The sequence below is a fragment of the Hyperoodon ampullatus genome, assembly GCF_949752795.1.
Source record: "Hyperoodon ampullatus genome assembly, chromosome: X".
In the NCBI taxonomy this organism is placed as follows: domain Eukaryota; kingdom Metazoa; phylum Chordata; class Mammalia; order Artiodactyla; family Ziphiidae; genus Hyperoodon; species Hyperoodon ampullatus.
Window position 1 is genome coordinate 28009590 of NC_136913.1, and position 72089 is coordinate 28081678.

A 72089-nucleotide genomic window follows, 5' to 3' on the forward strand; every position below is an offset into this window, starting at 1 on the left:
GAGGCTTTGAGAGATGAGGAAGAGAGAGACCGAGCCAGAGCTGCAGCCAGGGCTGGCACTACTGCCACTGCTGTGTGCGTTCCAGGGCCACGTCCAGCCTCTCCTCACACCCCTAGTGAGGTCTGAAGCCCAGCCATTCTTCACTGTGTGGTTGGAAAAGCCTGTTAACCAGTGTTCCTGATATGCTTAAATAACTTGTTGACTTTTTTCCTGCATTTTTAATTGGTGTTCCTTTCAACAGAAAGTTTATTTCGATTCAGAATATAAGTATGTGAATGACGTGGATCACACACTTATTGCTGTTTGTCAGATTTAGGAGTTAGAATTTTGTTTTTTGAAATGCGAATTGGAAATCCTTAAATCACTTTTGTGGTCCAGAACAAGAATAACATCACTTTAGGATAAGAATATCCTTGGAAACGTGAAAGAACACCACCCTAAAATAGGATCAGAAGATAGCTAGGTAGCTAGATGGAGAGATAAGACAGATAGAGAGCTAAAGTAAAAGTTGATCAATTCTTGGTTTGCCTTACTCCATTTAGTCTTTCTTTTGTAAATTTAATAAAAGATATAGACTGGATTTGCTTATGGTTTTCAAGAATGTTTGAGAATATAAATTCTAGCAAATGATTTGTTCATGCCTCTTATTTCACACAAACATTAACTGAGCATCTGCTCTTAAGAAGTCTCTGTGCTTGTACTGGGGATGTTTAGTCAGAAAAGTCCTAGCCTCTGCCATGCAATTACCGTTTTGCAGAGAAGCTATTATTATATGGAAAAGTGTGAGATACTCTCTACTTCAAGAAGAGCAAGTAAAAAAGCAGGGTAAAGAGGGGGTGGAGAGAACATATTCCTTCGTTTTCATTGTTAAAAGCAGAATTTTGGCTGATTGGGAGGATTTTTTCCGGCTAGAATGCTGCATATTCTCTGACATCCCTTAGATGTAAAAAAAAAAAAAAAAAAAAAAAAATCCCAGCTGGATTGATGGTAACATCTGAGGTCAAGATAATCATAGTAATAACTGCCATTCCCTAATGTCTCAATACAAGACAGGCACAGTGACAGATGCTTTCCATACATCACATATATTCCACCAGTCCTACAAGACTGGTCTTATCAAACTCACTTCACAGGGAAGAGCCTGAGGCTCATAGAGTTAGAGTTTGGTAATGTGCCAAAATTCATAAGGCTGGTAAATGACAGGGGTGGGACTAGACTCCTGGTCTAAATTACTGTAGAGCTCGTACTGTTCTACTCCTCCTACCCTGAGACACACCCTGTGTCTTTTATTTCAGTTGTTTTCCCAGTACTTCAAACTTTGTCTTAGGTGATAAAAAGAATGGCCTTGTGCTCAAACTACTGGACTGGAATACGTAGCCAGAGCAGTAAGAATACCAAGATATTTGAGAGGTATAAATAAATGAATGGAAGAGACAGTATTCGGTGACAGTATAAGCACCTACATTTGCGATGTTAGATAACCTCAAAAGACTAGGGGCTCTCAAAATCATCCTCACAGTCTCTTCCCTGTAGAAAGTAAATCTATCAGAACAGAAGTGACGTGGGAATCTTCATCTGGCTGATGAGATAGAATCGATCAGTGTACTTTTTTTCCCTGACAGGCTACCACCACCTGTTCTGGGACTCCTGCCTTGTCCTATAGCTTCCCCATCTCACATTACTCCTGGGCCAGGGACCCATTCTCCGTAAGGTTTGCAGAGCGAAAACTGCTGAAGAGTTTGCAGAGATGTGGAATTTCCTAAGCAGGCTTTAATCCAAGAGATAGAAACCAAGACGAGGGCCCCGTGTAGGAGGACTGAGGAGACCAACACCCCAGAATATTGGGGGGTGGTCACTGGGACACCAGTCCTGTCTGCTCTCAGACACAGAGGGTCTCAGGCAGACCTGTTAGGCTAACCGTACCCTCACTTATTCTTCAGGCTTCTTGGGGCCATAAGAAATTTGTCTAAGGGCAGAGTTCTCAGGTTGGTAGAGGAGAGCGTGTGAGTCTCTCACAGAAATGACAGTGATAAACCTGAATAAAGACCCAGCCAGAGCAGTAGGGTCCCATAAAGTCCCATCCCCTGTGGCAGCCCCTTGAGGTCCAGAACAGTCCTGGCTGCTTGTGACTAACACTTTGAACTCAGGTCGCGGGAAGGTGGGGACTTTGGGGATCAGCAGAGCCCTCAGCCTTAGATCAGCAGAGAATGGAGTCCCAGGAAGTGTGCAGAGTCATAGTGAAGACCCTGTCTGTGGACATGGGGACCACTCAGTCCACCACTGACAGGGCTACACTTAGCCCCTCCTCTGCTGTTAGCCCTGGGAGGCATAGGCAAGAGCTGGCAGGGTCAAGTGCCCCCTGACTTCTGCCTGCAGGGTGTCAGGGAGGTGAGGACCTTGGTTTCTAGGCTGGCTGTTGAGCAGAGAGTGGAATCCCAGGTGTGACAGTGTCAAAGTAAAAGTCCTGTATGAGGAGTGCGGCAACCAACTACCCCGTCACACATATATCCTTAGAAAGTCCCGCGTCTGTAATTGGCCTTGGGAGGCAAGAGACAGGGCTTTCAGACTAAGTTTATCCCTTATTGCCTGAAGGAGGATGGTTTCAGGGACTTAAAGTCCTTGGACTGATGGGGGAGGCCTCATTCAGCAGAGGAAGGGTACCCAGTTCCTAACAAGAGTCAACATGATGACACTGACTGACAGTGAAAGGATCTCTCCCAGAAAGAAGGGGACCACACAGAGTACTGTCCCTGTTGTCAGACCTGAGGCTATGTCACTTAGGCATGGTGACATGATGCGTCATACTCACTTCCGCCCAGAGCTCTCATGGAGGTAAGGAACCTCATTAAAATCCATGTGCTCAGTGGCTCTCCTTAGGGTCTCAGGGAATTGTTCCCTGTACATTTTGTTGACAACCTTCAGCATGTCTACCTTCATAATGGGCTCTTTTATATTTCTGCAGTAGGAATTGCCTGCCGATGCAGGGGACGCGGGTTCGTGCCCCAGTCCGGGAAGATCCCACATGCCGCGGAGCAGCTGGGCCCATGAGCCGTGGCCGCTGAGCCTGCGCGTCCGGAGCCTGTGCTCCGCAACGGGAGAGGCCACAACAGTGAGAGGCCCGCATACTGCAAAAAAAAAAAAAAAACAACAAAGCCTGAGCATAGTATACGGTAGGTACCTTATATTTAATCAATAAAGACTGAAAGAAAGACTATAAATAAGGAAAAGATCGTCAGTTTGTGGTTTGCCTAAATCCTTCTCATGTTTCTTCTTGTAAAAGTAGAAGTTATACACCTGGATTTGCTTAGATTATTCAGGAATATAAGATAAGTTAAATTTTAATGGATTAGGCCACATGCTTACTCTTTTTTAATTTCTCAATCATTAATTGAGAATGAGCTCTTTGGAAGGCTTCGTACTAGTACTGTGGATGCTTCCCCCCGCCACCCCCCCCAAAAAGCCCCCAAACAACAACCACCACAAAAACAAGATCTAGCCCCTGCCCATTGAATTTTAGAGTCTAGGAGCTGCTATTATAAAAAAAAAAAGATGGTGAGATACACTCTACAACCTAAAGAACAAGTAAAATGTAGGGGTAAAGAGGGCAGGCAGTTGGAGCTGAAAGCAATCAAGTGTAAATGGCCTGAGGCAAGGCAGTTTGGCGCCTTAGGAAAATGCAAAGCCTTCAGTGAGAAGTAATTTTAAGTGAGGTTGCCTGGTGGGCTAGATGAGACTGTGGGAGTGGTGAGCCCGGCCAGACCCTCAGATGGAGGGCCTCACAGAATCCAGAATCCACTGGGCTGGCAATCTTTACCCTGGGTTGGGGGAGCCAGAGACCTCGCCATTAAAAGGGTACTCAATTGTTCTATATTGTGTGTAATTTGGCAAATTGTAGGCAAGTTCTAGATTTTTGTTGGTAGTTAAATAAATGGAAATCATGGTTATTTAGAAGAAAGGGTAGCGGGTAGGGAAGATACTGGTCAATGACAAAAATTCTAAGGACTTTGAGTTGTTTCCAACTGGGAAAGATTCTCCCACAAGCGCATTATGTATTATATCCTCTGGTGTGGATATTACATGATTGTCCTTGCTAGGCAGCATTTTAGTTAATTGTGATTTCTTTGTCTTGCTGTTTGGTTAATGTGCTCAAGTTCATGGGGCTAGTGAAACAGCAGGTAAAACAATTGATCAGCTTAAACTGGTTTTGCCTCCTTAAATAGGGTGTTGATTAATCAAACCTTGAGTTATTTTACAGAGACAGAACTGCACATCTCCAAGAAGCAACCCATGACCCCAGGATGACCTTCCGCCTGCAGAACTCAGAGAATAGAAATGTTGCCTGGAGAGCCCGTGAAAGTCCTTCAATTAAGGAAAAGCTGGCCTCCAGCAGCATGTGTAGCTTATATGGACTAATTCAAGACTAGCCAATTAGCTTCCAAGTTTGAAATTACCCTAACCCCTTAAATTTCACCCAGACCGCTGGATTGAGGTGAGATTTGAGAGCCTTGTCTCCTGTGTTAGTCGGCCTTGCAGTAAAGCTCTTTTCTCAAAAACTGTTGCCATAGTGTTGGCTTCTGCGCACACAGGGCAGTGGGCCCTTGTTCAGTAAGTTTTGGCAACCCAGGTGAGATTTAGGTCTTGTGACCGCCTGCCTGAGGCACTGTAGCCCCTGGCAGAGTGTGGGCCCTCGGCACCAACCTTGAGTAGCCACCTAGACTGAATTTGTCTAGAAGGTCGGCTTTTGGGTTCCTGCTTCCCCGCCATGGCGCTCCAGGCTCCTCGGGCTACTTTCACTTTTGAGAAAAGAAACAGCTCCTGGATCAGACATCTTTTGGGTGAGTAACCTTGTTAAAATGTGCCTGTACCTAAATTGTCTAATAATCTCGTCGGAATTGTGGGTTAGAGTCCTGCCTGGGGGGCGGGAGTTTTTTTTTGGTCGGGATAGAGTCCAGGTTAGAGTCCTAAGGCTAGGATCGTGGGCTAGAGTGCCACCCTCAGAGAGACAGTACAAAAGGTTACAGATGCTGAGGTACTCAAAGGATTGGGTTGAAGTCCCAGGCCTTTGGATTTGTTTGCCTATGTTTGTTTAGGTCTGACTGTTATATTTGTTAGGATTGGCTAATGGGAGTTGGCTACTGGATGACTGTGGCAAAACTTTATTAAACCTGATTGATATTAATGAGGGTCCTCTGACTCAGGAGATAAAAGACCTTGCTCCTGGACTGGAAACCTTGCTTTACAGGGTGATGGGGTTTTTCACCCATGCCTGAGATGATTGCCCAGAGGTGGTGTTACACGTGTATATTCCTTTATTATTATTATTTGTTTGTTTTATTGGAGAATAGTTGATTTACAATGTTGTGTTAGTTTCAGGCGTACAGCAAAGTGAGTCAGTTATACATATACATATATTCTTTCTTTTTCAGATTCTTTTCTCATATAGGTTATCACAGAATATTGAGTAGAATTCCCTGTGCTCTACAGTAGGTCCTGGTTGGTTATCTGTCTTATATATAGTAGTGTGTGTGTTAATTCCAAGTTCCTGATTTATCCATTGCCCCCACCACGTTTCCCCTTTGGTAACCATAAGTTTGTTTTCGATGTCTGTAAGTCTGTTTCTGTTTTGTAAGTAAGTTCATCTGTGTCATTTTAAAAAACTAGATTCCACATATGAGTGATATATGATATTTGTCTTTCTGTGTGACTTATTTCACTTAGTGTGATAATCTCTAGGTCCGTCCATGTTGCTGCAGATGGCATTCTTTCTTTCTTTTTTTATGACTGAGTAATATTCCGTTGTATATATGTACCACGTAGTTTTTATCCATTCCTTTGTCGATGGACATTTAGGTTGCTTCCATGTCTTGGCTATTGTAGATAGTGCTGCAGTGAACATTGGGGTACGTGTACCTTTTCAAATTATGGTTTTCTTTGGATATGTGCACAGGAGTGGGACTGCTGGATCACATGGTATTTTTTTTTAATTTTATTGGAGTTTAGTTGATTTACAATGTGTTAGTTTCAGGTGTACAGCAAAGTGATTCAGTCACACATATACATATGTTCGTTCACTTTCAGATTCTTTTCTCATACAGGTTATCACAGAATAGGTCCTCGTTGGTTATCTGTCTTACATATAGTAGTGTGTATGTTAATCCCAAGCTCCTGATTTATCCACCCCTCGCACCCCACGTTTCCCCTTTGGTAACCATAAGTTTGTTTTCGATATCTGTAAGTCTGTTTCTGTTTTGTAAATAAGTTCATTTGTGTCATTTTCTTTTTCAACACATTTTTTAACATCTTTATTGGAGTATAACTGCTTTACAATGGTGTGTTAGTTTCTGCTTTATAACAAAGCGAATCAGCTATACATACACATATATCCCCATATCTCTTCCCTCTTGCATGTCCCCTGCATTGGCAGGCAGATTCTTAACCACTGCACCACCAGGGCAGTCCTGGAATAAAGTTTTTATCTCAAAAGCCAGTGCCATAGTATTGGCTTCTATGCATGTCAGGCAGTGAGCCCTTGCTGGGTAACACTAGTAAATGACAGGCCTGGGACTAGACTCCTGGTCTGAATTCCTCTAGATCTCACACTGTTATACTCCTCTTGGCCTAAAGCAGAGCTTGCATTCCTTGACACTCAAATGTATCTGGGGATAAAGATAAGGACTGTGTGGCTAAAGAAGGGATTGGAATCTATCCAAAGCATTGAAGAATACCTCAGTAAATGCCAGTTAGGAATAAGGAGGAGGAACAGGAATAAGGAGAAGAAACAGATGCTGCTCAGTGACAGTAGGATCATCTCTATATGCAGTGTCAGATAACCTCAGTCAGGGGAAGCACAAAACCATCCTGGGCAGCTCCTTTCCTTTAGAAGTATGCACATATCTCAGATGCTGTGAGTTGGGTTCTAGGTCACCGCAATAATGCGAATATTGCAATAAAGTAAATCACACGAGATTTTGGGTTTCCCAGTGCTTATAAAAGTTGTTAATCCTATTGTACACTTACTAGACAGTGTCTAAAAAAATGCACACATCTTAATTTAAAAATACAAAACAGTAACAATAATAACAAAGATAACTGAGCAGAGAACCCTAAGAAAATAATGGAAGAGTTTAAAATATTTCAAGAATTAACAAAATGTGGCCCAGGGACCCCACGTGAACACATGGTGTTGGGAAAACGGCGCCCATTCACATGTTCAATGCACGGTCACCACAAACTTACAATTCGTAATAAAACAGAATATCTGTGAAGCATGATTAAGTGAAATACGATAAAGAGAGGTATGCCTATAAATCAGTTAAAACAAGTCACAGGTGAGGCTAATTCTGGCTATTGAGAAGGACAGATTAGCATTATTTTTCTCTGGGAGCCCACCCCTGTCCTGGGCCCCCTGCCTTATGTTGCATTTTCCCCATCTCACGTCAAGTCTGGGACATGAAACTACACGGTTTGCATTAGGTACACTGCTCAAGAGTTTGCAGGGATGTGGCATTCCCCAGGAACCTTTTAATCCAAGAGATAGACCAAAGGAACACGCCCCCACCCCCCGAAATGAGTGAGGACTGGAGAGACAACCACGGCAAAATATAGGTCATTCAGAGACCTGCCCAAACGTGCTCTCAGACCTAGAATGCCCAGGCAGGGCATCCTCTCTTATAAGTCTCATAGTTCTCAGCGAGGTCAAAGTCTTGGTCTAAGAAGAACAGCCTCAGTTCAGTAGAGGGAGAAGCTCAGGTTGGAGGGTCAGGGAGGATCAGGTCCCAGGACTGGCCAGGAGTACGGTGGGGTCCCTGAGTGAGGAAAGAGGTATCACTAGACCCACAAATGAGGGGGCTTTACAGACCCCTGCCCCCATTCTTAACCACGAGAGGCCCCAGGCAGCAGAGCTCTAGGGATGAGAAGCCTCCTCGTTTCTATCTGTCTGGTCTCGGCGAGGGAAGGGCTTTGTCTATCAGGATCAGCTCCCACTTCTGCAAGGGAAGGGGTCTTGGCCATAACCAGACAAACCAGGGTCAAGGTGAGGACCTCAGTGCTAATGAGAAGGTCTCTCTCCCAAGGAGGGAGGCTCACAGGGTGGCGCCCCTCTTGTCAGGCAGAGATGGTCAGAGCAACGCCCTGCCTTCCCCACTAGGGACTCGGGGATGTGAGGGCTTTGTTTGGAGGCCGGAGGACTCGGGACCACAGAGGGAGGGGTCACGGGCTCTAATAGACGGCACGGAGAGAACCGCGAGGGAGGATCAAGGGGCGGCTGACCTCTGAACCCCGGGGTCCCGTAGAGCCCCGCCCCTCGCGTCAGCCATTGGAACCCCACGCAAGGCAGCCATTAACGGAAGTGGCTCGCACACTTCTGCTCCGGGGGCGAGGAGCCGGAAGGTTGTTCACAGCGTTTGTTCGGCCAAGGGCGGATTCCCAGGACTGATCTGCAGTCAAGGTGAGGACCTGAATGCGGACCCAAGGGACCCTTCCCCCCTCCCGTAACAAAGGTGACCCCCACAAATCCCGCCTCTGTGATCAAACGTGGAAGGTTCCCGAAAAGCTGTTAGGCTGAGTTCTGCCTGGAAATTCTCAAGGGGGAAAGCCTTAACCTAAGAGAGAATTTCCCGATTCTGTACATGAAGGAAACCTAGGCCCTAAGTGAAGTCAAGGCGGGGTGGGGGTGGGGGCGGGGCCTGAGTGCTAATGAGGGAGTGGAGATGGCAGCAGAGCCGCACCCATGCACTCAGTTCCCGGAGGCTCCAGGCCCGGGGCGGTCATAGGTAGCAGGCCCGGACTTCCCCCCCCACCCCCAGGAGCTCAAGGAGGTGAAGCTTGTGGGCACAGTTCGGTAAAGGGAGGGGTCCCAGGCTCTGACAGATTCCAAGATGGGGGCTCTGTATGTGGGACCTAGGGACCGCCGGCTCCAGAACACTGGAGTGCCACAGACCCCCCGCCCCTGCTGTCAGCTGTCGGAGACCCTGAGTAGTCGTGGCCGGATGTGAGTCATCCTGACTTCGGCTTCAGAGGTTCCAGGAAGTGAGAACTTTGATCTGAGGGCCATGCCTACGGCCGGGCAAGAGAAAATTCCCAGTGCTGGCCTGGAGTCAAGCTGAAGGCTTTGAGTGGGGAGTGAGGGGTACCACTCGGCCCGTAACAAACTGCACTAAGTCTCGCTGCTGCTGTAGGCCCTGGGAAGCCCCAACAGAGCCCTCAAACCGAGTTCTGCCTGAGATGTCTCGGGGATGGGAGGGCCTCGGTCTAGGGGGTAGCTCCGTCTTGCAGAGGGAGGATACCTAGGTCCTAACTGAGGTGAAGGTGAGGGCCCTAAATACTAATGAGGGGGCCTCTCCCCATTTAGGGGTGGCATCACAAAGCAGCGCCCCTACACTTGTGGGAGGCTCCAGCCAGGGGTAGTCATATATGTAGGACCCTGACTTTCCCCTCTAGGGACTCGGGGAGTTGAGGGCTTTGCTCTGAGGCTGGACTGCCCAGGTTACTGGTGGGAGGAGTCCTAAATCCTACGCAGAGTTCAGGTCAGAGACCTGAGTGAGGACTGAGGTGAACACCGACTCTAAAATGTAGGGTCTCATAAATTCTGCCCGCGTTCTGAGTAGAAACCCAGAGTATCTGTCAAGCTGAAGCCCTCTTCTCACTTGTCTGGAGAGTTCAGAGATGTGAGGGTGTTGGACGAATTGAACAGCCTCGAGTCTGCAGAGGGAAGAGACCCAGGGCTTTCTAGGAGTCAGGGTGAGGACCCTGAAAGAACAGTGATGATACCACTCACCCACAAACAGAGGAGACTAACAGAGAGTGCCCCCCTCCTTGCTTGCAGCGCTGGGGAGCCCAGGTATGGAAGTCAGGTGTATGTGAGCCCTCCTTTTTTTCTGATGGTATCAGATTGGTGAGAGCCTTTGAGAAGAGGTACATCAGGTCAGACGCAGGTATCCCAGGCCCTACCTGGAGCCAAGGCAAGGACCCTGAATGAGGACTGAGGACCCCAAGGAGCCCAGGACAGAGTCCCATAGAGCTGTCAGCTGTGGGTGCCCCCCTGCAGGGGCGCTGGGCTGAGGTGCCCCTTCACTTCTTCTTAAGGTATCCCAGGAAGATGAGGACCTGGGTCTGAGGTATAAATTTAGAGCAGTGCAGAGGAGGGGGCCCAGGCCCTGCGCAAAGTTGATATGATGGTCCTGAATATGAACTGAGGGGACCCCAATGCTCCAGAGTAGAGGGGGCTCCACAAGGACTAGATAATTGCCCACTGCTGCTCTCGGCCCCAGTAAGCACCAGGCAGGGCTGGCAGGCTGCAGCCTGAGGCTCACTTTAATTATTTCCACAGGGTTCTTAGAGGACTGGGTGATGAGAACAGGAGTCCTGTGTGTTCGCAGAGCAGTGCCCACACGGAAACCTGCAGAGTGGCCCTCTTAAAGGCAGGGGGGTACCTCCCTGCTGTAGGCGCTCACACCCTCTCATCCTCTCTCCTCTCTGCCAGATCACCCGCTGTCCTACTTGCACTCCTGCCTGTCGTCCCTGACCACAGTCACCATGCCTCGGGGTCAGAACAGTAAGCTCCGCACCCGTAGGAGACACCGCCAGGCCCAAAGTGGGACCCAGGGTCTGACGGGTGCTCAGGCCACTGCAGCCGAGGAGGAAGCCGCCTCGTCGTCTCCTCCTCCTCCTCTTGGAGTTACTACTCCGAGAAAGCCGGCTGCTAAGTCACGTAGCACTCTCAAGAGTCGTCAGAGGGCCCTAGCCACCACCACTAAGCCTGCAGGTGTTTCTCCCACAAGATCATCCGAAGGAGCCAAAGGCCAAATGGAGCAAAAGCACAGTTCCTCTCAGGCCCCCGTCTCCGCCGTGCGGTCTCGAAAAGGCCCTCTAAGGCAGACAGTGAGTTTGTTGGTGCAGTTCCTGATGCACATGTATAAAAAGAAAAGGCCTGTTACAAAAGCACATATGCTGAAGTTTATCAATAAGAAGTGCCAAAAGCAATTCCCTGAGATCCTCAGAAGAGCTTGTTTCAGCATGGAGGTGGTATTTGGTGTTGACTTAAAGGAGGTCGACCGTACCAAGCATTCTTATACCTTTGTCAGCAAAATGGCTCTCCCTGACAATGGGACCATGGGTTGTGGCAGGGGATTACCCAAGACCGGTCTCCTGATGTGTCTCCTGGGTGTGATCCTCATGAAGGGCAACTGTGCCACAGAGGAGAATATCTGGGAATTCCTGAATAAGGTGAGTGTCTATGCTGGGAAGAGGCACTTCTTATTTGGGGAGCCCAAGAAGCTCATCACCCAAGGTTTGGTGAAGCTGAAGTATTTGGAATACCGGCAAGTGGCCAACAGTGATCCAGCACGCTACGAGTTCCTGTGGGGCCCGAGAGCCCACGCCGAAACCAGCAAGATGAAAGTGCTGGAGTTCCTGGCCAAGATCGATCACACCGTCCCCAGGGCCTTCCAGTCTTGCTTTGAAGAGGCTTTGAGAGATGAGGAAGAGAGAGCGTGAGCCAGTGGATCTTCCAGGGTTCTGTCCAGCTCCTGCCACCCAGAATCTGAGGCAGATTCTGCACTTTGCGGCTGAAGAGAGCGTTCAGTGTTCCAAGTAGTGTAGGGCTGGGTGTGACGGAGGGAACAGTGTATAATACCTTTGTGTCCCTGTTCTGTATGGGGAATTTGGAAATACGTCTGTGTTTTTGTTTTTTGCTGTCTTTCAAAGGTTAACTCCTAAATGAAATCTTAAAACCTTAATGTTTTTAAGGTTTTAAGAATAAGGTTTAAGAATAAGAGTTTTGCTGTTTTGTAAAACAGATTGGGAAAACTTCCATCTTATTTAGTAATTTGGTGGAAGATAACATGGCATTGCAATATGCAATTCCTTGAAAATGTGAAGAAGTTAAATATAGTACAGTATAGTATAGTATACTGTAGTATAGTATAGAAAAAGTAAGATGGTCAATATTTGGTTTCCTAATTCCTTTTACTCTGTTTTATAAAATTATATAAATAACAGTATGTGCTTGGCTCATTCAAAAATGTAGAATTAAATCATAATAAATTAGACCTCATGTTCACAGGCTCATTTATTCCCCAAACATGAATTGAGCATCTGCTCTTAGAAGGCTCCTTGCTAGGACTGTGAGAGCTGAGAAGAAAGAAGACCTAGCTACTGACCATAAAATTATAGAGTCGAGAAGCAGCTATCATATAAAGAAAACGGTGATGTATACTCTAAGACCAAAAGGACAAATGAAAAGACAGGATAAGAAAGGAGAGGGGTGGTTTCACATGATAACAGTCAAATGTAAATTCCCTGATGCAAGGCAGTGGTGGGCCTTGGGAAAATGTAAGTCCTGCAGTGGGAGGTAATTATAAGTCAGGTGCGTGGTGGGCTAGATGAGACTGATAATTTTGAGCAGGGGCCAGATCCTCAGCTGGTGGGCTGTATAGTTGAAGGACAAAGCCTGGAATGGGAAACTGCCCTTAGCAGTTACAGGCACACTTCATTTTGTTGCGCTTTGCTTTATTGTATTTCACAGATACTGCTTTTTCTTTTCCTTTTTAACAAAGTGAAGGTTTGTGTCCAGCAAGTCTTTCAGCGCCATTCTCCCAACAACGTATTCTCACTTCATGTCTCTGTGTCACATTTTGGTAATTCTCACAATATTTCACACCTTCCACCAGCAAAAAGATGGACTCGCTGAAAGCTCAGATGATGGTTAGCATTTTTTTAGCAGAAAGGTATTTTTTAATTAAGGTATGTACATTGTTCTTAGACATAATGCTATTGCACGCTTAATAGACAGCAGTATAGTGTAAACATAAATTCTATAAGAGCACTGGGAAACCAAAATATTCTTGTGACTCACTTTATTGTGCTATTCACTTTATTTTGGGGGTCTGGAACCAAACCTGCAGTATCTTCAAGGTCTCCCTATACTCTGGGGTTGTGGGTAAATCAGAGAGAAATCACCTGAGGCAGGAATAGAATGTGTCCTGTGCTCTTGTCCCAGTGCAGGTGAACACTATGCAAATTAGATGTTTTATTCACGTTGTCATGTCTCCAGGGAGTTTCTGAGAAATAAGGGTGGTACTCCCCTGAGGTGGGATGCCCAGAAGCCACTGGACTGGCACTCTTTGCCCTAGTTGGGGGAGCCAGAGCCCACTCCACTAACAAAAATCATTCAAATTAAGTTATCTTGATTGTAATTTGGCAAACTCTAGGCAAGGAATAGATATTCGTGGGTGGTTAAATGAATGAAAGTGGGAGTGGTTCCCAAAGAAGGGCAACTGAGAGGGAGGTAAGTTTTTGGTCCGTGAAACATTTTAGAGCTTCGTGTTGCATCTACTGAGGAAGTCTACCTCATGTTGACCTTGAATGACATACTCTAACAGGGAAGTAACTAGTTTTCCTTGCTGAGCAGGATTTTGCCGGATAGGGGTTTCTTTGCCCTAGAGCCCTGCTTATTCTCTGGCATCTCCTGGATTGAAAGTTACATCTCAGTGTAGTGGGTTGAAACTCCAGGGGACAAATTAATCATAGTAAGAACTGGCATCCTTGAAAGTCTCAGTACCGGCCAGGCAATGGGCCAGGCACTTCACAGGCATTCTATAAATTCTATCAGTCCCCAAGACAGAGCTTCTCAAACCCATTTCACAGATGAAAAGACCGAGGCTCACAGAGTTTGGTAATGTGTTCAATTTCACACAGCTGTTAAGTGACAGTGTTGGAACTCGACTCCTGGCCTAACTAAGTCTGACGCCCACACTTTTCCATTCCTCCCAGCCCGAGGCCAACTTTGTGTTCCGTAATTCACCTTACTTCTCACTCACTACAAAATATATCTCAGGTGATAAAAAGGAGGACTCTGTGCCCAAAACACTGGATGGGAATACGTAAGCACAGCAATAAGCGTATCAAAATAGTTGAAAAGGGTGAAGAAAGCAGAGGAAGATATTTAGTGACAGTATGATCATCTACGTATCCAAAGTCAGATAACCTCAAAAGATCGGGCTCAGCAAATCATGCTGGACAGCCCTTTGCATTTGGAAGTTAAATCTATTCAAAGAGAAGTTACATAAAGGGCTAAGTCTTGCTGGTAAAGAGAAGGGCAAAACCGATGTATTTTTTTTCCTTGACAGCCCATCCATCCTGCCTTGTGTTACAACTTCCCTACTTCACATCACCCCTGGGACTGAGACCCAGTCTCTGAAGGGTTTGCAACAGGGAACTGGTCAAGAGTTTGCAGGGATGGGCCCTTTAATCAAGAAACAGGAGCCACGATGAAGGGCCCCTTACGGGTGGCCTGGGGAGAGCAACATGCCAGGCAAAGTTGTCAGCCTGAGCATGCTCTCACTTACTCTTCAGGGTTCTCAGGGCCTTGTGAGTCCTACCTAGGAGGATGAGCTCAGGTCAGTAGAGGGAGGAGCCCCAGTCTCTGCCACATGTGACGGTGAGGACACTGAATGAGGAATGAAGGAAGCACACCTGCCAGCCCCGAACAGTGTGTCCCATGGACTCCCGACCCTGCTGTCAGCCCTCGGAGTCCCCAGACAGCCTTGGCAAGATGTGGCTGAACCTGATTTCCACGTAAGAGGTTGAGAAAGTGAAGACTTTGGCCTGAGGTTGGCCAGCTCAGGTCAGTAGAGATAGGATTTCCAAGGTGTGCCAGGAGGAAGGTGAGCACCCTGAAGAGTTCAGGGCCCACCAAACCCATATCAGCGGAGACCTCACAGAATCCTCCCTGTTGCCGTGACAGATCCTGGTGTAAATGTCAGGGAGAGATGGCCTCATATCCTTCTCAGGGATAACAGAAAAGTGCGGAACTTGGTTTGAGGGGGAGGTCCCAGGGCAGCAGAGGGGGGAACCTTAGGCCTTCGCGTGAGTGAGATTTAGGGCACTGAGTTAGAACCCTGAGTGGGATCACCATCATATGGTCTCAGCCTGCCTGACACAGTTGTCACTCATGGTATGGCAGGTGTGGCCAAGTAAGGCCACCCTCACCTCCTCCTAGTGGATCTCAGGGAAATAAGAGCCTTTCTCTGAAGAGATGTGCTCAGGTCGAGAAAGAGGGGAGCCTCAGGCCCTGCCAGGAGTCAGATCAAGGAAATTGAGTGAGGACTGAGAGGCCCACCCACTCTTGGATAGAGGGGAAAACTGGCCCTGCGCCTGCACTCAAGACTTGAATCCCCAGGGAAGGGTGTGAGCCTGAGCAACCACCACCCCCATCAGTTTTTTCTTTAGTTCACTTTATTATTTTTTTAAGCAGTTTTAGGTTCACAGCAAACCGGAGCAGAAGGTACAGACTTCCCATGTACCCTCCTCCCTGACACAGCGCACACACACACCGCCCCCCGCTACCAACACCCCCCATCAGAGTGGGCCGCTCGCTGCGATCTGTGAAGCTGCATTGACACATCATTAGCACACAAAGTCCAGAGTTACCTTAGGCTCCATTCTTGGTGTTGTACACTTTGTGGGTTCCGACGAATGTGTGATGACTTGTACCTACCATTATAGTGTCATACAGAGCAATTTCACTCCCCTGAAAATTCTCTGTGCTGTATTCATCCCTCCCTGCCCCCAACCCCTGGCAACCACTGGTCTTTTTACTTTTTCTATAGTTTTGCCTTTTTCCAGGATGTCATGTAGTTGGAATCACGCAGCATGTCGCCTTTTAAGATTAGTTTCTTTCACTTAGTCATACACATCTAAGGTTCCTCCATGTCTTTTCATGGTTTGATAACTCAGTTATTTCTAGCACTGAACAGTAATCCATTATTTATCCATTTACCTGCTGAAGGACACCTTTGTTGCTTTTAAGTTTTGGCAATTATGAGTAAGGCTGCTATAAACATCGGTGTGCAGGTGTTTGTGTGGATGTAAGTTTCCAACTCATTTTGGTAAATACCAAGGAGCATGATTACTAGATTGTATGGTAAGAGTATGTTTAGTTGGTGTTTTAAAAAAGCAACTTATTGAGGTAGGATGGACACACGAAAACCGTACATATTTAATGAATACAAATTGATGAGTTCGGAGATAAGTATTCACTTGTGAAACTATCAGTCACCACAGTTTATGCCATAAACATATCTATGACCTCCAAATGTTTTCTCCCACCCTTTTTATTTTGTGTGTGTGGTAGGAACACTGACCGTGAGATTTAACCTGTTAGAAAGTGTACAATATAGTTTTCTTAACTGTAAGCTCTATGCTGTATAGTAGATCCCTAGGACTTACCTTGCATAACTGAAACTTTGTAATTTTTGATTAAAACCTTCTCATTTTTCCCATCTCCATAGCCCCTGGCAACCACCACTCTACTCTCTGCTTCTCTGACTTTGACTATTTTAGATTCCTCATATAAATGACATCATGTAGTATTTGTCCTTCTGTGTCTGGCTTATTTCACTGGAACATAAAGTTCTCTAGATTTATTCACGCTGTCATAGCTGGAGAAGTTAGCTTCTTTTTAAAGCTGAATGATATTCCATTGTATGTATACTTTACACTTCCTTTATCCGTTCATCCATCGGTGGACATTTAGGTTGCTTCCATAGCTTGGCTATTATGAATCATGCTGCAGTGAACATGGGAATGCAGATATCTCTTCAAGGTCCTGATTTCAATTCCTTTGGATAGTAGAGGGATTGCCGACAATATCATATGTTATTTTTGATTTTCTTGAGGAGCCTCCATACTGTTTCCCATAGTGGCTGGACCAATTTACATTCCCACCAACAGTATAGAATACGTTTAGTTTACTAAGAAGCTTGCAAACTGGCTTCCAAAGTGGCTATACCATTTGCATCACCACCAACAATGAAAGCGTTCTTATTGAATCACATCCTCACCAGCGTTTGGTGCTGTCAGTCCTTTGGATTTTGGCATGTAGTGGTATCTGGTTGTAATTTTAAGTTGCAGTTCCCTAATGGTATATGATGGTGCGCATCTTTTCGTATGCTTGTTTGCCATCTGTACATCTTCCTCAGTGAGGTATCTGTTCATATCTTTTGTCCATTTTTTTAATCGGGTTGTTAGTTTCCTTCTTATTGAATTTTAAGAGTTCTTTGTATATTTTGGATAAAAGCCTTCATCAGATCTGTCTTTTGCAAATATTTCCTGTGAGACTGTAGCTCATCTTCTTGTTCTCTTGATGGTGTATTTTTGCAGATTAGAAGTTTAAGGGAATGAAATCTCGCTTGTCAATTATTTCTTTCATGGATCCACATCCCATTTTATATGAGTTCTGGAAGGAGGTGAGATCCTCGGTCTGAAGGTCCAGCCCCCAGTCAGCAAAAGGAAGAGTCCATGACCCTGTGCGGTATCCAAGTGAGGACTCCAAATGACCACTTAGGATCTGACAAGCTCAGGACAGAGAGGTACCCACGGAGCTTTAACTACTGGGTTCCCCCTGATAAGAGTGGTGGGCTGAGGTGCCCCTGTCACTTCCTTCTTGTGGGTCCTGGAGAGCTTCGGGGTGTCAACTTTAGAGTCACAGAGAGGGGAGTTTCCAGGCCTTGCCAAGAGCTGTCATGATAATCCTGTAGCTAAACATAGAGGACTCCCTACACTGAAAAACACAAGTGGCCCCACTATCAACCATGCTGTCACCCTAGTCAGTAAAACACAGGGCAGGCAGGCTGCAGCCTAAGGCTCACCGTTTCTCCACTGGGTTCTCGGGGACAGGTTGACCAGGAGAACAAGAGCCCTGCAGAGTCCTAGGGCAGTGCCCTCAAGGGAACCTGCAGAGATGGACTTGGTTAAAGCTTATGTGGAATCTCCCTGCTGAAGGTCCTCACACCATCTCATTCTCCCTCCTCTTCCCTCCTCCAAGTGTGGGCATCACCCACACTCCTGCCTGCTGTTCCTGATCACACTCATCATTCCCTAGGGTCACAAGAGTAAACTCAGTGCTCGTGAGAAATGCCAGCATGCCCGGGGTGAGACCCAGGATCTCCAGGGTGCTCAAACCACTCAGCAGGAAGGAGTCCCCCTTCTCTTCCTCTCCTGTTTTGGGGATGTTTCCTTGGACTCCCCTGTGGCTGGCATTCCTAGGAGCCTCAGAGATCCACCATCATTACTTCTCAGCTGTTTCATGCACAATGTCTGAAAAAGATGTCAAGAGCCAAGATGAGAAAGTGCACGTCGCTCTAAAGCCTCAACCTCCACTGAGAGCTTCCAGAAAGACCTTCTAACCAGGAAGGCAGGGATGTTGATGCAATTCCTACTGCAGAAATATAAAAGAGCCCATTATGAAGGCAGACATGCTGAAGGTTGTCAACAAAATGTACAGGGAACAATTCCCCGAGATCCTAAGGAGAGCCACTGAGCACACGGAACTGGTCTGTGGCCTTGACTTGAAGGAAGTCAAGCCGAGTGGTCACTCCTATGCCCTTGTCAGCAAGCTAGACCTCACCAACGATGGGAGTCTGAGCAGTGGCTGGGGGTTTCCGAAGGATGGGCTCCTGATGCCTCTCCTGGGTGTGTGATCTTCTTGAATGGCGACCGCGCCTCTGAGGAGGAGATCTGGGGATTCCTGAATATTAGGGACGTCTATGGTGGAAGGAGGCATTCAATCTTTGGGGAGCCCAGGAAGCTTATCACAGAATATTTGGTGCAGGAAAAGTGCCTGGTGTATCATCAGATGCGCGACAGCGATCAAGAGCCCAAGCTGAAACCAGCAAGATGAAAGCCCTGGAGTGTCTGGCCAAGGTCACTGATAGGGTCCCCACTGCCCTCCCATCCTGGTATGAAGAGGCTTTGAGAGATGAGGGAGAGAGAGCCCGAGCCAGGGCTGCAGCCAGGGCTGCAGCCAGGGCTGGCACTACTGCCACGGCCAGTGCACATTCCAGGGCCACATCCAGTCGCTCCTGTCACCCCTAGTGAGGTAGAGGCCGATTCTTCACTGTGTGGTTGGAAAAGCCTGTTAACCAGTGTTCCTGATATGCATAAATTCCTGTTGACTTATTTTTTTGGTAATTTTCAAGTGATTTTCTTTTCAAAAGAAAGTTTATTTAGATTCAGAACATAAGCTTATGAATGACGTGGGTCACACACTTATTGCTCTTTATCAGATTTAGAAGTAAGAATTTTGTTTTTTGAAATACAAATTGAAAATTTTTAAATCATCTATGTGATCCAGAACAAGACTGCGTGGAATTGGAATAGGGATATCCTTGGTAATGTGAAAGAAGTCCACAGTAGAATAGGATAAGAAGATAGAGAAAAAAAATTAAAGCTGTTCACTTATGGGTTTGGTGTACTCCATCCAGTCTTTCTTTTCCAAACTTTAAAAGATATACACCTTTTAAATTTAGGAAAAGATATATACCTTTTGCATTTAGGATGTGCTTAAATTATTCAAGAAAATATGAGTTTATGGGACTGTAAATTGATGCAGCCACTATGGAAAACAGTATAGAGGTTCATCAAAAAAATTGAAAATAGAACTACCATGTGATCCAGCAATTCCACTCCCGGAAATTTATCCGAAGGAAAAGAAAACAACAACTTTTTTGAAAAGGTATCTGCACTCCCCCCATATTCATTTATTTACCATAACCAAGACATGAAAACAACGTAAGTGTTCATTAATGGATGAATGGATAGAGAAAATGTGATACACACTCACACACACAGTCACACTCTCACCCTCCCTCGTATATTATTCAGCCATTAAAAAACTAACTAAATAAAAGGAAATCCTGCCATTTGCAATAACACAGAGGGACAGACAAAGACAAATACTATATGATCTCACTTATATGTGGAAATTAAAAAAAAAAAAAACCACCCAGGGATACAGAGAACAGATTGGTGGTCGCCACAGGTGTCGGGTGGAGGATGGATGAAATGGGTGTAAATGGCCAAACGGTACAAACCATTTACAAAATAAAGAAGTCCTGGGGATGTAATGTACAGCATGGTGACTATAGTTAATAATACTGTATTGTAGATTTGAAAGTTGTTAAGAGAGTAGATCTTTTTTAATTGAGGTATAGTTGATGTACAATATTTTATAAGTTTCATGTACGCAACAGAGTGCTTCACAATTTTTAAAGGTTATATTCCACTTACAGTTATTATAAAATATTGGCTGTATACCCTTTGTTGTGCAATATATCCTTGTAGCTTCTTGATTTTATACATAGTATTTTGTACCTCTTAATCCCCTATCCTTCCCCTGCCCCTCCCCCTTCCCTCTTCCCACTGGTAACCACTAGTTTGTTTTCTATATCTGTGAGTCTGTCATATTTCCCTAGTTTGCTTTATTTTTGCAATTCTCCATATAAGTGGTATCATACAGTGTTTTTCTTCCTCTATCTCACTTGTTTCACTTAGCATAATACCCTCCAGCTCCATCCATGTTGTTGCAAAATGGCAAAAGTTCATACTTTTTTTATGGCTGACTAGTATTCCATTGTTTGTGTGTGTGTGCGCGCGTGTGTGTGTGTATAAAGAAGATGTGGTATATACATCTTGGCAATTGTCAGTAATGTTGCTATGAACATTGGTGTGCATGCATCTTTTCGAATGAGTGTTTTTTTCCTTTTTTAACAGTAATTTAGAGTTTATTCTAGCTATAATGCAGGTTATTCTGACTTTAAGGTAGCATACATGGCATACCTCTGAGTCCGTTCCTGGGAAATTCTTTTGTACTTCTCTCTCTCTGTTTTATAGATCCATGCAGTGTATGACACTAGGGGGGGTCATCTGGGTTTGGATCATATAGCAGTGAACAAATGGATGAGAGAACTTTCGAAACAATGAAAGGAGGAGGCCACTGTGATCTTAGAATATTGAGACAAATGGTGCCATTAGTGTTAATGTTTGAATGATAAATTCTTGTTGCAAATGCAACCTTAGGTAGTTTGAAGGGGTAGTCTGTAGGAAAATGAGTTGTCAAAAGGAATCCACCACCTTGATATGGGTTTTCATTAGCTTCCATAATTGTGGCTTGCCAATGAAACGTATTATCCCCAGCTGGACCTGCAGAACGGTGCGCTGGAGGGTCAGGGGCCAAATCACTAAGTTCCTTATTAATCCCTTTCAGCACCATAGTCTGTGCTTTTCCTCTGGCCCCTCACGGTCTTGGTGTGTGCTCAATGATCCGGCCAAAACTCTTGATTATCCGGGCGGCTGGGAAGGACTGTCTCTTCATCCTATCCTGGCTCTGCCAGACACAGGCACCTTCTTACTAAACAGAGAGGTGGGACTGGGAGGGTGGGGTCAGAGGCATGTAGACGAAGCTGGGGGGAAGGGTAGATGAGCGGTGGAAACCCTTAGACTCAGAGAACCATGGAGAGCCTGAAGGAGACCATCCAACTTAGTGAGGGGGTGGGGTGGTTGTTTTTTGTTTGCTCGTTTGTTTCTTTTGGATACATACCCAGGAGTGGAATTGCTGGGTCATATGGTAGCTCTATTTTTAGTTGCTTGAGGAACCTCCATACTGTTTTCCACAGTGGCTACACCTATTTACATTCCCACCAACAGTGTACAGATCTCCACGTGCTCGCCAGCGTTTGTTATTTCTGTTCTTTTTCATGATGGCCATTCTGATAGGTGTGAGGTAATACCTCATTGTAGTTTTAGTTTGCATTTATCTGATGATTAATGATGTTGACCATCTTTTCATTTGCCTGTTGGCCATCTGTATGTCTTCTTTGGAAAAATGTCTATGTAGGTCTTCTGCCCATTTTTTTGATTGGGTTATTTGGAGGTTTTTTAACTGTTATGAGAGCTGTTTATATATTTTGGATGTTAACCCCTAACTGGTCATATCATTTGCAAATATTTTCTCCCATTCAGCAGGTTGTCTTTTCATTTTGTCAATGGTTTCCTTTGCTGTGCAAAAGCTTTTAACTTTAATTATATTCCATTTGTTTATTTTTGCTTTTATTTCCTTTGCCTTAGGAGACAGATCCAAAAAAATATTGTTATGATTTATGTCAAAGAATGTTCCACCCATGTTATCTTCTAGGAGTATTATGGTTTCCACTCGTATATTTAGGTCTTTAATTGATTTTGAGTATATTTTTGTATGTAGTGTTAGAGAATGTTCTCATCTCATTCTTTGACGTGTAGCTGGACAGCTACACGTCAAAGAATGAGACTAGAGCATAAAAAGAATTTGGCGATACAACAAAAGTAAATATGCATTTACATTTGAGCCAGTAACTCCAATTTTTCAGAAATTAACCCCGAAGACACATCCACAACAATGTGAAAATACTGCGATGTCCGTGAATATATTAATTGAAAAAAAAAAGGTATATTCACAGAGTGGAGTACTATACTATGTAGCTTTCAAAAAGAATGAGCATGATCTTTGTAAACTAATATGGGGTGCTTCCAGGATAGATATGGATAGAGATATATAAAAGAATGTGTGAGCTTTGGGCTAATGTCAATGATACCAAGCCCAGTGCCTTCCCATCCTGGTATGAAGAGGCTTGGAGAGATGAGGAAGAGAGAGACTGAGCCAGAGCTGTAGCCAGGGCTCATACTGCTACGCCGGCCGGTGGGTGTTCCAGGGCGTGTCCCAAAGCTCGTCCCGTCCCTAGTGAAGTCTGAGCAGGTACTTCACATTGTATTTAAAGAAAGCAGTCAGTCTTCCAACCAGTGGAGGGCCAAGGTGTGGCTCATGGGAACACAACATATAATATATGTGTGTTCCTGGACAATATGCACAAATCGGAGATTTTTCTTTTTTCTATTTTTAAATGTTGTTCCTTTCAATTAAAGATGTGTTTAGCTTCAGAGTCTAAGTTTATTAATGACATGACTCACACATTTAGTGCAGCTTATCAGGTTGAAGAATAAGAATTTTGGTATTATGTAACACGAACTGGAAATCCTTGAATCATTTCTTGTCATTCGGAACATTGGAATATGGATTTTTTGTGAAAAAGGAAATTATTCCACAGTAAAGTCTGTGTGATCATGAGATACAGAAAAAAAAAATCTGAAGAGGTATTCACTTCTTGGTTTGTTTTAGGTCTTTCTTTGTAAAATTGAAGTATATATACCTGGATTCGCTTAGCTTATTTAAGAATGTGGGAATACTGTGAAATCACAGTATTTTGCCTTCTTGCACACGCGCTCTTTTTTTCTTAATTTATTAACTTATGAATTTTTGGCTGTGTTGGGCCTTCGTTGCTGCAAGGGCTTTCTTTAGTTGGCGGCGAGTGGGTCTACTCTTCATTGTGGTGCACGGGCTTCTCACTGCAGTGGCTTCTCTTGTTGCAGAGCACGGGCTCTAGGCGCGTGGGCTTCAGTAGTTGTGGCACGTGGGCTTCAGTAGTTGTGGCTCGCGGGATCTAGAGCACAGGCTCAGTAGCTGTGGCGCACGGGCTTAGTTGCTCCGCGGTATGTGGGATCTTCCCGGACCAGGGCTCGAACCCGTGTCCCCTGCATTGGCAGGCGGATTCTTAACCACTGTGCCACCAGGGAAGCCCTGATCTTTAATTGTTCAAATATCAACTTAGCGTCTGCTCTTCAGAAGGCTTTTGGATGGTACTGGGGATGCTAAGAAACATAGACCCAACCCCTGCCTGTAGAATTCTAGTGTCTAAGAGCAGCATTCCTATAAAGCAGCTGGTGAACAAAGATCTAAAAATAAGGGGTAAGAAGTGGGGGGTTGAGGGGTTCCTCGTGAGGAGTCTAGTGTAAATGTCCTGATGCAAGGCACTTTGAGACTTCAGGACAATAAAAGTCCTGCAGTGGGAGATAATTTTAAGTTAGGCCATATGGTGAGCCAGCCAGCGAGGCTGTGGAAACACTGGACAGGGGCCAGACCCTCAGATGGTGGGTCTCAGAGTTAAGAGACTTAAGCCTGGAATGGAAAACTGCCCTTAACAGTTACTTTGAAATCACGAGTAAACCAGAGAGAAATCTCCACCTGGGGCAGGGATGGAATGTGCCCTGTGCTCCTGTCCCAGTGCAGGTGAACACAGTGCACAACCTAGGTGTTTTATGCACATCACCTCCAAGGAGTGTCTTTGAGATAAAGGTGACAGGAGTCTGAAACTGGAAACTCAGAAGCCAGTGGGCTGATACTCTTTGCTGGGGGACAAGGAGTCAGAGTCCATTCTATTAAAAGGGCCTTTGCATTCAGGTTTTTTGTTGGTTGTAATTCCGCAAAGTCTACGAGAGGTGTAGATTTTCGGTGACGGTGAAGTTAGTGACGATAGGGGTTGTTTAGTTTAGATGAAAGGGCAGCTTGGAAGGCAGAAAGAGTTAGTCTTGGAAGCAAATTCTAGCATATTTGAATTTCATTCAGTTGGAATGAAAATATAATTTTCATATTTGATTTATTGGGGAAATTGAAGATTCTTTGTATACAGCATTTTGGACTGATTTGGTGTTCCATGTCCTAGAATGCCACATATTCTCTGATATCTCCTGGATTTAAAAATTCCTTCAGGGTGGGTGGCATCGTCTGTGGACCAAACAATCATAATCATGGTAGAAACAGACATTGTGTACGGTCTCAATGTGGTCCAGGCACTGTGCCAGGTGCTTTACATACATTACCTGCATGCCACTAGCCCTGCAAAATAGGGCTTAACAAAGCCACTTCACTTGAGGCTCCCAGAGCTTGGTGATGGACCTGAGTTCACACGGCTAATAAGTCACATGGCAGGGACCGGACCTCTGGTCTGAATTTGTCCAGAGCTCGCGCCATTCCACTCCTCCCAGCCTGAGGCTGATCATGAGTCAGTTAATTCGCTGTCTTCTACCACTTCAAAATGTATCTTGAGTGATGAAAAGAAGGACTCTGTGGCCAAAACACTGGATTGGAATACATACCCACAGCAGGACGAATACCGAAATAAATGGGAGATATGAATAAAGGAGAGAACGAGATAATGCTCAGTAACAATATGGTCATCTGCATGTGCAAAATCAGATGCCCTCTCAGATGATCGGGGGCTTACAAGATTATCTGGCTCTATCCTTCTATGCAGAAAGTAAATATTTTAGAACTACCCTAAGTCTGGCTGGTGAAGAGAAGGAATATATCAGCTTTTTTTCTCTGACAGCATAACATCTGTCCTGAGTTCCTTAATTTGTGCTGCATTTTCCTAATCTTACATCACTTTCGGGACAGAGACCCCTGTTCTCCCAAGATTTGCAATAGTGTAACTGGTCAAGTGTTTGTAGGAGTATGCATTTCCCAGGAAGCCTTTAATCAAGAGACAGAAGCAGATATAAGAAGCCCCATGAATGAGGACTGAGGAGACAATCACCCCTGAATATAGGAGTTATCCAAAGACGAAGGAGAGTGAGCTCGGTTCCGTAGAAGGAGGAGTGCCAGGCTCTGTTAGATGTAGTGAGCATGTTGAGTGAGGAATCATGGAAGGACCCAGCCAGAACAGTGAGGTCCTATAGAGTTGCATCCCTGCTGCCTGTTCTTGGAGGCCCCAATGGACTATGGTCATATGAGGATCACCCTGACTTTCAACTTGGAATTCTTAGGAGAGTAGGACCTTGATGTAAGACAAGCAGCTTCAGGAAAGCAGAGAGTGGAGTTACAGGATTGATCAGCGTAAAAGGAGGCCCCGGAAAAATCTCTGATGCTGTCATCCCCAGGAAGCTCTGGCCATAGATGTCAGGTTGATTTCAGCCTGGAAAGTCTCGGTGAGGTGAGGGTCTCTGTCTAATGGGGTTGGCCTCAGTTTTGTAGAGAGAGCGATAGAGACCTGAGCCCTAACAAGAATTCATGTGACGATGCTGAGTGTTATGAGGGGAACCCCAAAAGCAGAGGGGGCCAAATAGAATTCTGTACAGTTCTTAGCCCTGGGAGACCCAGAAGAGCTACCGCTGAGTCATCCCCTCATTCCACCCGTGTGATCTCAGGGAGGGAAGGGCCTCATCTAGCAGGACCGGACTCCAGTTCTGCAGAGGGGGACATGTTGGCCATAACCAGAGTCAAGGTGAGGACCCTCAGTGCTAATGAGGGGGTCTCTCCCCCAAGCAGGGAGGCTCACAGGGTGGCGCCCGACTTGTCAGGCAGAGATGGTCCGAGCAGCACCCTGACTTCCCCCCACTAGGGCCTCGGGGAGGTGAGGGCTTGGTTCGGAGGCTGGAGGACCCGGGACCATAGAGGGAGGGGTCCCGGGCTCTGATAGACGGCACCGGAAGGACGCAGGAACCGCTGACCCCTGAACAGTGGGCATCCCCGCAGAGTCCCGCCCCTGCCGTCAGCCCTCGGAGACCCCACGCAGGGCCGGATACGGCTCCCCCCGACTTCCGCTTTGGAAGCGAGAAGCCCGACCGTTAGCCGCGGCGTTGGTTTGTTCGGCCGAGCGTGGGTTTTGAGGACTCGGCCGGAGCCACGGTGAGGACCTGAATGTAGCCTGAAGGGACCTTCCCTCCCGCCTCCCCCCATAACAAAGGTGACCCCCCGCCTCCCGCCCCTGCCTGCCATCAGCAGCGTGAGACCCTGATGTGACCTATGTGCCAGAGGAGTCCTGTTGGAGTTGCCGTGTGGAGGGCCTCAGGGAGCGGAAGGCCTTTGTCTAGAGGGGGCGGCTTCTTAGGCAAAGGGTGTAGTCTTGTCCCCAGCAGGTGAAAAGTGGGACCTTCCGAGCTAACGAGGGTCCCTCCTTCCGAAAGGCGTGACTGCACGGAGCCCCCTCCCGCCTTCACTCGAGCGATGCTCTAGAGTAATTCAGGCTGAGAGAAGCCCTCACTCCTGCCTGGGGTGGGAAGTGGGGTTGGGGGCTAGGGGACGTTCGGGTAGAGAAAGGCCTTTATGCAAAGGGGGCAGGACTTCCCTGTTGGTCCAGTGGTTAAGACTCCTCGCTTTCACTTCGATCCCTGGTGGGGGAAGTAAGATCCCACAGGCCACACGGTGCGGCCAAAAAGAAAGGGCGGGGGCATGGACCTAGAGGGTGTTATGTACGCTAAGTGAAATAAGTCAGACCGAGAAAAACAAATACCGTATGATTTCACTTATATGTGGAAGCTGAAAAACAAAACAAATGAACAAACAACAGAAGAGAAACAGTTATAGATAACAGAGAACAAACGTGGTTGGGGGGAGGAGAGAAATTAGGTGAGGACAATTAAGAGGTACAAACGACCAGTTACAAAGTCAATGCGTAATGGGTGTGAAATGTAAAAAAACAGGTAGTTGGGTGGATGGATGGATGGATGGATGGATGGATGGATGGATGGATAGATAGATAAGGCCACCCCATTAAGCTTAGGGAGGAGACTTGGCCCTTAAAGAAGCAGAGGTAGGACCATCCGTGCCAGTAAGCAGACCTCTCGTGAAAACAGGGAACTGCACAAATCAGCAGCCCTGCTCTCAGATCTGGGAGTCCCCAGATAAGGTAGCCGGGACGTGGAGCCCCCGACTTGTCTTCTAGCTACTCAAGGAGGTGAGAGCTTCGGTCTGAGGCATGCAGATTCGTGTCAGTGGAGGGAGGAATCCCAAACCCTACCCGGACTGGACGCCAGAGTCCTGAATGAGGACTGAGGGAGCCACCAACTCCAGAACAGTGGGGTCGGAGAGTCCCACCCTTGCTGTTAGCAGGCATAGCCGAGCCCCAGATCAGCTTTGGCGGAAAGAGGCTCAGTCTGAGTGTAAGCTCGGGTCCCAGGAAGATGAGGACCTTTTCTGACGGTCACGGGCTCACGTCAGCAGAGGGCAAAGTCTCAGGCAGGGTGCAGAGTCAAGGTGAAGCTCCTGAGTGAGGAAATGGAGACTGCTCCTTACACAGTGGAGAGAGCTGCCTCTAATGCCGCCCCTGCCGTTAGCCCCGGGCGGCCAGGGCAGAGCTGGCAGGCTCAGGTGCCCCCTAACCTCTGCCTGTGGGGTCTGAGGGAGATGAGGGCCTTGGTTTAAGGGCTGGCTGCCCGGTTCAGCAGAAGAAGAGGAGTCCCAGGCCATGATCGATGTCAAGGCACAAATTCTATGTGGGGAATGAGACAACCGACTCCCCCAGAACAGAGGAGACCACACACAGTGCCACCTCTGCCTTCGCCCTGGGAAGCCAGGTTTAGAGCTCTCAGGCTGAATTGCCCTCTCAGTTTCTCCAAGGGTGGTCTCAGGGACGTCAGGGTTTGGGTCTAATGAGAGAGGCCTCATTCAACCTAGGGAAGGAGCCTGGTTCCTAACAAGAGTCAGGGTGGTAACACCGAGTGAAGATGAGGGAACCCCACCCAGAAAGAAGTGAACCACATAGAATCTCATCCCTACTCAGACCTGGGAGGGAGACTCAGGCCTGGTGACCTGATGAATATCACTCCCTTTTTCCCGGACCATGGCAGGGAGGTGAGGAAGCTCGTGGATGGGAGTATGGGCTGAGGTCAGCAGCCGGAGGATTTCCAGGTAATGCCAGGAACCAAGGAGAGGACCCTGAGAATTGAGGGGACCACCTACGCCACAATAGTGAGGGCCACAGAATCTCTGCCTGCCTGTCAGCATTGCAAGTCCACACACCGTTGTAGCTAGAGAGACAAGAAAATTTTCTTTCTAGTGGGTCTCGGGGAGTTGGGGGCCTTAGTACGAGGGGATAGACTTCAAGTCAAGACACAGAGGATGTCCAAGTCCTGCTGTGCGTCAGGGTGAGGACACTGAGGGATGATGTAGATGAACACCCACCCAAAGCAGTGGGGGCCCACAAACTCCCACCCCCCTCGGCCCTGGGAAACCCCAGGTAGAGGTAGCCTGATGAGTCACTCCTCACTTCCAGCCCCAGGGACCCAGGCAGATGTGGGCCTTGATCTGAGGCCCGAAGACTGAGGTGGGCTGAGGGAGGAGAGTAGATGCCGTCAGAGTGAGGGCGAAAGAGGCCAACGATGCCGGAACAGTGGGGTCCCGTGGGGTCCAGCCCCTGCTACCAACCCAGGGAGGGCATGGACGGGGGTGAATGGAAGGGGCCCACCCTTTCTTTCATCTTGGGGATCTCAGGAAGGTGAGAATCTTAAGGTAATGCAGGCGAACTCAGATCAGCGGAGGGAGGATTTCCGAGGTTTGCCAGGACTCACGGAGAAGATGCTGAGGACTGTGGGGAACTCCACCGCATGCCAGCGGGGACCCCGCAGAGTCCCTCTGCATTGTCGTTCCGAGGCGCCCCCGGGCACAGATGTCAGGCAGAAGTGCCCATCCGTTCCCCAGTCGGAACTCACAGGGAAGTAAGCATCTTGGTGTGACGGGTCAGCAGAGGGAGGAACCGTAGACCCTCCCCTGAGTGAGAAATGGGGACCGTGAGGGAGGAGCCCGCGTTATAGGGCCTCAGCGTGCCTGCTGCAGCTTCAGCCTGTGGACACTAGGGGCGCTGTGGCCAGGTAAGGCCATCCTCACTTCCACTGTTGGGTCTCAGGGAGCTGTGGGCCTTACTGTGAGGAAATGTCCTCAAGTCAAGAGAAAAAGGAGCCCCCAGATCCTCCCAGGAGACCCAGTGGGGACCGTGCATGACGACTGAAGGTAGCACACCCCCCTTCCACCGAATCAAAGGAATAATAAAGAGTCCTGCCCAGGCCTCTGCTCAGCCCTTGAAGGCCCAGAGCATGGTTGTCAGGCGGAGGCTCCTCATTTCTTTGTATCATTTCTAAGGGAGATGAGATCCTTCGTCTGAAGGTGCCACACCAGGGGCAGAAGCACAGGGGGGCTGTGGGGGGTCCCAGACCCTTGGTATCGACAAGATGAGGACGCTGAATGGTTGAGGACCAACGAGTTCAGGACAGAGCAGGCCCCACAGAACTGTCAGCGCTGTGCACCCCGACAGTGTCCATGACTCAGTTCCTTCTCGTGGGCCCCAGGGAGCTTTGAGGTGTCACCTTTAGAGCAGCACAGGGAAGAGGTCCCAGCCCTACCAAGAGTCGATGTGACAAACCTGTTTGTGAACGAAAGGGACCCTTGGAACCCAGAGAGGGCCTACCCTACCAGGATCTGTGGTCACCGCCGTCAGCCACAGGCAGGGCTGGCAGGCTGTAGCCTGAGGCTCACTCACTGTCGCTTCTTACGCTGGGTTCTCAGGGGACAGGCTGAGCAAGAACAAGGGCCTAGTGGTTCCTAGAGCAGTGCCCTCAAGGGAACGTGCGGAGCGGCCTTCTTCAAGTCAGGGTGGTACCTCCCTGCTGAAGGTGCTCACACCCTCTCACCTTCCCTCCTCCAGGTTCCAGCATCACCTGCTCTCCTGGCCACTCCCCCGCTTGCTGTCCCTGCCCATAGTCATGCCTCGGGGGCAGAAGAGTAAGCTGCGTGCCCGTGAGAAGCGCCGCCAGGCCCGGAGGGAGACCCAGAATCTCGGGGGTGCTCAGGCCACTGCAGCAGAGATAGACGAGTCGCCCTCGTCCCCCGCTTCTGTTTCTCAGGGTACTCCCCCGAGCTCCTCTGCTGCTGGCACTCGCCAGGAGCCTCAGGGAGCCCCAGCCACTAGCTCTCGTGCTGCAGGGGTTTCAGGCCCAGGATCTGATGTACGTGCCAAGGGCCGGGTTGAGGCAAGGAAAAATTCCTCCCAGGCCTCAACCTCCGGTGAGAGCTCTCAGACAGATCCTCTAACCAAGCAGGTGGGGATGTTGATAGATTTCCTGCTGGAGAAGTATACAGTGAAAGAGCCCATTATAAAGGCAGACATGCTGAAGCTTGTGAACAAAAGGTACAAGGGGAAGTTCCCTGAGATCCTCAGGAGAGCTGCTGAGCGTGTTCAGCGGCTCTTTGGTCTTGACTTGAAGGAAGTCAAGCCGAGTGGTGACTCCTATACCCTTGTCAGCCAGCTAGATGTCAGCGATGATGGCAGTCGGAGCAGTGGCAGGCGGTTTCCGAAGAGTGCGCTCCTGTTGCCTCTCCTGGGTGTGATCTTCTGGAAAGGCAACCGCGCCTCTGAGGAGGACATCTGGGCATTCCTGAGTAAATTCGGTGTTTGTGATGGAAGGTGGCACTTAACCTTTGGGGACCCCAGGAAGCTTATCACAGAAGATCTGGTGCAGGAAAAGTACCTGGTGTATCGTCAGGTGCGCCACAGCGATCCCCCGCGCTATGAGTTCCTGTGGGGCCGGAGAGCCCGCGCTGAAACCAGCAAGATGAAAGTCCTGGAGTTTGTGGCCAAGCTCACTGATATGGTCCCCAGTGCCTTTCCAGTCCGTTATGAAGAGGCTTTGAGAGATGAGGAAGGGAGAGCCCGAGCCAGAGCTGTAGCCAGGGCTCGTACTCGTGTCAAGGCCAGTTCGCGTTCCAAGTCATGTCTAGCAGCTCCTCCAACCCTTAGTGAGGTCTGAGGCAGCTTCTTCACTTTGTGTTTGACCAACGCTGCCAACGTTTTAAGTAGTGAGAGGCTAAGCTGGGGCTGGGAAGATCATAATATATATCTTCTTTGTGTTCCTGTTTTACACTAGTATCTTTCAAATGTTGTTTCTTTTACTAGAATGTCTCTAGATTCAGAATCCAAGTTTATAAATGACATGGATCACATATTTGTTGTTTTTCATCAGGTGTAAGCATAAGAGTTTTGGTACTGCGTAGTACGATTTGAAAACTCCTTGCATCTTTCTGGGGGTCTGGAATGAGAGAATATGGCTTTGGAATAGGAATTTTCTTGGAAATGTGAAAGAATGCTGTGGTTTTAAAATGGGTGAAAACAAAGTAAAGTTTAGTCAAATTTTGGTTTGTCTTATTCACCTTTGTCTTTCTCTTTGTAAAATTCAAAGATAATACACCTAGATGTCCTTAGCTTATTCAAGAATGCCGAGAAAATTAAATAGTAATAAATTACATTCCTCACTCAGTGCCTCATTGATTCCCATCTGTAATTGAGCATCTGCTCTTTGGAAGGTTCTGTGCTGGTAGTGATGATGCTAAGGTAAAAAAGACCCTGCACCTGCCTGTAGATGTGTAGAGTATAAGAGCAGCTATTATATAAGGAAGGTGGTGTGATGAAAAACGCAGCGAGGCTGGTGGGGAGAGAGTCCAGATGAGAGCAGTGAAGTATAAATTCTCTCAGCCAGAACAGTTTGAGGTTTGGTATTTTGCAAATCCCTCCTTGGGGGGTAATTTTAAGTTGGCTGCATGGTGGGCTAGATGAGGCTGTGATAATGGTGAGCAGGGGCCAGACCCTCAGGTGGTGGGCCACAGAGTTGAGAGGCTAAGCCTGAAATGAGGAAGTGCCCTGAACAGTTACTTTGGGATTGTGAGTAAAGCAGAGAGAATCTCGGGCTTCCCTGGTGGCGCAGTGGTTGAGAGTCCACCTGCCGATGCAGGGGACATGGGTTCGTGCCCCGGGCCGGGAGGATCCCACATGCCGCGGAGCGGCTGGGCCCGTGAGCCATGGCCGCTGAGCCTGCGCGTCCAGAGCCTGTGCTCCGCAGCGGGAGAGGCCACAGCAGTGAGGCCTGCGTACTGCAAAAAAATAAAAAAAGAGAGAGAATCTCCACCTGGAGAAAGCATAGAATGGGTCCAGTGCTTTTGCCCCGGTGCAGGTGAACACAGTGCACAAACAAACCAGGTGTTTTATGCATATTGTCTCCATTGTGGTGGGATGCTGAGAAGCCCCTGTGCTGGCACTCTGTGCCCTGGGCTGGAGGAGCCCCAGCCCACTCCATTAATTAGTTATCGGGTTTTTCTAATTGGAGTTTAATTGCTTTACAGTGTTGTGTTAGTTTCCGTTGTGCAACGAAGTGAATCAGCTACACGTATACATATGTCCCCTCCCTGCTGGACTTCCCCCCACCCATCTACGTGGTCTCAGAGCACCAAGCTGAGCTCCCTGTGCTGTAGAGCAGGTTCCCACAAGCTATCTGTTTGACACAGGGTAGTGTATATAGGTCAATCCTAATCTCCCAGTTCATCCCACCCCCCCTTTCTCTGTGTCCTTATGTCCGTTCTGTATGTCTGCGTCTCTGTTCCTGCCCTGCAAAGAGGTTCAACTGTACCATTTATCTAGATTCCATATATATGTGTTAATATATGATATTTGTTTGTCTTGAGTGTAATCTGGCAGAACTCCTAAATGGGCCCAGATTTTGGTGGTGATGAAATACGTGAAAATCGGGGAGGGGGGGTTGGGGAGGCAGGGGAATTACTGGTCCTTGACACAAATTCTATAAGGTTTGATTTGCATCCTGGTGAAACCCCTGCCTCCACAAAAGAAACAACATGTTCTCTGGTAGGGAAGATGTACTCAGGGTTACTTGCTAAGGAGCACTTTGGTTAATTCAGCTTTCTTTGTCCTAGAGGACCGCATAGTCTCTGACATCTCCTGGGTAAAATGAAAAATTCCTAGAGATGAGGGTATCTCTAGGATAGAGAAGACCAGTTTCTTCTGGTATGAAAATAAGCATCATAAAAACTGCCATGCATGAAAGACCCAAACATTGCCAGCCACTGTGCCAGGTGCTTTACATATATCACATGTGTTCCGACAGTTCTATAAGATGAGGCTTATCAAACCCACTTGGCAGACCAAGAACTTGCAGTCCTCTCCAGACTGGTAAAGTGACAGAACCGGGAGTACAGCCTGGTCTGAATTCCTCCAGAGCCCATACTGTTCCGCTCCTCCCAGCCTGAGGCAGCCCTTGTCTCTTAATTCATTTCTCTTCTCACTGCTCCATGGAGTCTCTCGGGCAATAAGAAAGAGGAACTTGTAGCCAAAATATTAAAAGCAGGCCTAAAGAAGGAAGGTGAAAATGAGAATCAGACACAATTTGGGGATTGTCTGTGGGCTTCGTGTACCTAGGATCCTCCTGCCCCTCGCTCCAGGGTTCCCTGAGAGCTGATTGCCCCGGTCCCGGCACGTGTGTCCAGTCCCAGCACTTTGCGGCATTACGGTGCCCTTCCCCTGGGTCTTTCCCAGTGTGCCCTCGTGTCCAGACTGGAACCTGACCTGCTGGCCAGCTCTTCTCGGCATCTTCCTCTGGAGGCTGCACTCAGCTCCCGGAGGAACAGACAACCCATATCCCCTGCCCTGCCCTGACTCGGAGCATCCCGACTCCCTGCTGATCCCGTTCCTCACCGTGGACCCCTGGGACAGCAGCTGCCCTTTCCATGTAACTGTTCACTTCAGACAGTGACGTTTACACACCTCCTCATCCCCACTGGGTGCCTCCACCACATTCTCAGTGTTTTCAAACCTGCTGGTGACTAGACTCTGATTTGGTATGGACTCTACAGGGCCTTGGATTACAACCCCAAGGCTAAGGAGGCTGTTTTTGAAACAACGTGATATTTGCAGTAGGATTTTAATGAAATGTCTTCTTTGAATCTGGCCACTGAATCCATACACTGAGTGAACTTAATTAAGCGGTCCAAAACCAAAGCCTTCTTCCTAAGTGGTAAAGGAGGAGGGACCAAGGAAATCACTGTGTAAACAAACATCTACTGAGGCTGAATTCCTAAAAACCCATGTTGGAGTCCTTCTTGGAGGTGGAAAATGGTTCTTTGGCAGACATGCTAGCTTTGAATGAAAAGGGAAAATAATTCACCATCCTCCCAGTAATTCTTGTCTGTATCTGTCCCAGGGAAGATGCTGTTTGTTCAATAAGCTTCATGGCACCTGTTCGGGTGTTCAGGTATGTTCAGTCAGGTGGTGGGTGGCTATGATTTTGACCATGCAACCAAAAGTTAGGAGAAAATTCCCAGCCTACTGAGATTACACAGGTGATTGCAATTGGCAATGCAGAAAGGTACTGGTGAACGCCCTCTCTGCTGAGATTTACAGGGTACTTTTGGAAATTAGATGTAATCCTGTATTTGAAAACATGTCTTATATAGTATGCACAAGAAAAAATTGGTGAATTTCAAGGTAAATTTGGCCTTCTCAGAAACTCCTCCAAGAAACTAAGAGGGTTGTTGTCAGAACCAGTTGCAATAGTTGCTCTTTATTGAGCACATACTATACACCAGTTTATGGGAGACTGCAAACCTCATCCACATCCTGTCTTGCTCTCCTTGGGTTCCTGGGGAGACTGTATTCCCAGTCCACTTGTAATTAGGAAGGGTGACCTCCAGACCAAGGCACGAGGGAGTCAGTATGGCACCTCTGTGCTTTCTCTTTCATTCAGCAGCAAACATAGAGAGCCCGTGTTGAGGTGTGGAGCCATGTGACATAAATAGCCTGGATCTCAGAGTCATATGTTAGCAGTGAGCCTCTGCCAACCTTCATCAGATTTTATGTGCACAAGAAACAAACTTTTGTTGTGTTAAGTCATTCAGATATCAGGTTTTCTCTGTTGCATCAGTTAGCAGTTACTGAATCCGAGTGATACACAACTACTATTTCTACTATTAGGCTCATTTAAATATTTTAATGACAGAGCGAATCATAGCATATATATTCTTCTTATAAAAACTTCTTACACGGCTTCCCTGGTGGTGCAGTGGTTGAGAGTTCGCCTGCCGATGCAGGCGAAACGGGTTCGTGCCCCTGTCCGGGAAGATCCCACATGCCGTGGAGTGGCTAAGCCCGTGAGACATGGCCGCTGAGCCTGCGCATCCGGAGCCTGTGCTCCGCAACAGGAGAGGCCACAACAGTGAGAGGCCCGCGTACCGCAAAAAAAAAAAAAAACAAACTTCTTACACACATAAATCACAGTCTCCCCCCTTACAACATTGCTCGAAAATTCATCCCCCTTTTCAAATGTAACCACGATTTAACTGTCTGGTGTGTGTCATTCTAAAGCTGATTTGAGGCTTCTTTGTACACAGATGTGCTACAAAAATATGTTGAATTTTTAACACACAGGGGCAACAGTGTACATATTGTTCTGTGACTTGCTCTCGTAAGTTAATGGAAGTGAATGCAAGATCTTTCTGTGACAGCACTTATAAGACCTACCTCACTTTTTAAACCTGTCATCACCATTAGAAAAGGTCCCAGCCAGCCCTCTGGTCCTAAGCTACAGCGTGAAGTAGAGCCCCTCAGCCGACCTGTAGATCTGTGAGAAGAAACAGTTGTTGTGTTAGGATGCTAAGTTTTGTGGCTCTTGATTAGACAGTGGATGTAAACTAATAAGTACATTAAGGGCTAGCAGTTCGTATTTTATTTTTTTATGTTCTTTGTCTTCCACAGGGAGCACATGCTATTCCAAATATATATATATATATATATTTTTTAATTTAATTAATTAATTTATTTTTTTGCGGTACGCAGGCCTTAAGCTTAACACTTAAAAACTACAATGTAGAAATAATAACCTTCTGAGAGGGAATCTGTCACATCTGTAGTCCCTAAGGCACTATAGGATGATTTCCATTGATATTAATTAGGTCAATAAAAAGTATTAATGTTTAAATACAAGCCATGGTTATCAGCAAAATTTATTAGCCTTAATACGTCACTCCCCATTTGTATAGGATAAATGAGGTAATTCAAAAGAGAGAGATTTTCTTTTTTATCATTAGTAAATAGCTAAGCAGTGAAGAACTGAGGAACTCAGCTTTGACCACATCTTGGACTAAGTGAGATTTAAGGATTGTTTGGTATCCAAGGATACCTCTTAATGTAATTTCTATAAATCTGAGAAGAAAAGAGATTGTGATTATCTCATTTGAGAGTAATATGTGGAAGAAGGACTGGAATACATTGGAAATGCTGCCTAATCAAAGCATTGTTTTCATGTGCATTTTATAGTTTCTAAGTGATTTTTTAGCTTAATGATTTCTAGCTGGAACATTTTATGTCATAATTACTAGTCTCAGCAGAGATTTCATTTTTATTTATAGAAATATTTGGAATCTATGATTAGATATGTGCATTTAGGCCGGTTGGACTTCCTTTATTTTACCACAATGTACTTTTGGAATTTGGTATTCTCCTTTTTCAAGTATAATGCATATATATCTGGCACAGCTTCCTGCTTGACTCTATTGTTGTGCCTTATGTAAAATGACATTTAGTTTGCTTCTCGTTGATTAGAATCAATAACATAAGTCATAATTATGTCCTGGAATAATATGCATTTCTAGTCTGGCTGCACTGTAGGTGGTGGGAAATGGCCTGGGAAGCTAATCATCCTTTATCATTTCTTTCCACTTGGGAAAGGGCACCCAGAACGCTAAACAATCCACTTCATAACTAAATATATAGGATAAAGTTGTTTATAAATCGGGGTCTCTTGTACTAAGGGGAAATATTAAGACCACTCTTTTTGCATTCTCCAACTATGAGTTCCCATGCCGCAACTAAAGATCCCGCATGCCACAACGAAGACCTGGCACAGCCAAAATAAATATATAAATATTTTTTTAAAAAAAGACTGCAACACAGAAACCCAGCCTGAGTTTCAGTATGCCTGCCCTGCTATACAGACCTTGGACTCAAGACTGTAACATCTGAGTTTCTAACCTACTGGCTTGCTCTATGAATTTCAGACTTGCCATATATATATGTATATATGATCTCTTATTGGTCTCTTTCTTTGAAGAACCCTAAGTAATACACCACCATACACAAATGGAAGAGTCCCAGCAAATATACTTCCTAAACACTTCTTCATCCTCTCTGTCCCTGTTTACCAATGCTCTTATTCAGAGCTCTGCCGTTTCCATCCTAGTTAATTGAACTTACAACTCTGATATTGACCAGCATCAATATCTTGAAATTATTTATTTCTTTTCTTGATAGTCATAGTTCTTTGTCCCCTTGATTATTGTTAAACTTTCTCACAATTCTAGCAATTCCTTCCTGTGTGCTACTTCTTCTATGTGATCAGCAAATCTGATTTTTTAGATATCCAGATTTTTTTAGAAGCATATCAAATTAAAATCAAGAGTTTCCTTGTGAATGACCTGAATGGTTGTCCTGTGAGTTGAGTGCATTTGTTTTTATACAGGGACGCTGGCTGCTCAGAGACCTTGCCTAATTACCTGCTCTACTGTAATATTCCAGCTAGAACCTTGAGACAAATAGAATGCTAGTACATTTACTCTTGGCCACACCACCAAATTTTTTGTTTATTTTTAACCAGGTGGCCAAGTTACATTAAAATCAGTGGTCTACACTGATCTATCAATTCCTTCACTTTTACTTCTCAACACATCTGTCCATCTTTCTTACTTCTCCACTGAATCTCCTTTCACTACCATCACTAGCAATCTCCTGGGTGATAAATTCATTGGGTACTTTAAAATATAGTGTTTATTTTTTCAGCTTTATTAAGGTATAATTGACACGTAAGAATTGTATATATTTATGGTGTACGATGTTTTGTTATATGTAAAATGTCAAAACACTGTGAAATAATCATTACAATCAATCTAATTAACACACTCACCACCTCACATAGCTACTATTTTCTACTTTTAATAAAAATGATATATGTCCACTACAGTACATTTGAAATTTTTAAAGTTTAATACAGAAATTGAACTATCACATATAATTCCATCACGTAAAGATAACAATTAACTACTAACAGTTCAGTTGAATCATTGTTAATAATTTGATGCATTTTCTTTCAGAAATACATACATTTATGACAGTAATATATATTATAGAATTGCAGTAAAGTGCTTGCCATGAAACAGATAGGTATCTTTCTTTTTAAAATAATACTTTGCAAATATATTACCATGTATTGTTCTTCTAATGTAAGTGATTGCTCTGTACATTGATTTGTGCTCTTAAAAAAATTTTATTTATTTATTTGGTTGTGCCGGGTCTTGGTTGTGGCATGCGGGATCTTCATTGCGGCATGCAGGATCTTTAGTTGCAGCATATGGGTTCTTAGTTGCGGCATGTGGGATCTAGTTCCCTGACCAGGGATCGAACCCGGGCCCCCTGCATTGGGAGTGCAGAGTCTTAGCCAAGGGACCACCAGATTTGTCCCTGATTTGTGCATTTTATATATAACTTTATGAGTGCAACCATTTCTCTAACTTAAAATTTTTATACAAATTAGAGTATGTTTTATTGATATGTCTATTGTGACACCAATATAATACTGTTTTAATATTAAACACTTAAAATACATTTCAAAATGCAGCAGCTATTTGCTATATTTATTCTTTCAGTTGGCTTTTAAAATTTCTTTGCCAAATTCGAAGTGAAAATTCAGTTGCATTTAGAGTAGGTTTAAGTTAATCCTACATGTTTTAAAAATGACTTCTTTATGCTATTTAGTCTTTTTAACTCCAAGCACATTTTGATCTTTATCCTACTTTAGAGCATTTGACATGGTTGGCTACCCTTTTGTGCTTGAAATACTCTTCCAGGTTGCTTTTGGAATTCTCCTCACCATTAGTTTTACTCTCATCTTTCTGATCTTTCTTCTTATTCTTCTTGTGGTCTTCCATTTTGGGGTCTCATCCTTAAGTATTAATGTCTTTGTCTCTCCTCTGTTTTCATCGTATAAACACTCCTGGAAGACCTCATTCTTTCGCGTGGCTTCAATTACTGTCTGGATGCTGATATCTCTCAATTCAAAATTTCCAGACTTTCTAGAACTCACGTCCTATGAGACAAGTCCTGTAATACAGGGATCTTGGTTGCTTAAATGCCTCGCATTAATTACCTCCTCGACTGTGATGTTCTGGCAGAATCCTATAAGACACATCCACTTAGATGTCTGTCAGGTACTTAAAATGAAATCTGTCACAAATCTAGACTCATAATTTTATCTTCACCAACCTGCTCCTCCTCTTTCCTTTCCCCTAGGAGAATCCCACCACAATACTATCAGTTACCCATTCCAGAAAGCTGGGAATCACCATTAATCCCCTACATCTCCCTCAGACATTTTAGTCTTTTACTGAGATCTAGCATATCTATATATGTCTTAGTAATCTATCACCAAAATAATGCTGTGTAATAAACCACCCCAAAATGTATTGGCATCCAACAATAAACATATTCTCAAAATCACAGGTCTGTGGGGGTTTTGGACAACTCTGCTTCAGGCTGTGGTCTGTAGATTTGGTTTAGATCTACCCCACATGTGTTCATTCTGAGGCCCAGGATGAAGTAACAGCAACTTCCCAGGGGGTAGTTTTTCTCATGGCAGATCACTGGAGCCCAAGAGGACCAAGCCAAATACAGCAAGTACATGCCAAGGCTCTGCTCACATAATATCCACTAACATTATATTGGCCAAAGCAAGTCACATGTCAAGTTTAATGTCAGTGGCATCAAAGTACATGCTGTCCAACATGAAGCCAAAGGATAGGTGTATATATGTAATTATTTCGGGGAAGTAAAGGACTGAGAGCAATTATTCAACCTATCACAGCCTGATAATATTACTCAAACTTATCCCATCCTCCACATTCCACTGCTACTGCCTTAATTTGTGTCTCTTAATTTCTCCCCCACGTTAGTGAATAACCTCAACTATTGTCTGTGATTCCATCCTTGCCCCCATTGAACGCATCTTTCACACACACATTAGAGTCATCTTTATACAACACAAGTTAGATTGTGACTCTTAGGCTTAACATCACTAACTGTGAATCAGGACAATGTATATGTTCCTTTGCATGTCATATAAGACCACTCTTGTCCTGGCCCTAGCCTCCTTTCCACAACTCTGAACCCACCAGCACCATCTAGTCGTAATGAAATACTTACCATTTACTAAACAAATTCGAGAAAGAATTCTGCACTTGGAAGATCGTACTGCCAGTGCCTCAGAATGTCTGACATACAGTTGATGCTAAAAGTAAATGTTTGGTAAAATAATAATTGTAAAAGACCTTAGTCCTGGCAACATCATTTTCTCACTCACTCTAGACTTTGCTAGCCTAATTAATTAATTAATTTAAGTAACAAATTGTTTGACCAGCTTTGCCACTGAGCTCTTTCAGAAACCCTGACAGAATATCATTTTTTCTTATGTGGCCTTTCCTGTCTGTATGTCATAGCTCTTGTCATGTAGTTTTTATCTTATTTCTAATATTTTGCATCATTTATACTCAGGTTATTATCCTGAAAATTTCATCTCAGGTGACCTGTTAAATTAGAACAAACTCAAAGGGAATGAAAATGAATGTTTCTATCATCACATAATAATGAATATACATACCTTTTGGAAGAAAAAGGTTTAAAAACCCCAAAACAACTTTGGAAGCCAACTATACATTAGGAAATTTATGGAGATGGAAGTAAAACAGTACAATGTATATCTGTGGTTTAGCATGGTAGAGTGGAAAGAACATCAGTTTTGGAGACAGTCTGGAATCTGCATACCAGCTTTGACACTTTCATTCATTTAATAAATAGTTTGGAGTACCTACTACATGCCAGTCGATATACTTGTGGATACCAAGGTGAACAAAACATACTCTTATAGTCCAGTGGGAAAGTTGAGTATGCTAGAAATTATTATTTGCCAGTATTCGTTTTCTCTACTTTGTGCAAATAGGAAAATTTCACTTCCCTTCTCCCTTTAAAGTTGGATTTTGCCCTGTGACTTGCTTTGTTCAGATGAAATATGGATATATGTCACTTACATGAAGAGGCAATTAGTTGCCAGTACTCAACTCTCAAGCCATAACTTCCCCCAGTGTAGCAATCATGGAAATATTAATACATATTGAGAAAGCAACACCATAAGTTATTGGAACTACTGTCAGCATGAATCCATCAGTAACGCCCATGAGCAGGACCGTCCTGCTGCTCTGCTTTGAATACACAGTGTGAGAAAAAAATTCTGTTTAAAGCCTCTAATATTTGGGGAATGTTTGTTACAACACTGTAACTTATACTAACCTGACAGATACAATAAATATAGAACAATTAATAAGTAGATGCATATAATAAAGGGGGGGACTCAGGGTGCCATTGAAGTTAATGACAGAAGAATGATCATTGTATAGTGGTTAAAGATGACCTTCCTGAAGAAATGATGTTAGACTCTGGGATGGATGAAATAATAGTTAACCAAGTAGAGAATGTTAAATGGAGAAATAGTGCCTGTCTTCTAGGGCTAAGGATTAAAATGATCTAACATATTAACTATGCTGAGCAATTGGCCTATAGCAAAAGCTTAATAAATGCTAGTTTCCTTTTTCTCATAGTCTCCTAATTGGTTTCTGCCAAAATATTTCTTTGCCATTCACTAGACGCGTCCTAGACTTCTGTCCATCCTTCTTAGTCTCTTCCAGCAGCCACCTTAGCCTTGGATCAGAAGATAATGCCGTGTCCTTTCACTGACTACAGGAAAATAATTCACTTCTACCATAGCTGAAAACTGACCTTAACTAATTTTAAACTGATCATTTTTAAGACCTTCTAGACAGACTGTCAAAGAACAGTTTCCTCGAATCACGACAGGCACTTGAAACCCAATATGTCAGAACAACTTCTGGGCTCTCCCCCAAACCAGAGTCTCTTTCAAGGCTCATTTCAGTAAATGGCCCTAGTATCTACCCTGTTGCTAATATCAGAAACTTAAGCATCATTCCTCTTCTTCATTACCCTCCCAAACTATAACCAAGAATCAAGATCTGTTGATTCTACTGTTAATTAGTTTAAAAATCTTCCTAGTTGTCTTAATTTTCACTAAACTGTCCTCACCACCATCTCTCTTTGATTGCTTCCTTTGCCTTCTAACTACTGATTTCCCTGCATTTGCTTTTATGCACCCTTTCCAATCTTTTCTTCCTCAAGTTTTAAGACCTGTAGTACCTTTTGGATTCAATTTTGAGCTTCGTTTTCATGAATTTTAAATGGTACTTTAGATGGACCTTAAGATATTTTCCAGTTATCCCATTCTGATTTGTGCCCTAGCACGTTGTATTCTCGGGGTTACTATAGGAATCTTCCAGAGTCCTACTTAGAGAATCTTGAAGTAGATTGAATGTCTGGAGGATTTGGTTAGAAAAGGAAAGCATCTGCATCGTTTCTCTATCTTACACAGCCAGGTGGCAGTGTTGCTTCTTGGAAGATGGTCATCAGAGGTTTGTAGGTTTGGAACTGGGTTTAGGGCTTGACTCTTAGCATTTATTTTATTATTCTTTTGAATCCGATCTACTGGCACCTTATTTCTCCCCAGTCATGTCACTGGAGCAGCAACACGAGCCTGATTCCTTAACTTTTCAGGTATCTTTATTATTTTTTTAAACACCTCTGATTTCCTAGATGAAAAATATTTACCTGAAAGAAAGATTGTATGAGGAAGAATTAAAATACAGTTCCTGGCTGTTCTTCCTATGGAAAGACTCATTATCAGGGAAGCAATTGTAGTTTCATTGCAACAGATTCTATGAAAACTGCAGCACAAGAATACTTTAAACAGTTTAGTCCATTCCATGTGACTGCAAGGTAATTAGTGAAATCCAGATTAATCAGAAACTTGCTAGGCAGCAGGGTGATTTGACTAACAGCCTGGGAAGGTACAAAATAACTGGGTAATGAAGTGGATCCGGTGATAATGTGCAAGACTGCTCCTGGGATTGTACAGAAATACATTATTTAGACAGATGCTGTATCTTGTGGACAAGAGATCTTTAAAACTGGAAATATTGTATCTTTCCTATCTGATTCTGCTTCATGCCCCCATGGACTAAAGATTGAAAAGCAGCACTAGAGAGGGGAATATTTTAGGAAACTCTTTCCAGGTCCAATCTGATATCTGTCATCAAAGGTGGAGGGTGTGTTCTGTGTTACTCTAGGGCTTTGTCACACATCTTATCTGACCCTCATAAAAAATAAACACTGTCTCAAGTAGGAAGAACAGTTATCGCTCTCACTTTTTTCATAGGTGATGAACTGGAAACTCCAAATGTGAAATGTGAGAATGGAATGTAGTTACTCACAGCATGCAAAGATAAGCTTTCTTTCATTAGTGATGCTATGGGAGTTGCCAGGTATCCATACCCAGGCTGCAGCTGAAAAATCCTCTTTAATTTTGCTCAGGCAGAGTGGAAAACTCCATGCACACATTATTGTGCAAATCATCAGCTTCATGGAGGATATGAGCACATTTTTGCCCAGGTGAAGTTCTCAGGGATAAGTAAGTGCAAACAGCATCCACTGCTTATTAACTCTAACAAGAAGAGTTGGCCTTAGGCATAAAGGGAATAGGAGTCTGCCTGTGTGGCAAGATTCAGGAAGCAGCCAAATGGCTTCTTGCCTTTCCCTGATACAAATAGATCTTTGTCCCTACCATTGCCATTCTCCCAAGTGGGACCGCATCCACAGGACCAAAGGTAGATGGTACGGTCCTTAGAGGGCAGCATGGGGATGCTAGATGAAATGCATGGCTGGGACATTTGGCAAAAGGAGAAACAAAGAGACAGAAAGCAAATTTCTAGGCTTTGAGAGTTGAAACATAAGCAGAGTTTAGTTCAACTTCCCCGTGAGGAATTAGCAAGTAGAAAAAAATCAACAACAATAACAATAATAATAAAGTTTATTCCTTAGGAATTGCAAGGCATTATACTGAGTGACATGAGCAATAAAAATGAAAACAAAAATAAAAACATGCCCTCAAGAAGTTTAGAATTTACCTTGAAAGATAACACATGTGCATGTAAAATCCCACATGTTTAAGGCAACACACTACAGGTGTGAAATGTCTGACATCAGGGCAGAGGGGTGCTTGAGCTCAGTAATACAAAAGAATGCTCTTTGCCTTTTTTTCCTTAATGTTTAGTTTGTGATTTGGGAGCACATGGGCGTTGTTCTGGGGTTAGAATTTAATGCTTCAGAAGAGGATGGATAAAAGTTGAAAGGTTATTTATTTCTTAAAACCAAAACAAAGATATAAAGATAATCTGACTCTGCTCTCATCTCTCCAGTTCTAACTATAAACCACATAATTCAGTCAGCGAGAAGTGATTGAATGCCAGTCATGGGGGAGATGCCCTATATTTGTGTACCATTTAATAAGTTATAAAATCACATGCATGTTTATACTTTCTATGCATCCTCATAACTTCTCTGCAAAGTAAGTGGGGCAGAAATTACTCTGGCAATTTATGGTTGAGACCCCTGAACACACTGCCAAACTCAAAGGTCGATTTAACCACACTGATGCTCAGTGGATGGTTCTGCCATCAAAGGCCCTGGCCCCAGTAGGGGTGGAGACATAAGTCACACACATGAGAATAAAAAAAAACTAAAGAGAGAGAGTACAATTAAAAGGCATTGGACTATGAATCAGAAGATTTTGGTTTATACCCTGATGTTGCTGATAACACTGAGTGAACTGAAAGAAATTACTTGATGTCTTGCGATGCCTATTTTTTCATCCATGAAACTAGGCAATAGCTTGCTTCAAGGGCTTGCACACATACTGGATAGGCTTTAGAAACAGAAAGGTTCTGCATAAATCTGTGACATTAAAAGGGAAGAAAGAATGAAGAAGTATGAAGAGAAATTTTTGTATATTTATAAAAATATATAAGATTTTGGTTAATCTCTACAAGAACTTTTGAAGTAGGTATTATCCCTTTTTTTTTTTTTTTTTTGCACAGTACGCGGGCCTCTCACTGTTGTGGCCTCTCCCGTTGTGGAGCACAGGCTCCGGATGCACAAGCTCCGGACGCGCAGGCTCAGCGGCCATGGCTCACGGGCCTAGCCGCTCCGCGGCATGTGGGATCTTCCCGGACCGGGGCACGAACCCGTGTCCCCTGCATCGGCAGGCGGACTCTCAACCACTGCACCACCAGGGAAGCCTGATATTATCCCATTTTATAGATGGGGAAAACTGAGGTTTGAAGATGTTTAATCAGTCGCTCCTGTTTACTTACTAGTAAATTGCAGGGCCTGGATTCAAACTAAGACATTTTTACTTGCAATTCTCTGTGTTTCCTCATGTACCTATGCTTCCCTTTAAAACATATTGTAATTATCATAGTAGTTTGTGGGAAACTAGAAGTCACAGGCAATCAGGAAGCCTACATTCCAGCCCCAACTCTGTCACAAAATCACTTAACCAGTTAACTTACTTTGTTTAGTCATTTAGATGCTCTGTTTTCAGGTCAGTAAATTGAGAAGGTTGATCTAGATAATTTCTGGGATCTCTTCTAGCTCTTCAGTGACTGACTTGTCTCAGTTTCCCTGGATTGTCTCAGTTGTAGCACTGAAATTCCCACATTTCTGGATATCCCTCAGTACTGAGATTTTTCTGTTAACATTCTGTGATTCCGTGTTCAGGGAAAGCTTTGTGGAAGAGGGAGTATGAGCTGAGCCCTGCAGGTTGGGCAGTATTTAAATAGGCAGAAAATGAATTACTCCCATCGAAATAGATGTAAGACCAGCAATGTATAGAGGCAGCAATTAATCAGTCACAATGGACAAAAGGATGTGAGAGATGACATAGGAAACATAGGTGGCACAGGCCCATTTTATGGGGAGTTAAACATCAGAATTTTGACTCCATGTGGATCTCAATGTAGAGTTTGTATAGATCTAAGGATTCTTTGTAAGAACAGTAATGATAACAGCAAATATTTGCTGAGTGCTTACTGTATACCAGGAACTAAGCTAAACCCTTAACATATATTCTCACTTTTAATTCTCCTTATAAGCCTACACAGCAGTACAATTATTAACTCCATTTTCATGATGAAAAAGGTAAGGACTATAGAATTTAAGGGAACTGCTAAAGCTTATACAGATAGTATGTTGCAGGGCTAGGATTTGGACTCTATTCATTTCAGGCAAAGCCCTTAGCATTTATTCTCCACTCTCATTCAATATCTGCATTTTCCTGTTATGCTTGCTTGAATAATGCCTCACTCATTCCTCAACATATTTATTTCTAAAATAGTAATTTTTAGCAACTTGCACTATTCCTTGAGCCAACCACAGTGCTATGGCAATTGATGGCAACATGAATTAAGAGTTTTGAGTCAAAATGGGAATTGGCAATCTCTAGCAGGTGGATGTGCCCCACGTTGCCCTCTGGAAGGGTCACCACCAGCCACTGTACCATTTGCAAATGATAGCACCCAGTTATGCTCTCCCCAATTCTCCTAACTCCTCTATCTAAAACCAAAGAAGAGATGGTTTTCCTGGTTTGAAAATTGTTTCAATATTGAGGATATAATTTTATGTTTCTCCATCTTTGTCCAAGAAATAAAGGATCAAGAGACCCAATGTGTCTCCTTCTGGCTGTTGATGATAACCCACAGAATCAGGAAGATGGCCAGATTTAGGAGATGTGATAAAGTTATAAAACACGATAGAGACAAAATGAATGTAATTTAATTCAAATATATAGATATATATTTACATCTTTATTGGAGTATAATTGCTTTACAATGGTGTGTTAGTTTCTGCTTTATAACAAAGTGAATCAGCTATACATATACATATATCCCCATATCTCCTCCCTCTTGCATCTCCCTCCCACCCTCCCTATCCCACCCCTCTAGGTGGTCACAAAGCACCAAGCTGATCTCCTTGTGCTTTGCAGCTGCTTCCCACTTAATTCAAATATTAATTCAAACATTTGTCTTTCTGGGAAAGGGACTATGTATTCCATTGCAGATACCTCTATTGCAATACCATTTCAAAGAGGGAAAAAGAATGAAAAAAAAAGATGCCTTTAAAAATATGTTTAACCACAATGGTAGGATAACATATGAAGTTACAAATAAATGTGATAATCATAATGAGGCTTAAGAAGTTATCATTTTTTACAATGGGTGAACTGGTATTTTTTTCCCTATAGTGACATTAGCTTAGGAAAGTTAGACATTTAAAAGTAGGCCATACTTTATATTTCATATTCCTTTCGGAAAGTTAATATATATTATTTTTTATTTTTCTCTCTGCTAACCACTCACTTGTGGAGAGACGATAAGGTAAAGTAATTGATGGTTTGAAGTCATTCTGTTTCTACATTTAAGTATATCTGATACTAAAAGAGGGAAAAAATAACTATACACTGGAGCAATTTGCCAAAAAAAAAAAACTATGCCCTTATAATAAGCAGCATTATAGAAACCACTGTGGAAATGAAATAATGTGCTTCAGTAACTGAATTCCTTTCTACCAGTTACATTTAGTTCACATAGAAGTATTGAAGTGATGGAATTAATTTTAGCCATTTATGCTGAAGATGGTTATAATTAAAAGTAGACTTTATTTTTGAGGTCAGGCTCTGGCTTTTTATCTTATTTAGAAGTTTAGATTTCTCTTAGAAATTTTAGCTTTAAAAAGCTAGCTTCTATCACCAAAATAGGTTTGGTAGAAACTACTAAAATCAAGTGTCTCATCCCTGAACTTAAGGGTGTATATTCTTTGGAATTTCTTTGCAATTTACGGTCCCTAAGCCCCACTGACGTTGTCTATTCCTCTCTGTTCAACACGTCTCGTGGCTTCTAGCCAGTTTCAACTTGGTTTCTGCTTAGATTGCTATACACAGAGGATTTAGCTTTTGCCTTTTGGCATGAGCCCCTCACCTTAAGAATATTCCGAGATCTCCTGCCACGTGGCCCCTCATCCCCCGTCATGGCTCTTGCCCCGTAGCTTCTGCCTGATCTCAGCTGCTTTTGTGAGCCTTTAATTTTATAATTTATGGATTACATTTGTTTCCTGGTTTTACTGCAAATGTTTCTGTTATTGTTTTGTGTGACTTCAAGGAAAAAAATAGAAGACAGTGAAGTATGGTGCTGTGCTTTTTGTACTGAAGGTACCTATTTAGTTATTTAATGTGAGATGTGGTTGAATATGTTATCATGAAAAAATTATTAATAAAAAATAATGTAATAAATATAATCAAATTTTAGCCCTATGAAAACTGATATGTTTTTGAAATAATATATTTCCAATAAGAAATGGATTAACTAGAACATGTTGAGAAAATAGTCTATTTATTAAGACAGATGTTTATAACTAAAAAAAACATATAGGCAATTTCTTGAATGAGTTGGATTTAATGGGGTGAAATTATGAAATAACTTTATTTTTCCCATGTATGTGTCTTTCAAAAATCCTGTATTGTATCATTCTTGCTTGAATTTCAGGGTTTTTCCCACTTGAGCACATCTCAAAAGTTTTTTCAGTTACTCTTATTTATGAACAGTCTCAATTTCAGGCATTAGAAGTCCGTTCCAATCCAAAATAAAAATCTGAGCCTCTCACTCAATTTATAGTTCTCCTTGTTCTCCAGGTTGGGCTGAAAAGAGAAGGGTGAGGAGGAAGAGGGGAGGGGTAGTGGGGAGGGGGATGGAGGCCAAGTAACAGCACCAGAACCACCAGTAGCAGCATGTAAGGTGTCTTGATGTCTAGGCTTGAAACTGGCACACTGTCACTTATACTGAATTCTATTGGCGAAAGCAGGTCTTAAGGCCAGCTGTATTCAAAGGATGAGAAAGTCAGTGCTTCTTGCTGCAATATTGCATTGCAAATGGCTTGGATACTTGGAGGATAAGGAATTGAGGACATTACTACAATCACTCTACTACAATTGCTTTTGCTGCTTCTTTGCAGATGACTCCCCCAAATCCACCGCAATATTTCTTAGTATGGGAGATGTCCCTTCCAGCTGGCAGTTTACCACTCTCTCTTGAACTCCTGCTTCTAGTGGTATCTCACACTTGCACCTAGCCATGGCAGCCAGACCTTTGAGGGGCAGGCCTTTCAGAATATCCAAGTCCAGCTCCGTTTTGTGTGTCTCTTCTGGTCCATGGGACACATGCTTTTTTGTATCACCATCAATGGAAATATAGTTTTACTCCCTGGAGCCCTCTTTCCCCAGCTAGAAAGATGCTTTCAGCCTCTTATTTCTATACTTTTTCAGATCAAAGTTTTTGTTCTAACTTCAGGGAAAACATTTCAAGATTCTCTGACTCATCTCTAACCACCCTCCCTCTTCCTTGGCTTGAGTTGTGGAGATGAAAATAGGAGAGATGCCAGTGGGAGCAAAGAAATGCCCAGTGCCCCATCAACCCTCTCCAAAGAAATCCCCACTGATCATTTATCTCTCTTCCCACTCCCACCTCTTGTACATCCTTGATGTGGGAGATCAGCTATAGGACCATTGGACTGTTTTTTGCTCCCACTTCTGCAGCAAGTCTGATATAGATGGTCTGTTCTCACATGCAAAGTATTATAGTAGGGAAATCTCCATTTAATAGTTCTATATTAAATTTTTAATTAGGCTAATACTTTAATTGTGCAGATTCAGAAATTAAGTGATTGGGATTGTAAAGAATCTTAATATGGTTCAGGGACCTGGAGATCTTTGATTTATAGAGAAGATTCAAGGAGGATATAAAATGTATCTTCTGGAATGTGAATAGCTGTCAAGTCAAAAGAGAGAGATAAAGAAGTGTGTCTTATTCATCGTTTTATGCCATCACCTTTCTCAGTCCCTGGCAGAGCTATTCTATGATATTTATTAATTGAACTGATTTGAATTAAACTATTTATTTGAAACTTCAGAGAGCAAAACTCGGATCAAAAAAATAAAAGTCGGGTTTCTCTGGTGGTGCAGTGGTTGAGAGTCCGCCTGCCGATGCAGGGGACACGGGTTCGTGCCCCGGTCCGGGAGGATCCCACATGCCGCGGAGCGGCTGGGCCCGTGAGCCATGGCCGCTGAGCCTGCGCGTCCGGAGCCTGTGCTCCACAACGGGAGAGGCCACAACAGTGAGAGGCCCACATACCGCAAAAAAAAAATTTTTTTTAATAAAAATTAAAAAATAAAAGTCACAGGGAGGCAACTTCTGGTTAAGCAGAAGGTGAAGCTCCCCATGAATTACAGCTGTACAAAATGGACTTCTTAGAGAAACAGTGGCCATCTGGCCATCTGTGAGCGATACTATAAAAACAATCCTTACACTGCATGGGAATAGGGAATAATCCGTAAATGTTTCCTCTCTACTAGTTCTAAGATGCTGTAGTTATTTTATATGTACTCTAGTTATATATATATATATATATATATATATTTTTATTTTTTTTTTTTCGGTACGTGGGCCTTTCACTGCTGTGGCCTCTCCCGTTGCGGAGCACAGTCTCGGGACGTGCAGGCTCAGCGGCCATGGCTCACGGGCCCAGCCGCTCTGCGGCATGTGGGATCCTCCTGGACCGGGGCACGAACCCGTGTCTCCTGCATCGGCAGGCGGACTCCCAACCACTGCGCCACCAGGGAAGCCCTCTAGTTATATTTTTAAAAATCAGTAAGTTTGTCTGTTGGATTGTTTGGTTGTCATTACTATAGGTCACGTATATTATATACAGCTAGAATTGTATTTGTAATTTTCCATGTATAATTTCTAAAATTTAAATCATACGCACTTAGTCATAGAAACCTACTCATTTTCCTCATTTTCTCATAATTATTAGGGAAGTAAGTCTCCAAAACAGTGGTAGTATATGTGTCTTGAAGTACTTTGAATTGTCGACTTTGTGAATATTTGCCTCATACTCAGTTTCTACTAGTGCATCAAAATGGTAAATGTGATCTCCATGGGCTATTGCATTTTATAAGTTTTTGCCAAATTAGTATAACTGTTTCATTTACCCTTGTACTGCTTTTATTTATTTATTTTTTGCTACCACTTTCACTTTTGAGGATTTACGTACTTGATACATTACCTCAAAGACCAGGAGATTGTGTTTTATTATTTATGCTTAGCAAGTATTGCATCAAAATTTAGATAAACTTAATATCAAACTTTAGCTAATCTTTGTTTTTATCCAAAAGCAGATGCATCAAATAACAAGTTCCAGGGAAATGTAATAATGAGTTGTAGTGCCTAAGATATTATTATTAAATTACATGAGGATTAAAAGATGCCTTCAGCACGCTCCAGAAAACTCTCCCCCTTTTCAGTCATAATCAAAATTTACAAGTTTATGAATGGTGTGTGTAGAATTCCAAATCCAAATCATACTCAAAATGATTACTGGGATTCTAGTACGTACTCCTTTCCTTCCTATATTCACACATTCTGCAGCATCTTCAAGACTCTCACCAAGGTCTACTTTTTCCATAAAGCCATCCCTGATGGGCCCAGATCTCATATATGAAGGTCCTACTCTAATATCTACTGTTCTGATAGTTTTCACACAGTTAGCAATTATTGAATAATTATTTAATCATAATCAAATACAAATTATTAATAAATAACACCTTATACTCTAGCTAAACTATATAGTGTATTGTGTTATTCTCTCATTGCTTCATGTATCTCATCAGTGCATGAGGGCGGGGTGGGGTAGGTGAGATTCATGTATGTCCTGAGAATTAAGATGTAAGAAAACCTAGATGTTCTGCCTCAGCATACATCATTTCAGCATGTTTTAGGAATTATTAATACAACAGGAACACATTTTCTCTTTGACTGAGCATTGAAAGAACTAGGAACCATTTCCAGGCAGAGTTTTGATCTTGAAATCCATTGAGACAAGTGCCAGTGCTGAATTATACAATCTTTTATCTTCTTTGCGGAGTTTTGCTTCTCGTGTCTCCTAGGCAGCAGCTCTCATTACAGAGCAGGCATCTTAGAGAGTGAATGAAGTGAAACATTTTCCTTTATTACAGCATTCTGTGTATTTACTCTTCGTGTGTAACTCCTGTCCTCAAGATTCTGCATCTCAGTGCTCACGGTTGTCACATACTCACCACATGTGCATCTATATCGATTATGGTCCATTAATTATTGGTATTTGTTGGACTCTTTTATTTTTGTCTAATTCTTAGTGATCTTTTTTTCCCTTAGTGCTCTTTGCCCATCTCTGTTTTCACAGCATTTATTTTGAGCTCACGGTTTATTGGATTTCTCTTTTCATACGTCATTCAAATTTTTTTCTTTAGGCTTCACAGAATTCCTACACAAAGTTCAGTCATTGTCATACTTCTTGAAACTTGTCAACCTTTGAGTAAATAAACATCCAAGAACCTATATAAATTGTTTGATTAATATACAGAATTATACTCAATTCATATGAATAGTCACCACCTATCATTTATAAATTAAAGGCCACTGTTTTATGTGATCATTATGTGATTATCTGAAGTGTGTCCATGAAAACTCGCCCCAGCTACACCTGGGGGAAGACTCCAGTGTTTGATATAAAGGTACCATGATGGTTCTTTTGAAATAATAATGTTTTCTGCATATTTTTCTCTTCCTTCATTTCAGACAGTTGTTAGGTTTTATAATTTCCTCATAGATTTTTACAGAACACATAGAGATTGGATGGCTAAACTCATTGGCTCCACCTTCCCTTTGTTAAATGATAATTTTGTCTGTCCCACAACTCACATAAGGAGAGAGAGAGAGATGGCTTTTGAAGAGAGGAGAGAAGGAGAAAGAGGAAGTTTGAGACTGGGGCTGACGTTGGACAAAAACAAGAAGTTGAGGGTCCTGGTGAGATTAGGGACATGACAGCCCTTTGAGAGGCTCAAGGAGTCTGGGTCTCATGCACAGGGGCTCTCAGACTCACCAAGTGAGTCACAAACAGGACTGGGAAACAGGACTGGGAAGCAGCAGAAGTGCCAGACCTGAAGAGACTGTGTAGAAGCCTTAATAAAAGCTAAAATTGCATTTTCCAACGGCCTGTTGGCATGGCACCTGGATTTGGATTCAGGTTTAATTTTATTTAAATAAAATAGCAAATGAATATTTCTTACACATCTGAGCATGTTGAATAAATTCCTACCTACTACACGTGGAGGCTCATCTGAAACTGCTAAGAACCCTCATGTTGCATATATCTTCATCCTGGACTGACTATAATCTCCTGCTTCCAAATGTGGCTCACAAGACAACTGTGCTCATCTGCATCAAGCTAGCAGAGGAGAAAAGGCGTGGAGGACATCAAGGATACCATTTGTATGCATCAGCTTGGAAGAAGCACATATCACTTCTGTTCAAATCTCATTGGCTAGAACTCCATCTTATGCCCACACCTAACTGAAAGGTAAGAGGTAATACTCGATGGTGTATTCTAGCTGTGTACCCAGGAAGAAGAAGACCCCAATTTGTGAACAGATAGACAGCCTCTTCCAGTGTTTATCGTTCTGGTCACCAAATATCCATTTTGTGCTTTTTCCCACATACGGAACGCATTAACCCTCCTCCTCAAGCAAGATAACCCAAAGTGCAATCCAGGCACTGCATCCAGCTGAGCGTCCAGGATCTCTGGGTGATCTGTCCTCTTCTCCATAGGATGCAGATGTTCCTTTCTGTGATCTGAGATATACATTGAATATGCAATGATAAATCAGGGACAGGATAAATGCCATAAAAGCTTTCATTCAGAACAGAGAAGGATGGAAAATACTCAGCAGTCACTGATCTATAGAAATTATGAAATCCTGCTTAGGTAGAAGACATTTCTTGTCTCTCTGAAAAGGAGTTACAAACAAAAAACAATGTAAATGAACAAACCAAACCAAATAAAAACAAACACAGAGGTACAGAGAACAGAGTAATGGTTACAAGAGGGTAAGGGGCAGAGGGGGAGAGGGTGAAATAGGTAAAGTGGATCAACTGTATAGTAATAGATGGAAACTATCGGTGGTGACCATGTTTGAGTGTATACAGAAGTAGAAATGTACACATGAAACTTATAAAATGTTATAAATCAATGGTACTTCAATAAAAAAAATTTAAAGGAATGTGAAATTGCAGATATTTGGAGAGTAATTGGAGTGCAGAATCTCTATTTTTTTTTACTTTTTTAAAAAATTTAGTATTTTATAAATGTGCAAACTACAGAAGTTCAGAAACTTAACAGCTAGTAAGTGGTGGAGCTGAGATTTCAATCCAGGCAGTCTGGCTTCAGAGGGCAGGTTATTATTCACTCTGCTAAACTGCCTCTCAGTTAAAATGCAGAAATTGTTTATTGTTAATTAGTTATTAGTTAAATAACATTTATTGATATCTGGGTAGTTCTGCTGAGAAAGACAGAAACATTTTACTAGCAAGAGCTTGTCAAGAACTATTTGTATGATCTTAATCGCCTGAGTTTTCTTTTTTTCAACCAATTTTTCTAAATACTAGGAGCAATAGTGTAACCTCCCAGACTAACTAAACATTTTAGTCTTATGGCATCTTTGACATTTTTCAGCAGAAAGGAGAATGAATTTTGCAGTGAAGTTTGAAGACAAATTTTTTGTGTATCATATTTAAACAAATTTTAAGGTTACATTGACCATTATCTCCTTCATCCCATTTTTCTGCAGTCACTTTATTTTGTTTTTTAATTTTTATTGGAGTATAGTTGATTTACAATGCTGTATTAGTTTTAGGTATACAGCAAAGTGAATCAGTTATACATATACATATATCCACTCTTTTTTAGATTCTTTTCCCATATAAGCCATTGCAGAGTATTGAGCAGAGTACCCTGTGCTATACAGTAGGTCCTTATTAGTTACCTATTTTATATATAGTAGTGTGTATGTGGCAATCCCAATCTCCCAATTTATCCCTCCCACCCCCTTACCCCCTGGTAACCATAAGTTTGTTTTCTACATCTGTGAATCTATTTCTGTTTTGTAAATAAGTTCATTTGTACCATTCTTTCTATTTTTTAATTTATTTATTTATTTATTTATTTATTTATTTTTGGCTGCATTGGGTCTTCGTTGCTGCACGCAGGTTTTCTCTAGTTGCAGCAAGCGGGGGCTGCTCTTTGTTGCAGTGCGCAGACTTCTCGTTGCAGTGGCTTCTCTTGTTGTGGAGCAAGGGCTCTAGATGCACGGACTTCAGTAGTTGTGGTGCACGGGCTTAGTTGCTCTGCAGCATGTGGGATCTTCCCAGACCAGGGCTTGAACCCATGTCCCCTGCATTGGCAGGCGGATTCTTAACCACTGTGCCACCAGGGAAGTCCCTGTACCATTCTTTTTAGATTCCACATATAAGTAATATCGTATGGTATTTGTCTTTCTCTTTCTGATTTACTTCACTTAGTCTGATAATCTCTAGTTGCATCCATTGTTGCTGCAAATGGCATTATTTTGTTCTTTTTTATGGTTGAGTAGTATTACATTTTATATATGTTCCACACCTTCTTTATCCATTCATCTGCCGATGGACATTTAGGTTTTTTCCATGTCTTGGCTATTGTGAATAGTGCTGCTATGAACATAGGGGTGCATGCATCTTTTTGAATTATAATTTTGTCTGGATTTATGCCCAGGAGTCAGATTGCTGGGTCATATGGTAATTCTATTTTTAGTTTTCTGAGGAACCTCCATACCGTTTTCCATAGTAGCTGTACCAACTTACATTCCCACCAACAGTGTAGGAGGGTTCCCTTTTCTCCACCCTGTCTCCACCATTTGTTATTTGTAGACTTTTTAATGATGGCCATTCTGACTGGTGTGAGGTGGTACTTAATTGTGGTTTTGATTTGCATTTCTCTAATAATTAGTGATGTTGAGCATCTTTTCATGTGCCTACTGGCTATCTGTATGTCTTCTTTGGAGAAATGTCTGTTTAGGTCTTCTGCCCATTTTTCGATTGGGTTGTTTGTTTTTTTTGGTTGTTGAGTTGTATGAACTGTTTGTATATTTTGGAGATGAAGCCCTTGTTGGTCGTATCATTTGCAAATATTTTCTCCCATTCCATAGGCTGTCTTTTCATTTTGTTTATGGTTTCCTTTGTTGTGCAAAAGCTTGTAAGTTTGATTTGGTCCCATTTGTTTAGTTTTGTTTTTATTTCTATTGCCTTGGGTGACTGACCTAAGAAAACATGGGTGTGATTTATGTTAGAGAATGTTTGGCCTATGATCTCTTCTAGGAGTTTTATGGTATCATGTATTATGTTTAAGTCTTTAAGCCATTTTGAGTTTATTTTTGTGCATGCTGAGAGGATATGTTCTAACTTATCGATTTACATGCAGCTGTCCAACTTTCCCAGCACCACTTGCTGAAGAGACTCTCTTTTCTCCATTGTGTATTCTTGCCTCCTTTGTCGAAGATTAATTGACCATTGGTGTGTGGGTTTATTTCTGGACTCTCTATTATGTTCCATTGATCCATATGTCTGTTTTTGTGCCAATACTATGCTGTTTTGATTACTGTAGCTTTGTAGTATTGTCTGAAGTCTGGGAGGGTTATGCCTCCTGCTTTGTTCTTTTTCTTCAGGATTGCTTTGGTAATTCTGGGTCTTTTATGGTTCCATATATAAAATTTACATGTTCTAGTTCTGTGAAAAACGTCATGAGTAATTTGATAGGGATTGCATTAAATCTGTAGATTGCTTTGGGTAGTATGGCTATTTTAACAATATTAATTCTAATCCAAGAGCATGGGATACCTTTCCATTTCTTTGAATCATCTTCAGTTTCCTTTACTAATGTTTTGTCATTCTCAGCATATAAGTCTTTCACCTCCTTGGTCAGGTTTATTCCTAAGTACTTTATTTTGTGGGGTGAGATTTTAAAAGGTATTATTTTTTTTACACAGAATCTCTATGTTTTTATGACTTTTTTCAAACTTTCACAGTTGTCTTGCTCACATCTAGGATCAGCACACCATTTGGTAGCAATTTTCTAGGGATTTGGCAAGAATGCAGGTAAGGCTAGACTTGAGCTATGTGGTTTCCAGCCTTGCTGAAGATTGCTATGTTTCAAGCATAGCAAAGAAATAACAGAGAGGGGCATTAGGACCAGGAGCAGCATAGGGATCACCATTAGACCCAGGATTTGGGGCCAAAAATGGGAGAGGGGAAGTCTGAAGAATGATTAGTGTTGAATATCTCACTGGCCCTGTGGGTTTAGCACTTGAGGTCAGTTTTAATTTGATTTCAAGAATAAACGACTGAATATTTCTTGAACAGCTAAATTTTAGTTTGAGATTCATTCCTGTTACATAAATAAGGTTATCCTCTAAGCACAAAGATTTGGAAAGGCATGTTAAAGGGACACTCATCCCAGGACAGCAAAACATAGTGGGTATCATAATAACATTTTTTTAAATGTTCAATTTGAAGGAAATATATTTGGCAACAAAAATTTTAGGTAAGGGGGGAGAAGCAGATGTTGGCACATCAATGCAATACTGTCTGGGGAAACAAAAGCCCAGTCATGCCAACCTGATCTCCCTAACAGTGAGGAGGTGAACTCCTAGTGATATTAAACATTTCAAATATTTTTTTTCTTCTTGTCTCATTCCATATGCAGCATTTGACTTTCTGATATTTTGGCATCTAGCATAGCCTTTCTGTTAAAAAAGGCATGTCAAGCTGGCTTCAGTTTGTGATTCTAATTATAAATTAACTTTCCAATTTGATGTGATAGCCCTGTGAATTTGGATACATCCTGGATACAAACAGTTCTGAGGCACTGTGGTGATTTAAAACATTAATGCAAATGCTTTGACTTTCTTCTTACTGAGAGGTGGGGCCTGGGTACTCTCCAGTTGAAGCTGGGCAGACTTTTGTCACTACCTTGACAAAGAGAATGCAGTAGAAGTGACTTTGGTGTCTGGGGAAAGCTTCTGCCTACTTTGCCTGGGACAGTCACCCTTCAGATCCCTGAACATCAAGTAAGAGGTCTGCTTGTGGTTGAATTTTTTAATTGATTAGCAGTTGGACTACTATAAGGTTTGGATTTAAGTTTATCAACCACCCCACTATCTTTACCCTGTCACCATGGACGCCTGCATGCATACATACACACACACACACACCCAGAGACATTTTGAGTTTAGAACTAATCGAGCATCAAAAAATTTGATACACTCATACTTCATTTTATTGTGCTTTGCTTTACTGTACTTCACAGATATTGTGTTTTTTACAAATATATTTGGCAAAAAAATTTGTAAAAAAAATTGAATGTGGTAACCTTGCATCAAGCAAGTCTATTCATGCTATTTTTCCAACAGCATTATTTTTTAATTAAGGTATATACATTGTGTTTTTTATACATCATGCTATTGCACATGTATTTGGCTATAGTGTAGTGTAAATAAAACTTTTATAAGCAGTGAGAAACTGAAAAAAAAAAAAGTAAGAAGTTTGGCTACCTTGAGGCCACCAGGTTGGAGAGACCACATGGAGAGAGCCTGAGACTGTATGAAGAGAGTAAAATGCCTCCCGTTACTCCAGATCCAGCCTCTTGTTCCTGTTTCAGCCACCAACTGACTGCAAACACGTGAGAAACACTGAGACAGAACCACCCAACTGAACTGTCTCCCAATTCCCAGAGCCCAGAAACTGTGAGAGATAGTAAATGACTACTGCTGGTTGAAGCCACGAAGTTCTGGGGTGATATTTTTAGGCGGGGATAGATAACTAGAAGAGGCACCAAGGAACTTGGATTTCTAGGCCTACAATGAAGAGGGACAGGGGCTGGACAAGAAGAACCAAGCAGTTACTTCCATTGTGCTAGGCCTCCTTGTGGAAAGCCAGTCACCCATTTAGCTTCAGCTATTTAGCTGTGCCTTTTTCTTTTGTAACTTGACTCCAGCTAGAAATTCTTTATGCAGAGTGAAACTATCTTATGCTGCTTTTTATCCTGCATCTGCCTAGTTTGATGTTGGCCACATAATTAATACTACCTGATCAGTAAGAGGTCTCAAGGAAGCCACACCATACAGTTTGAAAGCAGTACCCCCAGAATCCTAGACTTGATCAAAACTGACAAGGGGAAATCATGTCCCCAGCAGTCACATATGGAGTATTAATACCTAACATTTATGAAACAATGGAGCACTTGTGTGCCAAACACCTCCAAAAACTTTCTGTGCATTTACACATTTGATCTTTACAACACCTCTATAAGGTAGTTTCTGTTATTATCCCCATTTTGCAGATGAGGAAACTGAGTCACAGAGAAGTGAGGTTACCTTACTTTCCCAGGGTCACCCTCAAGTAAGAGGCTAACATAGGAATAAGGCCTAAGTTGGTTCTAAAGTTTATTCTATTATCTATTACACTTTACTGCATCTGAATAGACTCCCAGCTCTAAAATGAAATTACTGATGGTTGTTTGTACGTGGGTAACATGGTAAAGGATAAAGAACAGTTTTGGAGTCTACATGTGCATAAGATCTTGTTCTCTTACTGTCTGTGTGACCTCAGGTTCCTCTGAGCCTTCCTTTCTTTTTTGTTGTTTTAATTGAGGTAACATTGGTTTATAAGTTCCATGTGTACAACATTATATTTCTACTTCTGTATACACTACAGCATGCTAATCACCAAAAATTTAAGTTTTCATCCATCACCATACAGTTGATCCCCTTTACCCATTTTGCACCTCCCCCTCCCACCCCTTCCCCTCTGGTAACTACTACTCTGTTCTCTGTATCTACATGTTTGTTTTTGTTTGTTTTTTTTCCATTTATTTTTGTTACTGTTGTTTGAACCTTCCTTTTTTTTTTTAAGTCTATACAATGGAGGTAATAATACCCACCTTTCAGGTTTAAATTTGACAAAGTCTGTTAAGAACCTTGCACATGATCTACACTGGTAGCTATTATTGTTCAATCAACTAACTTTGGATGGCAAATTACCAGCTGATTACCAGCTAATAGGGTAAACCACAAGATGGAGTTATAAACAAAAGTGAGGTACAACTAAAGCAGGCTGCAGTTGACTGAAGATCTGCCATGAGGATAATTTACTAGTGTAGAGTGGAGTCATATTAACCACATATGAGACTTTCGAGAAGTCAGTTTGCCAAAATTTCAATGTGTAGAAAATTCTCACTATCTTAAGCCTGGGAGTTAGCATGAGATGGGAGAGTTGAATCTTCTTTCTCGGTCTCTGTTCCCAGTAGCTGTGACAGTTGGAGCTTCTTACCTCAATGGGTGTGGTTCTAGTATTTTATAAAAGCTTTTTTTTTTTTCTTTGAAACATGAACCTGAAGCATGGGGAAACAGTTTAAGCTGGAGCTCACCTAAGAAAGAGCAATGTAGTCCAATAGTGCAGGACAAACTAGTGCTGGTACTGCTGGACTCACTATAGTAACAGGCAATACCATGATGATCTCCAAAGAGGAGATTTTTAAGAATCCTCAGGAATCTTTAACAGTAATATTTACTATAGTTGATTTTCATCGTATGGGCTTATGTTGTGGTGTTACCATATTCTCAACATGGTTCGTTTATTATTTTGCTCATTTAGGCCCTTACCTTTTTTTTTTTTTTTTTTTTGCGGTACGCGGGCCTCTCACTGCTGCGGCCCCTCCCGCTGCGGAGCACAGGCTCTGGACGTGCAGGCTCAGCGGCCATGGCTCACGGGCCCAGCCGCTCCGTGGCACATGGGATCCTCCCGGACCGGGGCACGAACCTGTATCCCCCACATCGGCAGGCGGACCCCCAACCACTGCGCCACCAGGGAAGCCTGCCCTTACGTTTCTTGAAACATCAAAGAAACTTCAGTCATAAAGCACTTGGGCCATGTATCGAAAAGCACACTGGCATTCAAACTTCTACATGATAAAATACATTAATAAGGGAATCTGTTCCAAAATTTTTAGCTTATATATTTTTCTCACCTATAAATGTTTTAAAGGAAATTATCTTTTCCCAGTAGTATAAATTTTCCAACTAATGGTGTAAATTTTATATGGAACAAATTGTTCTGGCCTTCCATTCAGACAGTGTACAGTTGACTATATCCCTGGCGACACTAGTGTTTATTACTGCAAGCAATCTTATCTAAAAGGGAAGAGGAGGAATTCATGTTTTCATCATTTAGTTTGTTTACGCCTGAGGTTTAGAACCATTCCAAAGCACTGTTTGTCAGATCTCTTTGAAGTGAACAAAATATTTTCAAATGCTACAGATTTTTTTTCTGTGGAGTGTACAAAAACAAGCAGATTCCCTTATATACTCAATGTTGACATATTTGGTGCTTAATCTTGTTACATTGTCAGGCAAGCCACGGACCAGGTAATAAGGGCTTAATATACTTGAGACATCAGTGTTCATTCTATAGCTTATTTTTCTGAGTTATACCATTATATAATGAAGTTTCTTTGGTTTTAAGCAACAAAAATAATCCCATTTTGCTGATGTTAAGCAGAGTTTATATGGAAAACTATCAGGGGCTAGGTTTTCAAATGGGCCAGAACCAAGGCTGTCTTTAAGGCCCCAAATGGAAATCAGCAGTTGGGACAGTCAGAACATCCTTGCCTGCATCTCCCACACCAGGGAGGAATGAAATTACAACCACTGTTGATCTTTATTTCTCTGCCCAAGATTTACACTGGTTTGGATTGGGTCATATGCCCACCCCTTAGATGAGGGAAGACAGAGCCATTGTTCACAGCCCACGAGACTGCATTCAATAAAGAAGTAATTCCTCAAAAAACTGTTGGGTGCTTTTAGGGAGAGGAAATTGATGCTGGCCTACCAAATCCAACACATTTCTGGTCCAACCTTAATTTTTTTTGGCAGAAGAACTCTTATTAAATCGTAATTTACTTAATTCCTCCTCCTCTCCCTTGTGTCAATGTCATAACCCGCTAAAAGTTTCCTTCTGTTCTCTGTTAGTTTAACTCTTACTTGATGTAAATCCCCACACTTGGAGAAAAGAAAATGAAAGAAAGTAGACCTGGGAGGTGGAGAGCCTCTCTCAGGCACTGAGGTTCCATGGGGATTGGGGGTGGGGGGGCAGCTACCGCAGGGTCACCTGGAGCTGAGGGAAACGCCCCATGTTGCCAAGGTGTCTTCTGGGACTTGGAGAGGGACATCCGGGGAAACTCTAGACACCAGGGAAATTGCAACACTGCAGCTAGCAGTCCCTGTCCAAGGGGAGGAAAGATTCCCCACCCCTGACTGCCTTCAGCTGCTGCCTGCCCTCAGGGCTCTGAAAAGGTTTGGGAAGAGATGTCCACTGGGGTGCCTGGCAGCTGCCACTGTTCAGAAGGGGAGGAGATTACCCCCCATGAAGAAGGGGAAGGAGTCCTTGCTCTGCAACCCCATCAAACCTCTCCACATTCTAAGTAGGGAAGGATTCCTGAGACGGGTGCTCCAAACATAGTGTGGAGGCAGGGTGCAATTTTGCATGAAAATCTCTGAAGTTTCTCACTTTCCTTTTATGATTTTCCAATGATAAAGTTCGCTTTGGCCTCATTATTGGAGGAATTTAATAGAGAAATTATATTTTTCTTTTAGGAAGTATAATTTGAGTAATCTTTCCGGCCCTCCTCATTAATTAAAACCATAGGATGTCTTGTAAATAAGTTCATTTATATCACTTTTTAAAATTAGATTCCACAATCAACTTATTTACAGAACAGAAACAGACTCACAGATTTTGAAAAGAAACTTATGGTTACCGAAGGGGAAATATGGTGGGGGGGTAAATTAGGAGCTTGGGATTAACATACACTCACTACTCTATATAAAATAGATAACCAACAGGGACCTACTGTATAGCACAGGGAACTCTACTCAGTATTCTCTGATAACCTAGATGGGAAAAGAATCTGAGAAAGAATGAATATTAAAAAAAAAAGCATACGATGTGTTCCTAATACATTAGTGAAAACTAAACAGAACAAAACATCAGAGAAAGGTGGTCGTTCACTCTTACGGTACCCTTTGATGTTATAAAACTTAAAAAAACAAGTTAGGAAGTATTGTGGAGGAAAAGAAATTATCTTGGTTTGATAGATAAAACAGTTTCCTGGAGAAAGAATTATTTGAAGTGGCCTTGAAAAGTAGACAGAATTTTAACTATCAGATGGAACTTTGAGAAGACAGATGCAACATGAGAAAAGACTCAGAAAGTAGGAGAGTTCTTTAGAAAAGTGTTAGACCTTTAAAAATATTTAAATGAACTCAACTGCAACAAATGGCACGTGGCCAGAAATGTTTGTTGATTTGTATTTTGACTTGTTTGGGTTTTTTAATATATATACCAGAAAACTGCACATATTTAATGTACACAGTTTGATGAGTTTTGACATATGCATATACATGTGAAACCATCACCAAAATCAAGGTAATAGTAGACATATCCATCACCTCCAAAAGGTTCCTTGTGTCCCTTTGGGTTTTTTGTGGGTTTTTTTTTTTTTTTTTTTTTTTTTTTTTTGCGGTACGCGGGCCTCTCACTGTTGTGGCCTCTCCCGTTGCAGAGTACAGGCTCCGGATGCGCAGGCTCAGCGGCCATGGCTCGCGGGCCCAGCCGCTCCGCGGCATGTGGGATCTTCCCGGACCGGGGCACGAACCTGTGTCCCCTGCATCGGCAGGCGGACTCTCAACCACTGCACCATCAGGGAAGCCCGATTTGTTTGTTTTTGTGGTAAGAACATTTAATATAAGATCTATCCTCAACACATGTCTAAGTGCACAGTATAGTATTACTGACTATAGGCACTAATTCACCTTGCGTAACTGGAACTTTATACCAATTAAATAACAACTCCCTATTTCCTCCTCCCTGACAGCTCCTGGTAACCACTGTTCTACCCTGCTCTTACGAATTTGACTGTATTGGATACTTCATATAAGTGGAATCCTGCAGTATTTGCCCTTCCATGACTGGCTTATTTCATTTATAATAATGTCCTCCAGGTTTATCCACATTGTCACAAATGGCAGGATTTCCTTCTTTTTTAAAGCTGAGTAATATTCTATTGTATGTATTTCTTTTTCCATTCATCTGTTGATGGACAGTAGCCCGGCTAGCTCAGCAGATAGAGCATGAGACTCTTGACTTGTTTTTTTATAAGTGGGTTTAGATATTCCAAAGATGAGGCCAAGTTTTTTCTGATGATCTGAATCGGTGACTTGTATATTTCCAGGGTAAGAGAAAAGACCTTAAAGCCTTGCCATTCCTAAAGTGTCTAAAAACTACTGAAAGTCCTCTAATTTATATTTTAATTTATTAACTGAAATGAATACCTCTGGAATGATGTGGGAAGCAGTGCAGGGTACATCCAGGAAAGAGAGAACTTTCACTCAACCTTTTGCATATCTGTATTTTGAAGGAAAGAGGTATTAACCAATGAAAGGCCTCTCATAGGATTTTGCCTCCTCAGATTTAGGCAAATAATCTAGCCTTGATAATACTGATGTCTGGCATATACATGCTAAGTAAGTGTTTGTTAAGTAAATACATGTCCTCTATTAAGAAGGAACTGATGATGGTAAAAATGCCATCAACACAACCTGGTCAAAATTATTCAATCTAAATGTCCTAGCACTAAGGTTTGTGTCTTTCACAGATTTGCCAGTTCAGTTAATAAAGGGCATTTACTGGTGAAACAAAAATGGGTGTGAGAGAATTAAATATTTTCAAACAAATAGTCAAACTTTTGAGTATACTTTTTCAGAATTACTCAACTTTCTGCTCTACTTTGCCCTTGGCTAGAGTAAAATCATTGATACAAATTGGAGGCGCATGGCACAGGGAAGAATAAGGAAAGTGTAAGGGAAAATGATTTATTTCTATTTATTTCTTGAACTAGGTTCCAGTCTCCTAGTACTGTCTAATTTGTATCTTTACCTTTCTTTGATATCCACATCTTGATGGAATTAAAGAGTAAGGTTTTTCATAATTTAACTTGCCATCAGCATACATTGAAATCAGAGCAGAAAAACAAATACACAGTGGCATCAGAGGAGGAAGCCTTGTGCATAACTCAGAGGAACTCAAGCAAAGAGAATGTAATTGCATGCTGAAATCAAAATGCTTATTGATCTGCAAATCCTTACCTACATACAAAGAGAAAAAAATGTTTTGAGAACAAAGGACACCCAGTCCACCCAATTATAACTTCCTGGCATTTTGTTGGCATGTGTATGAAATGATGACTGAGGGAAAGGCCCCACCTACATGGTTTTCTGTGTACCTTGTGTACATCTTTGGAGACTGACTTTTCTTCAAATCGTTATTCAGCATAACTTCAGATATCTTAGGCTGAAAATTCATGGTCCTGGTTTTCAGCTTTCTCCTTATGAGAAAGTCAGCCTTTTAGTATTCATTAAAGTTCATTGATATAAAATAACGTAAAGAAGTAGGCCTCCATTTATGCACACAGAATTTAAACTTGGCATACAATAGATCATGCTTCAATTTATATTTCCTAGAACACTCTGTTAACTTGCCTATAACAATTTTTGGTGCATCTTATCTAGAATAAAATTTTCTAGACGTTAGTTGCTCATTGTGTATGTCCGGATATAGGGAGGAAAAGAAATAGCACCAGTAATTTGAAAGGGAAGATTAACATAAAGAATTAATAACGAATAAAAGGGAGTTAAACACTAAATGGGGTCAAAGAAGACTTGAAGGGGTCTAGGGTTAGCAAGTTTTAAAACAAATAATTACAATATCTAGGGTGAGGAGAGTTGACAATGTAAGAACAGTAACTTAGCAGAGGGTCCTCCCAAGACTGAGGTTCAGACCTCTTCAAAGAGGGCAGGAGCAGGCATCCTCCACGGTCAGAGAAACTTGCCAGAGGGCACAGATCACAGCTGGTGGGCCACTGAGTGGGGAGGGTGTGGCTGGAGAGTGAAGCTGACTGGAGCTGATCCAGGAGAGTCACTAGGCTCCCGTGCTGAGTAATAAGAAAGGAGGACCAGAGCTGGAAGGAAAGTGTCTTCTAGCTGCTATTGCCTGGCAGCGTCCCTTACGTTTTTTCTATTGTTGAAATCAACATTGTGCCACTGGCAAAAGAGAAATGTTTATAGGGTGTGCCTGTGATATCACAGACCAAGGCAGAGAATTTGGGGTTAAGTGTCAAAAAGTGATTAACTGGCACACTCACATATATGATTAATCTAATTTAGGTGTCCAAGGTTTTTTTTTTAATATAATGGCTAATATAAGATGTATATGTTTTCTGTCATCCTCTCACTCAAGAGTAGTAATTCTTAAAATCCTAGAAGCCCAGAAGATAACCCACGTGAGTAAAATAGAATATATATAAGACAATAAGTAGTATTATGAATTGTGGTGAAGCAAAAAGAATATGCCTTACCTCGTAAAAGTGATCCAATTCATATAAGTATCCATATCTGCAGTCTGCATACAGACCCCATAATACTGTGTTTATAATTATAAAACTAAATAGTGAAACTGTCTACAAACCAGTGGATTTAGTTTCATTTTGGTATTTTTGGTATGGACAGTGAGAAATACCATTCTCTAATTATGGAACCACAGATTCAATCAGTCATCCAATTGATTTATCTATCATTCATCCACTGTTTAAATGTTGTCCTGTATAAGATGCCCAAGTAAATAATTTCTAGTATTTAACCAGATATATGTATTGATATGAGTGGTTTGGGGGCTAATTAAAAGTAATCATTTTATCTTGTAGCAGGAAGAAAGGAAGCTAAGGAAACAAGTTTTCTTGTATTTTATATTCTACACGTTATGCCTAATTTGAATTAGGATTCATTTTCCACATTGGCAATTCCCTTGTTTATAATTTAAAAAGCAGTGATAACAGTAGCATCACACTCATTACAATTGCATCATGGAGGTAAGAAAGAACCACTTAAAGCATTGTAATTACATCAACGTTATTAAAACCTCTACGTGTGTTTTTAAATGTCAAAATCCTAACATTAAGTACCTTTCTGCACTGAAGCATGAAATGGCTTCAAAGTCCTTAGCTAAACAAGGATTGTGACTAAATTAGTAAGGGTAAAGGCTGGTCCTGAGAGCATCAAAAAGATTTGGCTATAAAGGAGAGAAGCATGTCTTACAGAACCATATGTTTGATATTTGCCAAGTGGACCATATTTCATGTGACTTTTTCTTTTCAGGTAAGGCAACTTGTTAAACATAGAATTAAATGTACTTTACATTTTATATCTTCATAAAATTTTTCATATAAACGTGTACAAACCTGCAACTCTCCTTATCATACCTTGGGTCCCAATTTCTGGTCTGGAAAACGTTTCCACTGTAACTATACAATGGCAACATAGGAACCACCAGATCCACTCACAGCCAAAAACCAAAAGTAGTCTTAGGTACCTGGATTTTAAAATAAGGTATATTAGATGTATTCTATAAAGTGTCACAAATGTACTTACTTCTATTTAGCTCCTGCAGCTAAGTTGGAGACAGTGTGGTGTGATGGGAGAAACTCAGATGCGCTCATCATACAGGACTAGTTTCAAATTCCAGCCATGCATTATGCTAGTGATGGGGGCCTGGGAAAGATACCCAATCACTGAGCCTTGACTTAACTCATTTGGGAAGATAGTATGGATTTAACTTGTAGAGCTATTGTAAGGATTGAAAGATATACTCCTTGAAAAGCACTCAAAACAGAGCTTGGTACAATAAATAGTTCTTTTACTTGAAATACACTATGTTTTTTTTAATTAGTTTATTGATTGATTTGGCTCTGTCGAGTCTTAGTTGCGGCATGCGGCATCTTCGTTGTGACGTGGGATTATTCGTTGTGGTGCATGGGCTCTTCGTTGCGGCTCGTGGGCTTCTCTCTAGTTGTGGCACGCAGGCTCTAGAGCGTGTGGGCTCAGGAGTTGCAGCGCGTGGGCTTAGTTGCCCTGTGGCATGTGGGATCTTAGTTCCCTGACCAGGGATCAAACCTGCATCCGCTGCATTGGAAGGCAGATTCTTAACCACTGGACCACCAGGGAAGTCCCTACTCTATGGTTTTTTGTATCCATGAATTAAGAGTAAAACAATGTAATAATTTAGACTATTTTACGTAAATTTGACATTTTATATTATGAATTTATTTTCCCCCTTTCCCTGCTTATTTTGTCCCCCATCCTCTGCTATTTGCTACCTTCCTATTTCTGTTCTACTTATTTTTACATTTTGTTTTCTGTAGACCATCTTGCATCTTTCTCTAATCACTTAAAGCACTCTTAAAATATCTGCCAGAACTTTTGGTCTTCTGCTCTAAAATTGGGCATATGGTTTGATGAGATTTTCTGACCTGAAACGTTAGGTTCAGGGTTAGACATCACCGATTACTCATACAGACAAGAATAGAATAGAAAAGAGTTGAATTCAGCACTATTGAACAGTAAGACTTCCATAAAAAGAAATGAACAAGTCTGCCCAACTCTCTGGTATTGTTACTTTAAAACACTAAATGGTGGCTTTTTAAATCCATACACATAACTTAGTAACTGATGTGACAATGCCTGAGTTTACTATTCTAAAGAATTTTTAGATGACTGTTTATTGGTATATTTCTCTTCAGAGCAGTATCTCACTCACCTTCACTTTAGTGGCCATGTTTCATCATACCCCATGTAAATGCAAGATGAAATTAAGTCAAAATGAAAAGAAATTTCAGTGCTACAGGGGACACCATCAACCAATGATAGAAAAAGAGGGCAACAAAAGAGTGAGATCACTGCAACCACTCGGACAGAATTTCTAAGTAGGCATTCAGGTTCTGTGGCTTCTATCAAAAGACCTTCTTGGGCTTCCCTGGTGGCGCAGTGGTTGAGAGTCCGCCTGCTGATGCGGGGGACACGGGTTCGTGTCCCGGTCTGGGAGGATCCCACATGCCGCGGAGCGGCTGGACCCGTGAGCCATGGCCGCTGAGCCTGTGCGTCCGGAGCCTGTGCTCCGCAACGGGAGAGGCCACAACAGTGAGAGGCCCACGTAATGCAAAAAAAAAAAACCTTCTTCTACCTATTGTCAGGCCTTCTCGCTTGCCCCCCACCTCAATCATTCTACCAGCCTCTTACATCCAGATCTCAATTCTCTAACAAGATTAATCCAAAAGTTCTCGTTTCTCAGTAGAGACAAACTGTCATTTATTCACTGCACCTCTTAGTGATTAGTATTATTTGGAAGGAAGGAAGGAAATCTAACTTAGTAATTCTAAGGTGTGAACTTCTCTGTTGGTATTAGTAATTTAAAAGAATATTATAAGCCAAACTAATCTTTACAGATAGTATCAGCACCTCAGTGAAGTATACACTTGAACCCCAGAACTACCTTTCCTGTGCTGAATGTGGACTTCCATCCATCATCTGATGAGAGAACATTTGGAGCTTTCTCACGACAGTGCTGCTTGCCAACCAACACTTGCATTTCTAAAGTTTTGCCATCTTAGTGTGTCCATCAGAGTGTTTGTGAAATATTTAAATAGCTTCTTGCACTTTGCCCTTATTATTTTATAAGAAAAAGAATTTTAAAACAGGAAAATGGAAAAGAAGAAGGTGAGGGTCAAATTTAATACAACTGAGACAGAGATTGAAATCATCATGTGTACCAAGAAAAGACTCTCATTGGACTTACATGCGGATCGTAGTTCAGCTGTTTAGGAAAGGAACATTAATGAATGCAAATTAATAACTGGACGTTAAGATAGGATTCTGTCGCAAGTTTCTGTTGAGGCACAAAGAAAACAAGATGCTGAATGAGGTCTAAAATCACCATGCAAGAACTGCAAAGTTGACGTGATTGTTAATCCCTCACCCACATCAAGCGTATAAAAGTATGGAAGTCGGAAAGGAGACAGAAATGTCTGGGAGCACCATCTGCGTGCTGAGGGCAAGGCTAAGGTGGAGTGGCGGAGGTACTTCCCATTTCAAGGCAAGTCAACAAAACGACTTTAAGGGGACGACTTGGAGAATTCATCTGTGTCCACTGCAGTTTGGGGAATATCAGGGATTGGTGTCTGACTCTCACCTGGAAATCTAAAGGGCAACAGACAGGCTAGGTAGAACACGGAATGGCAGAGTACAGTACAGGTGGCCGGGTTGGGCAGCCTACAGGCTCAAAGTTTGCCAAAGCAGAAACTGTTTCCCTTGTAAAGGGGGAGGGGAGAGACAAAGAGCGCGCGAGAGAGCGCGAGAGCGGGAGCGCACACGGCTGCTTCCGCAGGTTTAGCTTACGTCCTGCCCGAAAGAGTTACCTAGCGGAGCGAAAAGACTTAGTAGAAGAACCTGGAGAGAAGGAAAGAGATCTGGGGACTGGGGAACGAGAAGCAAGACTAGAAGGAATATAGAAGTAGTTACAGGAGAGAGATCCCAAGAGATCTGGGATGAGAGAAAGGTGGAGGAAGTTCTCTAAATAACCTATGCAAGTGCCCACGAGGTAAGAGGAGTTACCTCTAAACATCTGCCGTGGCCAGAGAAAAGTACCGAGTGAGGGGCATCAGCCAGGTGAGAACTCTTCTCCCTTTACCTCTTCCTCCTTGATGTCTTCCAACCCCATGGGTATCGGCAGATGTAGCGAGCAAGATGAGGAAACAGGACTAGACCTACAAGGTGGGGGGATGTTAGAAGCCCCTGCTATCCCACTGCAGGCACTTAACTTGCGAAAGCCTTAGTCTGGGAAAAATGAGCTGTTAACTTGCAGTGGTTCTGAATCAGTAATCAATGAACATCGCCTCTGTTGGAGGAGCCAGTGGATAGAAATTAGGGGTGCAATGAATTTGGGAAAAAAAGAGTTATAGTTATTTTCATTAAACTCTAACTGAAATTTAGCTTTTCCTTTAATTATGAATGCACATAACACAAAACAGTAGTATTAGCAGTGTCTGTGCAGGAAAGAGTTGACATAGCAAGCTTAGGAATGCTATCCTGGGCTTCCCTGGTGGCACAGTGGTTGGGAGTCCGCCTGCCGATGCAGGGGAAGCGGGTTCATGCCCCGGCCCGGGGGGATCCCACATGCCGCAGAGCAGCTGGACCCGTGAGCCATGGCCGCTGGGCCTGCGCGTCCGGAGCCTGTGCTCTGCAGCGGGAGAGGCCGCAGCGGTGAGAGGCCCGCGTACCGCAAAAAGAAAAAAAAAAAAGAGTGCTATCCTTAGAAAGGCCTGCATGCAACACCGGCCCTTGGCTAAATCTGGGAAGTACCATTTCAGGAGTATTCCTACCCTTCCCTAAGTGATAAAGGTGGTTGACTGTGCCTAGGTTGTTTGTGCAAACAATGTGGCTTAGGCTGAGTTCCTGATTTCCTGCCGGGAGTCTGGAATTTTGGTACATGCTAGGTAGAGGGTGTTCATGTGACCAGCCCCTAACAAAAACTCCAGCGATGTCTGGAATGGGCTTCCCTGGGAAAAACGTTACACACGTTGCTAATTTTTGTTGGAGTGGGGTGGGGATGAGGCGGGCGGGAAGGGGGAAGAGTGCACCCTGAATGACCCCTCATGGGAGAGAGAGATTATAATGAAGCCTTATGGATTCCACCGGACTCTGCTTGTGTCTTTTCCCCCCTTCTGATTCAACTGTGTGTCTTCACTACATCGCTATAGATCATCTTAGCTGTGATGACAACTACATGCAAGTGCTGTGAGGTCATCTAGCAAATATTTGAATGTGGGGTGGTCTTGGCGCCCTCCAACACAATGGTGGAATTTGCTAGAATGACTCCAACTCAC

General features: G+C 43.0%; 2 protein-coding genes and 3 pseudogenes across 5 annotated transcripts in view; 4 read left to right on the top strand and 1 right to left on the bottom strand.

Annotated features, from left to right (window-relative positions):
• LOC307069513 (melanoma-associated antigen B1-like) overlaps nt 1-116 on the top strand; it is a gene marked incomplete at both ends in the record, with an annotated part of 1034 nt that extends 918 nt beyond the window's left edge. The window contains 2 exon segments of the mRNA XM_079727891.1: nt 1-70; nt 73-116. The exon segment at nt 1-70 is cut by the window's left edge and continues 918 nt beyond it. Coding sequence (XP_079584017.1) covers nt 1-70; nt 73-116 — 114 coding nt within the window.
• Nucleotides 117-10533: 10417 nt separating this feature from the next.
• Nucleotides 10534-11493, top strand: LOC307068922 (melanoma-associated antigen B3-like; the record flags this gene model as incomplete). Its single annotated transcript, XM_079727033.1, has 1 exon — nt 10534-11493. The coding sequence occupies one exon, from the start codon at nt 10534-10536 to the stop codon at nt 11491-11493; it is 960 nt and encodes a 319-aa protein (XP_079583159.1).
• Nucleotides 11494-12675: 1182 nt separating this feature from the next.
• On the top strand, nt 12676-18873 carry LOC307069609 (melanoma-associated antigen B1-like; annotated as a pseudogene). Its single transcript has 3 exons — nt 12676-12702; nt 13771-13880; nt 18224-18873. The product of its transcript is annotated as a melanoma-associated antigen B1-like (transcript).
• A 1709-nt stretch (nt 18874-20582) lies between these two features.
• Nucleotides 20583-21049, bottom strand: LOC307069610 (ubiquitin-conjugating enzyme E2 D3-like; annotated as a pseudogene). Its single transcript has one exon. The product of its transcript is annotated as a ubiquitin-conjugating enzyme E2 D3-like (transcript).
• A 9131-nt stretch (nt 21050-30180) lies between these two features.
• Nucleotides 30181-31214, top strand: LOC307069514 (melanoma-associated antigen B1-like; annotated as a pseudogene). Its single transcript has one exon. The product of its transcript is annotated as a melanoma-associated antigen B1-like (transcript).
• The last annotated feature ends 40875 nt before the right edge of the window (nt 31215-72089 follow it).